This window comes from Dendrobium catenatum, unplaced genomic scaffold (genome assembly GCF_001605985.2).
Source record: "Dendrobium catenatum unplaced genomic scaffold, ASM160598v2 original_scaffold_120942, whole genome shotgun sequence".
Taxonomy (NCBI): Eukaryota; Viridiplantae; Streptophyta; class Magnoliopsida; order Asparagales; family Orchidaceae; genus Dendrobium; species Dendrobium catenatum.
In genome coordinates, this window is record NW_021439377.1 from 25,497 (window position 1) to 97,585 (window position 72,089).

The 72,089-nt window shown below is 33.7% G+C and overlaps 1 protein-coding gene and 1 non-coding gene across 8 annotated transcripts; both read right to left on the reverse strand.

Annotated features, from left to right (window-relative positions):
* Positions 1–7,500: 7,500 nt before the first annotated feature.
* LOC110098097 (mannosylglycoprotein endo-beta-mannosidase) lies at positions 7,501–33,229 on the reverse strand. Of its 7 annotated transcripts, XR_003699669.1 has the most exons (13): positions 32,558–32,778; positions 31,119–31,257; positions 30,131–30,358; positions 26,504–26,562; positions 26,208–26,256; positions 25,776–26,006; positions 12,152–12,321; positions 11,842–12,046; positions 11,057–11,713; positions 10,633–10,860; positions 9,667–10,395; positions 8,006–9,209; positions 7,501–7,880 (listed from the first exon to the last, which is right to left on the reverse strand). XR_003699669.1 is itself a non-coding variant. In XM_028692116.1 (12 exons), the coding sequence occupies exons 1-11, from the start codon at positions 32,707–32,709 to the stop codon at positions 9,670–9,672; spliced, it is 2,844 nt and encodes a 947-aa protein (XP_028547949.1). In that variant the 5' UTR covers positions 32,710–32,778; the 3' UTR covers positions 7,501–9,209; positions 9,667–9,669. The 7 variants fall into 7 exon arrangements, 6 of the variants coding, with proteins under 6 accessions (XP_028547949.1, XP_020680469.2, XP_028547953.1 ...); XM_028692116.1 differs by having other exon boundaries at positions 7,501–9,209; XM_020824810.2 differs by lacking the exons at positions 7,501–7,880; positions 8,006–9,209 and adding an exon at positions 33,200–33,229 and having other exon boundaries at positions 9,550–10,395; positions 32,558–32,793.
* Positions 33,230–36,162: 2,933 nt separating this feature from the next.
* Positions 36,163–36,269, reverse strand: LOC114578696. Its single transcript, XR_003699670.1, has one exon. It is a non-coding gene; the product is annotated as a small nucleolar RNA R71 (small nucleolar RNA).
* Between the last annotated feature and the right edge of the window lie 35,820 nt (positions 36,270–72,089).

Consider the following 72,089-nt stretch of genomic DNA (forward strand, 5'->3'; position numbering starts at 1 on the left):
CTAGCATGGTGAAATGCCAAAATTTAGGATTGAATTCGCATATTCTCTCTTCCTTTCAAGGAAGAAATAAATTATAAATTTTGTATCGACTTATAATTCTTTGAATATTTCTGTACATTTTATATTCTTTAATTAAATTGAATCAGTTATACATTTTATTTTGTATTACTTGATTAATTCTTTAATTTTGTTGTATCTACTTGCAAATGCGGAATGAAAGTGCACAAAAAAGCATAACAAAAGTGCAGTGCATTACACTTTAGTTATATTAAGATTATATAAATTAGAGCGCTTTCATTGAGCTTTGGCTACGTTTTTAGTGCAAGTGCAGCAAAAGCATTGCGAAAACATAGCAAAATCACAACTAAATCACAACTAAAGCATAAATAAAAAGCATTTAAGTCATTTCCTATAAAATTTTCCTTAGTATTTTAAATAATTTTGAAAACACTTGTAATTCCAAAAAATGTTTATTAAAAATTAAATCAATTTGAAGACTTATAGCAAAAGCACAGTGAAAGCGTAGATAAAACACATCAAAAGCACAATGAAAGCGTAGTTAAAGCATAACAAAAGTACAGTTAAGTCATTTTCTATAAATTTTTTCTTAGTATTTAAATAATTTTAAAAATGCTTATCATTTCAAAAAAAATTTATATAAAATTAAATCATTTTGAACACTTACAATAGAAGAGCACATAAAGCAAAGTGAAAATACATTTAAAACGCAACAAATGCAGTTAAATGTCATTTTCTATAAAAAATTTCTTAATTTTTTAAATAATTTTGAAAACACTTGTAAAATAAAAAATTCTTTATATAAAATTAAATCATATTAACTCTTACAGATAAATCACAGTAAAAGCACAGAAAAAATGCAGTAAACACAGTTATGTCACTCTATATAATTTTCCTCAGTATTTTTAATAATTTTGAAAACACAGATAATTTAAAAAAAAATTCATATAAAATTAAATCATATTGAATACATACAGATAAAGCACAACAAAAGCGCAACTAAGGCATAGTGAAAGAATAATTAAAACGCAGCAAAAGCATAGTAAAAACACGATGAAAGAGCTTTTAAGGAAAATTTTCTAAAAAATGACAACTATGTTTCACTACACTTTTGTCTCGCTTTTCAAAATTAGAAGTGTTTTCAAAATTATTAAAAATAATAAGGAATTTTTCTAGAAACTTATATAATATATAAACTACACTTTAGCTGTGCTTTTATTGGTCTTTTACTGTGCTTTAACTACGATTTAGATTCACTTTTACTAGTGTAAGCATTGAAACTTTCTACCATGATATGAAGTAATAAATATTCCATGCATTTAAGAAATTAAATGGATTGGAGAGAAGACTAAAGAGATTGATAATTTAGAATTTAAATTATGATATTATGGTAGGAATCATACTGAAATGGTGTATGTGTGATTATAGATAAGAGTTTGAATGATAATGTAGTAAAAATTAATAGAATTGAAAATAGAATTATAGCTTTAAAGAATATTGTTGATGCTAAGATTATTAATATTACAAGGAGATTTGGATATATGTTCAAAATTAAAATTTTAAAATGACTTAGAAGAATTAAAAAAAAAGATACCCCTTGAAGAAAGAGTTTTTATTGAAGGAGATTTAAATTGACATGTTGATAGAAAGGTAGATGATTTTAAAAACAGTCATGGTGGCTATGAGTTTCGAGGGACTAATGAAGGTGGTAAGACTATGTTAGATTTTTCTTTAGCTTGTGATTTTATAATTGTTAATACATTATTTAAGAAAAAAGATGTGAGCATCTCATCACTTTTAAGAATGGATATAGTAAAACTCAGATTGATTATTTTTTTATAAAAAAATAGATTATTTATATTGCAAAGATTATAAAATTATTTTGAGTGAAAGTTTATGTACCCAACATCACTTATTAGTTTGGAACTTTAAGATGAAGAGGCAGAAAAGAAAAAATAAAGCGAAATGTCATATTAGGATTAGATGGGGGGCATTTAAAAAATATTAAAAATAATTTTAAGAGTAAGATTCTAGATCTTTTGATTTTATCTATGCATGAGGAAGTTAACGTTATGTGAGAAAAAGTAGCTAGTAATATTAAAAATATTATAAAAGATGTGATTAAAGTATCAAAGAGAAAAGCTCCTAATAGTAAAAATAGTTTGTGGTTAAATCAAAAAGCGCAAAAAAAAAAAAAAAAGATAAAAAAAAAGATTTGTTATAAAAATTGGTTTAGATGTAAAAATTCTGATAATTAGGAAAAATATAAAGAAGCTCGTAAGGAGTTTAAGAAAGAAATATGCAATGCAAAGATTTTAGCTTTTAATGATTTATATAATAGAGTAAATACTAAGGAGGGCAAAAGATATATGCATAGGTTAGCCAAACAAAGAGATATGAGTAGTAAGGATTTAGTTTAAGTAAAGTGTACTACGAATGAAGATCAAAAAGTACATTTATTAAAAGAGAATATTCAACAAAGGTGAATGAGATAGTTTACTAAACTTTTCAATGGAGATTATGAGAATGTGATTGATTTTAGTGACCTTAACACCTTAAATATCAATAAAGATTTTTTTTATCGTCATATTAGTAAAATCGAATTTAAAGAGCTTTAAAGAAAATGAAGTGTGAAAAAGTTGTTGGACTTGGTGATATTCCAATAGACGTGTGGAAATGCTTAGGAGATGAAGGAATTTTTTGGGTTACTAAACTTTTTAATATTATTTTGAAGCATAGAAAGATGACAGATGAGTGTAGAATGAGTGTGTTGATTCTCATTTTTAAGAATAAAGGTAATACACAAGATTGTGTGAATTATAGAGGAATTAGGTTAATGTGCCATACTTTAAAACTATGGGAGAGAGTTATGGAGCATAAGTTACGGTGTGATTCAAATGTTTCTCACAATAAATTTGGATTCACGTCGGGAAGGTCAACAATGGAAGCTATACATTTATTAAGAGGTTTGATGGAGAAGTATAGAGACAATAAGGAGGATCTCCATTTGATATTTATTGACTTAGAAAAATCATATGATAAAGTTCCATGAGAAGTGTTGTGGAAAGTTCTAGAAAAGAAAGGGATTAATAATGCTTATATTCAAGTCATTAAAGATATGTATGCATGAGTCGTTACTTATGTTTAAACACAAGGTGGTTTGACCAACTATTTTCCTATTTAAGTTGGATTACTTCAAGGATCAGCCTTAAGCCCATATCATTTTTCTTAGTCATGGATGTTCTCACTAGACATATGCAAGAGGTTGTACTTGGTGTATATTTTTTGCTGATGATATTCTTCTTGTCGATAAGAGTAGAGAGGGTATTGAAGGTAAACTTGAATTATGGAGGTCAACCTTAGAGTCTCAAGACTTTCATTTGAGTATATCTAAAACTAAATATATGGAGTGTAATTTTAGTAATAATATATCTAGTTGGGGGATTGTGTTTTTGGGCAATCAAGTTATTAATGAGAGTACATATTTTAGATTTCTTGGGTCTATTGTTCAGAGTGATGGTGAAATAGATTGGGTTATTATTAGTAGAATTCAAGTTGAATGATCAAAGTGAAGAAATTCATTGGGCTTGTTGTGTGATATAAAAGTCCCCCTCAAATTTAAGATAAAATTCTATAAGATGGTGATGAGACTTGCAATGCTTTATAGTGCAGAATGTTTGCCATTAAAAGAGAATCATAATATTAAGTTAAGTGTTGCAACTATGATGAGGATACTCAAGTGGATGAGTGGGTTTACTCCTAAAGACAAGATATAACATGAGCATATACATACATAAGAATGTTGGAGTAGCCCTAGTGGAAGATAAGATTATAGAGAGTCACCTTAGATGATTTGGTCACATATAAAATGAGAATTTAACACAACACAATGAAAAAAAAGAAATATTCATGTAACCGACCCCACATAATGGGATAAAAGCTTAATCTTGTTGTTGTTGTTGACATTAAGACCAAAGTCTGGGTTGGTCAATTAACAACGCTATTATATTATATGGTGCCTCAAATATTAAGTATACATTTGAGACATGAAAAGATATGTAGAATTGATGAAAGAAATTTTTTTTTGAAAGTTTTTATGATTATTATCAATTTTTTCATTTTTGAATGGCAGAACACCAACATTTTTACAGCTATCATAATCTGATAATAGGTTGCTTGTCCTCAAATATTTTTTAGAAAAATAAAAATAAAAATGTACTAAAACAAAAACAAATTATCTAAAAAGCATGATTGTGACAAAACTTTCCCAAACATACATAGTCTTTATTTTAGACAACTTTCTTACTACTTTTTAAAGCAACTTTTTAGTATAGATATTTTTTGAACTTGAAATCTTTGTGCTAAAAAGTTGTTTTAAAAACAGTAAAAAAATTGTCCCAAACAAAGCCATAAAATCATTAGGTGTAGACTACATACAAAGCTCTACCTGCAAAATATTGAAGTACATTGAGCCAAAAAAAAAAAATCCACATACTCCGACTTTAACCACTTAAATAGTTGTGAAATTTACATACATACCACTTTATACTATTCTATTTATATATCTAACACCTAAAACTTTAATATTACATACATTCAACCTATATTATTTTAATATCAAATATGAGTTAATATCAAATATATTACTCATATTTCCTTCCTACCACTCTTACATTTTCTTTCTACCACTCATATTTAAAATGAAAATGAACTATGAGTGGTATGTATGTAATATTAAAGTTTTAGATGTTAAATATGTTGAAGCTGAAAACTTCCTCCTTCGGTACCTGCATACAAAGGAAATGCAAAAAGCAGAGAGAAGAGGAATAGTGAGTCAAGCGTACCTCCTCTGGATACCGAGATATATTATATAAAAAGATCAAGTAATACAATCTACGGTTGTGATGTCATAGCAGGTAATGAACGGCTTATAGTTGTGCCGTACAGTTCGTTGGTAAAGTGCAGGAGGAGTGGAGCCAATACAAGTGCAGGAGGAGTGGAGCCAATACTTTTGCAATAGCTAATACCCCCCTTCAAGCTGATGAGGGTGAGTGAATGGTCAGCTTGGAACGAAGAAATTGAAACCTCGTATATGACAGACGTTTTGTAAAAATATCAGCTGGCTGATCGGTTGTAGCAATATGATGGACGGTGGCATGTTGAGTCTGAATACAGTCTTGGATGAAGTGATAATCAACTTCAATATGCTTCGTACGAGCATGAAATACAGGGTTATTTGCCAATGCTAAGGCTGAGACATTGTCACAATGTATAGGAGTTGGAGACGACAAGGGAATATTGAAATCAGTAAGCAATCGGCGGAGCCAGAGGACATCTGCTGCCGCAGTCGCTAGTGAGCGGTATTCCGCTTCGGTGGAAGAACGAGCAACAATAGGTTGCTTTTTAACACACCATGAAAGTAAATTAGAGCCAAGAAAAATGCAGAAACCAGATATTGACCTTCGGTCAGAGGGATTGGCTGCCCAATCTGAGTCGGCAAAGGCATGAAGAAGAGGCTCAGAAGCTATAAGAGGAAGTACATAATTGATAGTACTACTGAGATATCTCAAAACCCGTTTAAGGTATTGGAAGTGTACTTCGAACGGCTTGTGCATGTGCTGACAAAGATAATTTACTGCAAAGGCTACGTCGGGACGAGTAATGGTAATGTACTAAAGGGAGCCCATCAGTTGCTTATACACATCAGGATGAGGACATGGAACAGAAGCATCAGTAGTTGTTTGCAGCTTGGTTGGTAAGGGGCTAAGAGCGGGCTTACAGTGAAGCATACCAGCTTTGTTAAGGACGTCAGCTATATACCGAGATTGGCTCAGATGTAAAGCTTGGTCATGCTGGGATATCTGTATACCAAGGAACTGCTGGACAGGCCCAAGATTGCGTAGCCGAAAACTAGTCTGTAGTTGTTCCGACAGGTTGGTAATAGTTTCTGAGCTGTTTCCCGTGATGAGCACATCATCAACATAAACTAGAAGATAAATATAAGTAGCATTTTGATGAAATAGCAATAAGGAAGGATCATTTTTGCTCGGGGTGAAGCCAAGTTTGAGCAGCTGAGCTGAAAAAGTAGCAAACCAGCGCCTCGGAGATTGTTTGAGTCCATATATTGCCTTTCGTAGTTGACAAACATGATTAGGATGTTGAGGGTCCTGAAAACCTTGACGCTGTTTCATGAAAACCTGCTCATCTAAGGTTTCATGAAGGAAAGCATTGGAAACATCGATGTTAAACATAGGCCAACCGCGGTTGGTGGCAGTGATAAGCAGGAGTCTGATTGTAGGAAATTTCGTCATTGGGCTAAAGGTATCTGTGTAGTCAATCCCAAACTGTTGTTTGAAACCTTGTGCCACCAACCGAGCCTTGTATCTAGAGATGGAGCCATCGGCATTTAGTTTGGTTTTAAACAGCCATTTGCATCCGAGAACATTGTGTTTAGGTGATGGTTCAACTAGAACCCCGGTTCCCTGTTGCAGTAGAGCCTGAAACTCCGTGGACATAGCTTGCCGCCAGTGAAAATGCTTACTGGCTTCAGTGAAAGAGGTAGGGGTAACAGGAAGAGGATTAGTATGTAAATTTAAGACCTGCTTCGGTTTCAAATGTCCTGTTTGTTGGCGGGTTACCATATGGTGTTTGGTTGGAGCCGGAGCAGTAGCTGGAAGAACGGGTGGAGGAGAATCTGTTGTGGTTGGAACAGTAGAGGTATCTTGGGTATAGGAGTCCTCTGAAGTGGAAGTAGGCATGAGAGGTTGGAATGCAGTAGAGCTGGGATTAGATAGAGCAGGGGCAAGGGTAAGAGGATAAAGTGTTGAAGATGAATGAGTAGAAGCCGTGGCAGAGTAAGTTGAACGATTTTCTAGGAATGGGAAGTGCTGCTCATAGAAGGTGACATGCCGGGATAGAAGAATTTTACCTGTAGGGATGTGAAGACAGCGATAGCCTTTGGAACGAAGATCGTAACCAAAGAAAACACATGGAAGTGAACGTAGTTGTAATTTATGACGTTGAATAGTTGGAAGCCAATGATAGCAGAGGCAACCAAAAATGCGTAAATGATGATATGTAGGAGGTGAATTATAAAGCATCTGATATGGAGAAGTGTTATGAAGTAAGGGAGAAGGTATCCTATTGATTAGATAGGTTGCCGTGAGAAGAAGATCAACCCAGTATTTAGCCGGGATATTGGCTTGAAACATGAGCGCACGGGTAGTTTCCAAAAGATGACGGTGTTTGCGCTCAACTACGCCGTTTTGTTGTGGTGTATACGGGCAGGTAAGACGATGAAAAATTCCAACGGAGCGCAAGTATTGTTGAAATTTTAAGCTTAAGAACTCACCACCACGATCAGAATGCAGCATTTTAATAGGTAATTGAAATTGTCGTTCAATAAGACATTTAAACTGAAGAAATGTAGGAAAAGCATCAGATTTGCATTTAAGAGGATAGACCCAAGTATATCGAGTAAAATCATCAACAAAAACTATATAGTATTTAAAGTGTTGCATGGACAAAACAGGGGATGGCCCCCATACATCAATATGTATGATTTCTAGACATTGCTTAGATCTAGTTACAGATAAAGAAAAAGACAGTCTATGACTCTTGGCTCGAGCACAGGCATCACATAGAGTGGTACAGGAGTTGGAGGAGAGGTCCTTGGCGAGGAGTTTGTGCGTGGAGAAGGAAGGATGCCCAAGTCGTTGATGCCAGGCGAGAGAACTATTGGTAGTTGATGCTAAGGCTGCAGAGGAACCAGTCGTTCCTGGAGAAGAAGTTGATTTGAGTTTAATTGGGTAGAGACCTTGTTGAGATGATCCCTAAAGCAGCGTCCGGTGAGTCGTGGAATCCTTAATAAGAAAGCCATTAGAATGAAAGATAATGTAACAAGGATTATCATGAGTTAGACGATTTACGGATAGAAGATTGTGGGTAATGTGAGGAACATGCAAGATGAGAGGGAGTGCAAGCTTACTGGACGGCGTGGGTAAGATACCATGTCCAGAATGTGCAATAGGCAGTTGATGGCCACTGCCAACTTGCACTTGAGAGAGTCCAGTATATGGTTGAGGAGTCTGCAATTGCGTCATATCGGAAGTAAGATGATTAGAGGCTCCAGTGTCTAAAAACCAGTCCGAAGTGTACTGTTCGTCCTGAGCCACAAGAGCTTGAGGCTGCTGTGGTTGGTAAGAGAAATTCCCTCGATGCCAACAATTTGACGCGGAATGGCCTGGTTTAAGACAGATTTGGCATTCGATATGTGGGAGAGATCATCGTCCTCCACCACGAAGTCCGTCCTCGGCCGCGACCTCGGACACGACCACGGACCGCAGTTAAGGCAAATGACGAATCCACTGTTGCAGTTGAACTTGTAATATCAGTTAATTGTTCAGCAAGAACATTAACTTCTTCAGTGCATAGTAAGGAATAGAGTTCATCTAGATCAACAGGTTCAACCCTGGTACGAATCGCCGTTTTAAATGCATTGTAGGCGGATGGTAAACCATTAAGCGTATAGAGGATTATATCCTCTGGATCGATAGAGCATCCTGCTGCTCGAATGGTGTCAATCTTCTGTTTGAGCTCGGTCAAGTACTGTTGCATATTATGATCCTTCATCTTAATCTGATGTAGTTCATTTTTAATTTGTAGAATGCGAGACCTGTTTGTGGACTGAAAGCGCTTGTCTAGGGTAGACCAGATGTCTTTGCAGGTGTCGAGTTCAAGAACATATGGTAAAACAGAAGCTGAAATTGTAGAGAAAAGGGCTGACGATAAGTTCTGATCAACCATCATCCAGGTAATGTACGCCGGATTTGAAATTAGAGTATTATTTGGCCCTGAGATTTGTCTTGATGGTTTCGGTGTGGAACCATCGAAGTATCCGCTAAATCCATTTGCAGCAAAAAGCTTGTAAATCTGCCGACGCCAGATGGGGTAATTATCGGCTACCAATTGAGTGTTGAGTACAGTTTTAACATTCGACATTAAGAACTTGAGCTCTGTCAGAATAGACACATTCGTCGCTGCCATTTGCGGCAGGGTTGAAGAAGTGGAAGAAGATTCATTTTCCGCCATTGGAAGAAGAAGCAGAGTAGCAGTTCTTACACTGTTTATGGCCAGATTGAAGAACCTTGCTCTGATACCATGTTGAAGCCGAGAACTTCCTCCTTCGGTACCTGCATACAAAGGAAATGCAGAAAGCAGAGAGAAGAGGAATAGTGAGGCAAGCGTACCTCCTCCGGATACCGAGATATATTATATAAAGAGATCAAGTAATACAATCTACGGTTGTGATGTCATAGCAGGTAATGAACGGCTTATAGTTGTACCGTACAGTTCGTTGGTAAAGTGCAGGAGGAGTGGAGCCAATACAAGTGCAGGAGTGGAGCCAATACTTTTGCAATAGCTAATAAAATATATAAATAGAATATTATAGAGTGGTATGTATGTAAATCTCCCTAAATAGTTTCTACAAATGAAGCTTACGCAGAAAAGAATACAGGTTATAGGTAAAGATGATAGACAAACAAATTCTCTTCATCATAGTTTTATTTAAAATAAATAGTTTCTGGAACAAAATACAGTGTACTATTCGCACCTCATAGTAATGGGAAATTACAAAAATTCACTCACATATTAATAGACCTGTATCTCTTCATGGTAGTTCCAACCCGCAAGCAAAACCTTCGGTGTTATACCTTCAGAAACCTCAAATGAGATGTTAATACTCAGTTCTTCACCTGGCACAAGTGAGAAGTAGTTGTCAGAATAATGAACAGGAAGAATGCGACTGTCAACCGCTGCTTCTTCCACATTTGCAGAATGAACAGAGAAATGGAGGAAGAAAGCTACTCCAGGATCAGTTTCTTCAATTTCAATGATTCTTGAGATCTCTGGCCTTGAACACTGGAGACCACCATCATACTTTTCACCAGCATTCTTGTGATTATTGAGCAAGCTGCCCAAAATAGCTGAGTTTGAGTTCTTAGACGCGTTATGAACTTCGACCTGGATGTTGTAGGTCGATTCGGTGGTCGATACATGAGAAGTAATCTTAAGAGGAACTTTCTTTCCATGATGAAGTTCCAAAGCATTGTAATCAGAATCTGGCAAATGCAACCAGTAGAAATTCCTTGATATAATAATGTTTGAATCAGAGACTCTAAAAAGTTTGAGCAGAAGAAAATAAACAGGTTTTGCGTTTGTTGATTTTGGATAATTCATTTCGACAATTGGCGATACTTTCTTAGCTGCTACTGAGAATTTCTCAGTTACTTTGTAATATGGGCATGCACCGTCAAGATCCCATACTGAAATTTCTATAGCTACATCTGAGAGTTCATTTGATGTAGTGTTTACTACCTGATAAGATGTATAATCATTATATGTTCACTTTTACTAAAGAAAAAAGTAAAAATTAAAATGAAATTTAGAAAGTTGAAGAGAATGCAAACCGTCGAATTTTGCTTTGAGATACGCACAATACATAAATAATTAATTTAAATTTCTATTGCGCTTATGTCCAAGCAAATCCATCATAACCAATAACTTGATCAAGGTATCTAAACCCAATAATTTTCCTCACAAAAACTTTCTAACCTCGATATAGTATGTAGAAAGATTGAGTTGGACATGAATAGGTTCAGCAGCACTGCGGCAACCATAGAAACCTGCTGTTTGATCATGAAGATGATCATAAAACTGACCTCTTAGACCTGTCCATGGATTCTGTGTCTTCCAAATAAGAACACCAGTGTATTTTGTCCACATTCTAGAAGTCCAGCCCTCTAAGAGGGCTCTATATTGAACATAATTAACAAGTTGTGCCTGAAACAGGGTAGTAATCAGAAGAAAAGAATGCAAATAGATACCTTACCGTTGAATCGAAATTTGCTAAAGTATGAAAAGCAGAGAGAAAGATGGGGAGGGGGGAAGCTTTGTGATTTCTTCATGTTAAATAAATAGAAAGGTTGATTACCAGACAACATATTTACGATAAGAACAGATAGATATTTCAGCTCACCTTTTCACAGAAATCATCAAGGTCCTTTGGATGACCATATGCTTCGATCTGGTCATGCACCTTCTCTGGATTTGAATATGGAATGTATTTATGATAGTCCCATATTGGATTTGGAATTTCTTCTATGTACCCAGTTGAAAGTTTTTGAAAAGATGGGATCTGCCATCCTTCTGGTGGCATTGTGGCTCTGATTGTAGTAGCAACTGGTATCCCCACTGAGCCAACCTCAGGATTGAAACCATATTGATAGAAATCATCCTTGAAGAAATCTTCTGGATATTGAATTTCATAGGGACCATCAGTAAAATCACCTTTACCATTTGCAAAACCATCCCACATAGATCCCTGAACATAAGCTCGAGTTCCATCAAGATATTGACTAGGATCATCCGATTCTTCTGCTAAATTATAAGTTTCATCACTGCACTTGAATAGAGGATGGAGCATCAAGTCATTAATGAGAGCAGTATTGATGTCTTTTGGTGGAGTTTGCTCATTGCCACCAACCCAGAGAGCAAGACTTGCATGATTCCTAAGAAGCTTGACAGTGTCCCGCGCACAAAGCAGGAAAAGGTCATGGTCTAATGGCCCATTGGGGTTTGAGATAGGCATGCCTCTTCCATCACAGTCACCTGTTATCCAAAACTCTTGCCAGACCTGTAAATGTTGATTTCTCATCTATAATTTTAGCACTTCATGCATACTACAGCATGTGTAAAAGAAAATAGTGCCAGTATAGAATTTCACAGGAAAGATAACCTCATTTACCAAATATACAATCTTACCAAAATGCCATACACATCACAATAGTGATAGAACTCTGGTCTCTCAGCTAATCCACCTCCCCAACAACGGATCATGTTGAAATTCATATCTGCATGGAATTTTATGTCTGTCATGTAACGTTTAGCTGAAAGCCGCAACAGCCCATCTGATAAGATCCAATTGCCACCACGAATGAAAATTTGTTGGCCATTTACCTTGAATAATCTGCGAAGCTAAATATATGAAGCTTAGAAATTGAAACAATTAGTAAATTTTACACTAAGCAATGGATACATATTAGTATAAAGAAAATGACATGTAATTACATACCGTCCACCAGTTGCTTCATCAATTATACTCTCAATCTTTCGAAAGCCAAACTGATGAGACCATGAATCAGATTCCCCAAATCCTTTCACATCAACACTTAATTCCACATTATATAGGTACTGCTTGCCCATACCATTGGGCCACCACAAATTTGGCTTGTCAAAGAGGAGCTGGCAAGTAGTTATTAAGAACACCTATTAGTTTGGTATAAATATGAGTCTCAAAGACTATATTATCATCATCCAAAGCTGAAAACTCAGCCATGCATAAGTTATTAATCAATAGCCATGACAATTTTAGGGTTTTCATTCTGCTTTTTATGAAAGTACTTCAACACAACAACAACAACAACATCAAGCCTTTGTCCCACTACGTGGGGTCAGCTACAGCCTACATGAATTCTTTTTCGCCAGTGTGCCATGTTAAAGGTCAAATCCTCATTTAAATCTAATAAAGAAAGATTATTTTTAATATTTTCTAACCAAGTCTTTTTAGGTCTACCTCTACCTTCTTAACATAAGTCAAATCTAATATCTCAACTTTCCTAACCGGGTCATCAGAAGGCCTCCGTTTATTGTGACCAAACCATCTAAGGCGACTCTCTCTAATCTTATCTTGCACTGGAGCTACTCCAACCTTTCACGTATATGCTCATTTCATATCCTATCTCTAAGGGTAAATCCACTCATCCACCTAAGCATCCTCATCTCTGCAACAATTAACTTAGTATTATGCTAAAAGCAAGAATAAAAAATACAAGGCAGGAATCAGAAAATTCTCAAGCCATTTATTCAACTTCCAAATTATTCCCCACATTAAAATGTCCTTTAGGAGGTTCTTAAATGATAGAAAACATTGATCAAGGAATTTGGGAATGATATGAGGAAAGGATATATGGTACAAATGAAGGAGAAGTTGAACAATGAAAATAGCAGTTAGCATTTTTCAACATGAATTTGATGTGCTAAGTTTTCCTTGAGGAAAATCCTTTCTTAATGAAATTGTATGTTTGTGCCAATTATTTAAGGCATTTGGCTACTAATTGGCAGTCCATACGTTCTTATTCCACCCCTTCACCCCTCTCTTTAAAATTGTCGAAATAAGGCAACTGAATTCCATTCTTAAAATTTTTTCCTAAAATAAGAATTTGAACAATTCAGGAGCCAACTTGAATTTCAGTCTCTTCAAAAAATGCACCAACATTCTCAAGCATGTGAATCTCGTGCACAATAGCCATCTGCTTAGGAGAATTATTATATAACAAGGGACTGCTTAGGAAAATTACATTATGGTTTCAACTGAAGATCGTAAAGCATAGCCAAAAGCATCTCAAAATGAATTATATTTTCTGTGTAACTGTCAGCTATACTAATTCAAAATAATAGCAGATGAACTGCAATCCGATAAGTCTCCAAAATCCTCAAAATAATATTCTAATTTAACCAATAGGGTAATTTTTTTTTCTTTTTTTTTTTAATTCTTTTTTTTCATTTATCTCCTTCAAAAGTTTGAAGAACTTCATATTAAAGGATAGAAGAAAAGGAGAGAGTATCAGCATAGGAGAAACCATTTCACAACATCCTGGGAGAAACTATAGAATTCACAACTTCCAGACTATGAATGTTTTGAAAGAACACGCTAACATCATTATAGATTCTAGCACAGGTCAAATACTGGATTATTTGAACATTAAGTTAGAGCAGCCATTTCGAATATCAAAGTTAAAGTTTAAGGATAACATCTATCTTATCTCTCAACTAACCAATAAAAATTGCACCAGTCAAGAATGAAGAAAAGAAAACAATACTTTATAGAACAGGGTATTTTAGAAAATGGGTAAATGATCATGTGGGCTCTGAAAATTTCCATTTTGGGATGTGATCCTCAGGGAATTTTCAGAAGGCAGATTGGGTTTTAGATAAGACACTACCCAGAGATTTCGCCCTCATTTGGTGAGGACTTTTTGATCTGAGTTCTGGTTTCTTATAGGCGCAAGCCCCTATAGTTAATTACCCCTCCCGATAACGAGAGAGAACTTTCGATTAAGACTAGTCGTTAAGGATGTCACATAGGTTATGAACCTATTGTATAATAGCAATAATTTTAGGGTTTAAGTTTTAGATTTGAATTTTAAAGTTTGGAATTTAGAGTTTATCACCATAAACTTAAAACTGATGGTGGGGGGAATGAAGACGAGCCCGATCAAGATCCCATGGTTCCGTCGTCCCGGGCTGTCATGATCCCTGGTCTACTTAGTCAGAGGAGGTAGTCGACCCAACCTGACATAAGGCACCTTATCGGCAGCCATGGGTTGCTTCGTCCAAGAATACCTTGTAGACCTGGGTTGATGTTTGTCTAAGGGGATATATATGAATCCACCTTAGCTGACAGAGGGCTTTATGCCTATTGAATATACCCTATGATCCATCGCTCAAGTGTTTGACGCCTTTAGGGAACATACGGGCTTTGGCCGTGATCGTAATATAATGGTGCCATTTTGCGGCAAAACCACCCGATCAGAGGGCGCGTGCCACGTCCCTGTTGGCAAGAGACTGTTTGAGGATGAATCGTAGTGATACTCCCGACAGCATTCACTCTTTGTGAGCTGAGGTTAATTTCAAATTTATTACCCCCGACAAATGGTTGCGGAAGGTGGATGATTTTTAGTTTTGAGTTTTTAGATGATATATTTTATATCAAAATTTTGAGCTTTTGTTTGATTTGAGATTTGACCCCTCCGGTTGAGATTTTCAGTCAACACGGCCATCATCGGGGTGACATTGAGGTCACTTTTATTTTTGCAAGAATTTGGTAGGCATTTTATACTTCAAGTCATGTCGACTCTAGTCCTTTTAAGGAGGAGGATGAAACTTGAATATTTAACCCGCGTAGCATTCTCAGATCGTTGGATTTGAGATTTGAGATTTGAGATTTGAGATTTAAAATTTGACATTTGAGATTTAAAATTTGACATTTGAGATTTGAGATTTAAAATTTGACCCCTCCGGTTAAGATTTCATTTCAACACGGCCATCATCGGGGTGACTTCAAAGTCACTTGTGATTTCGTAGGATTTTGGGAGATATTTTATAATTCAAGTCGTGTCAACTCCAGTCCTTTCAAGGAGGAGGATGAAACTTGAATATTTAACCCGCGCAACATTCTCGGATCGTTGGATTTGGGACTTAGATATTACGATCGGAGCACATGCGGGTAATATCATTTGACCCTGCGCAACATTCTCAGACATTGGCATTTAGAAATTTATTGCATTTGTCGGAGCACATGCAAGGTTGTAGTATTTGACCCTGCGCAGCATTCTCGTTCATTAGTATTTATATATACTTTTAACATGTTAACCGGAGCACATGCATGGATGTATATTTAGTTTAGGGGATCATATAAGTGGCATTTTAAAATATTTAAATATGATCCATTATGTGAGAGTGATTTTATTTAGGAAATGTCTGAAATTTCATTTAAGGGGCTACGAACGCCTTCTGTCCGCTTATACACACGTTGCGGATCCGGTGGCGTTAAGACTTTCTAGATTTCAGTTATTGCATTTAGTTTGTTTTGACTCCTATAACTGTCTTAGCACAGCTCGTAGAGGGTATTTGCTCCATCGCCACTACTAGATCGTGCTCGTGTATATAGGAGAATTATCTTGCTTGTTATGAATTCCCATATTCTTTCTTGTAGGAGATCATGTCTTTGCTTGTAGACTAGTTGTTGTGGGCACTACGAATTTTCTATTCCTACTCATAGGTAAATTGTAGTATTCATTAGAGACTGAAACGCTCTTCTTGATGGCCATTGTTGTATCAACATGATTACTAATAGTTTAATCACTTTCGACATCTTCGCTTATTTCATTCTTTTTAAAATGCTCATTTTTATCCAGGATGCAACCATCATCATCAATATGATTTAGAAGTCCTCTCCCTATTAATTTGACAAGTGCAAGATTTCATGATAATCATCATGTTCTTCAAATTATTAAATTGTAATTTATTTCCTTTATTGTTAAACACAATTATGCATTGCTCATAACATATCTCTCTTAAGAGACTCATAGGAGCACTCAATTGTATGGATATTAGAAGTCCTAACACAATCAACAATGAATAGCCCTCTTAAACTTAACTTCTCCTTCAAAGTCATATCTCATTAATAATATCATTAATTTGCAATTCTTCCAAAATTTATTTAAACATTTTCGTGGCCAGACATACTACCCCTTGTATACAATAATCCTTTAAATGTTTAAGGTCTATTGCAATAAATTTTTGGAGCATTTTGTGTCACATGCATGAGGCGTATTTAATCACATATTAAAAGGGTAATTATTAACAATCACGATCCTCCAATTTTATTCAAATTTTGATGTTATTATTTTGATTGAATAATTTGAGTCATTTTGACTTATCATTCATCGCTGCATGCCATTTGAAGGTTTGTTCTCCATTGATCACATCAACTTTAAGTAGAGTCAGATTTGAGTTCATTGATTTATAAGTCAATATTATTTGTTCAGATTTAATTTAAAATTGATTTTATAAGTGTTTGAATTTCGTTTAAATTAATTTCCAATTTTCTGTCCAAGTGTCATTTATTGTTTCACTGAAAATTTTCGGCAGCCTCCCGGGTCTCCTCCCCACCGAGGGAGAATCGGGACGCATCTGCCAAAATCTTCACCCGGACCTAAGGTCGACGGCGTAGGGGCTTCGGAGATTTAACCATCCCACCAGTGATCTAAATCGATCTGCGGTGAGGTCTTCAATTTGAACATCTCCGCCGATCTAAGATCGACGGCCGGGTCTTCAAATTTTAAAATCCATCCCGGTCGCCTAAGTTACGACAGCCGGGTCTTCGATACCTGTTAAAAATCATTTCATATTCTCCACATCTCATTTCCTCTTATTTATTATATATGATAATATGATTACAGATATATAATAATATATATATAATTAATATAATATATTATATTAGATATAATATATTAATAGAGAGGGAAGAGGAATAGGATCGGAAAAGAAGCAAAAATCGGAAGAAGGCCCATTCGGCCGTAGGCACGCACGTTTTCGGCTATTGGCGTGCGGTTATTGACGTCGGACGCTGGTGGCGGTGGCGGCAGTGTCGCCGGTGTTGGTCGGCTAGAGAGGTCGAACGCTGATGTTGGGTCGCTGGAGCTTTGAAGCGAGAATGGAGTTCGGTCGGAGGCGGGGCTTGTCTGGCCGAGGTGGAGGGTCCGGCGTGTGCGGCGGGAAGTGGCAAGTTCAGCAGCGCGGCAAGTTCGGAAGGAAGACAGGAGTCGGCTAGGGCAGAGAGCTCGCGGGATCGACGTCGGTACAAGAGGTCAGTCGCGAATCCTTTCTCTTCCTTGCGATTTTTGTGCGTGAGTATGTCGGTGGGTGAAGCATCGTGTCCGATCGTAGGTAAGTCGGTGATTTTGGTCGGGAGTGATTTCGTCCGATGTGGAGCCAGTCGTGTGTGATAGTTACAGTCAACAGATCAAAGAAATCCTAATATTTTTTAGGGGTGTCCAATTTATTCCCATATATTTTTAGGTGTTCAATTTAATCCCTCAACTCACTAAGGGGCTGTTTGGTTGCCTGCATTAGGAGTGTAAAGTAAAACAAATACTTTTATTTATTAAATTTAGTTGTTTGGATAATTTTAAGAGGAACAAAAGGATATCATCTGATGCATTAGTCGTGTATTATGAGGATTATTTTGCGTGAATTAGAAACCTGCTCGTATTGAGCCGGTTATAAATTCATCGGAAGAAAAGCTTCGATCTCGTCGTGCTGTTCGGCTTCATTGCACGATAGTCTTCTTCGACTCCTTCGTTCTTGTTCGACTTCGCTCCGACAAGCAGCTCCGGAGAGAGTTCGCTCGGGCGAGCAGCTCCACTCCGTCGCCCTCAAGTCCGGCCTTCTCCGCTCCAACCTCTTTGTCAGCAACGCCCTCATCCCTCCAACTTCTTCTTCGGCTCCGCTCCAACGTCTTCTCCAGAATGCCACATCATCGTCGATCACCCGAGCATTAGCCGAATCCATCTCGAGGTTCGACCAAATTCTTCATCGCAGAAACTTTTCGTAACAGATCACTCTTCAGGTTTGTTTCTTCGCAAGATGACCTCTTCTTATTCGATCTTTTTCCGCAAAGAACGAGCATCATTTATTCTGTACCTGATGCTTGCTTTTTATGCTGCAGTTCACGGGACTTGGGTTTCAGGTAAGAAGATCCAACCTAACATGCCTGTTGAATTGATCGAAGGAGATAGTAGTAGACTTGGGGCTTCGACGAGGATTTACTGCCTCCATTGGATGCCATTGAGCCATGCCTTTGAGATGGAGAAGCCGATGTCACCATTGATGGAAGAGGCTTCAGATTTCATAAATAATGATTAAGCTCTTCTGGTTAGTTTTTTTTTTTTTTTGAAAAATTTGTTGGAATCTTGACTTATTGGTTGTGTAGCCAGCAGGATTTTTAAATCAATTTTATTTATTTATTTATTTACTTTTTTGGCATTAGGATGAGAGTTTCAATGAAGACTGGGTTAGCAATATAATACCTTCTGCACCTCCTTTGAGGATTTCATCTCCTGGGAAGCTCTTTTCTCAGGATTTGGAAAAAGAAGGCGAGATCTCGATAGGAAAAGAGACGCTAGGATAGAGCTCATGCTTTTCTTCTATTGTTCTCTTAGCTGAAGGTAATGTAAAAGAAGAGGAAGAAGAGTTCTCTGTTTCAGACATAGAGAATATTCCTCCTATTTTATTCTCGATGGATGTAATCATTGGATTATAAAACTAATCTTTTATCTAATTTGGTTCAGGACATTCTAATATAATTTTAATCCTGTAATTAATATGTAATCATCAATTTGTGGGGTGTTGACCTGCATCGTATATCCAAAAGAACAAAAGAAAGAGGAAGCCAAAATTCAACGTGCATACCTCGTAACCATTGGATCCTTGATTTCTGCCGAAATCTTGCCAGAATCCCGTTGATTTACAGTACATCCGGCACCGTTACGAGATTTCTGCAAAAATCGCGCGACGAGTCCTCGATCCCACTCCCATTCGCGTCGTTAAATACCCAACCGAGCGAAGCTTTCGATTGCTCCCGATACCTCTCGCTGCTCTTTCACACACCGAATCCCTGCCTCGCTCTACTCCCTCACTCCCGATCCCGTTTCCACTCATCCCGTCGCCACCTCCTCTGCCGACCCTAAGCCGAGAGAAAGAGAGAGAGAGAAAGAGAGAGAGAGAGAAAGAGAGAGAGAGAGAGCACTTAACCTACCTCCAAGCTCCGGCCGAACCTTCCTGTGCCGACGCCTTCACCACCTTCCCCGATCCATTCGATCCCCATATAGCCGCGACCACCTCCTCCTCTCCAACCGAAATCCCTCTTCCTCTCTTGTCAATCTCCCGCGGACTCCTCCTTCGACGACTTTCCCTTTTGGTCGGACTGGAAGTTACGACATTTTGAATCGGAAGCAACAACAGGAGCGGCTGGCTGTGAAGGTTAACTTTCTCCCTTATGCGTGCTTCTTCGACCAAATTCCTAAAACAGAGCTCTCTGTTAATCCTACTCAAATCATACATGATTCTTATCTAATTAATTATGAGTATTTATAATTAATTATTATTAATTATAAATAATTAAAATTGATTATTAATTGAGACTAATTTCAATTAATTATATTTAATTATCCTTTAATCTTAATTGAAAAGAAAATTATTTATAATTATTTATAATTAATGATTATTAATTATAAATAATTATTATAAATATTCATCAATTATGATTAATTTAAATTAATTATAAGTAATTATTTATTTATATCTTAATTAATAATAACTCATTATTATATTCGGTTATAATTAATATTATTAATAAAAATAACCCATAATTAAATACAAAGTTATGATTATTTCAGTTTAAATTATATTTGAAATATATTTCATTAATACTTAATTGGTTGTTAGATTAATTATAATTAACTAGTTTTAATTTATAATAATTATTTTTTTTAATTACACGCCTATTATTAATTACTGATGATTATAATTATTAATGAATTAATTGTTATTAATATATAAAAGAATAATAATTCCCCGCGCCAATTGGAGCGCAGGCTCTCCCCGTTCCTCGAGTGGTCCCGTGTTACTGGGCGAGACCGGCAAACCTATCTAAGCAAGCCTTTAGTGGCGTGGTGAAGGCGGGAACCACGGTGCGCTTGCCTACGACTTAGTAGGCCTGAGGTGACCCCCGATCTCACGTTCTGACACGAACACGCCCGGCGCGAGGTATGAACTTTTCGCTAGAACCTCAAAACAGTTGCTGTCAATGTTCCGTAGGCAGATACTGGAGAACAGGTCCTTACGGACACAGCATCCTTCTTATATCGGGCCGGTGGGTAGGATGGAATCCCGATGCGCGCACGTACGACGAAGCATGGCTCACTTATAAGTACCCGGGCGGGGGGAAGAATCAAAAGACTGGCTTTTATGTATGCAAACACGTTTTATAAAACCCCAATGTACGGCCCTGTTCATGTTTGCGCGTGGTGGGAGAAAACAATAAATACAACCCGCCGCGGTGTCCCTCACGAAATCACCAACGGCGTGCACGTGCTTATTGAGGCGTGGCGGTGGTAGAGCGGGTGGCGGACCTCTTGATTTTTTCCCCTACGGGGGGAAGACACCAGGACCGGGAGGAGGCTGCCTGAAATGTTTTGTTTCTGAAATACACAGACATTACCAGGATTGGACACCATTTTGGGGACTTGTGGACTTGTTTCAATACTATCTATATTGAACTTGAACCCATAATTCAATTCTATGAATGAACAAGAAACTTGATTGTACTCATTTTGGACATCGGACTTGAACTCATGCGAAGGACTTTGAACTTGCGACACATTTGGAGCAAGAAAACATAGAGCCTTGGTATCAAAGCAAGGCAGAGGACTTATGAACATGGATATAAACTCTACTGAACTCAAGAGAAGCTGCCACTTGAATTTGAACGGTTATCCTGATTCACAAAGATAAGCAGGGGACTTAAACTGAAATATCAATGAACTATTATAAAATTTGACAGCAAACTGAACAAAGAAACTGCCCTCTCAGACCCTAATCAAATTGACATTAGACAATGAATTTTATTGAATCTTTTTTTAACTTCAAACTTGAACTTGTATCTTTGTAGTACTCTCAATTTGATTAAAATCAAAGTAGGACTCTGTTTTTGAATGATGGCATCAAAAATCTGCCAATGAAATGGTAAGGAGTTGGCATATTAATTAAGGTAAATGTAGCTTTCATTCAAAATAGCACATGCAATCAAGTGCAAGTTAGTGATCAAGTGGAATGTCGCAAACTTCAACATGACATGTTTAAATCAATGGGCAAATGGGACAGGAAGTATCATCTCAATTTGCAACTGAGACACTAAATAAAATAGGCACAATGGGGAGGTTTGATTTGCTAACAAAAATAGTGCTGGAGGAGTTGTAATGGGTATAACTTAATTACAACGATCAATTCCAAAGGAATACAAAAAAAAGAACATAGAATTCTTATGAATTTTTTCATAATCCATCCAAATTGCAAGTGATACTAAGTCTCTCATGTTATAATAGACAGGCAGTTCTCTACGAACACATTTGACGATGTTATAGAAGATGTGTGACAAATGTAAGTAGCAATTCCAAATCAAGGTGCTAATAAAAAAAATAGGAGTTCCCAAATACTTGTTGAAAAGCTTTTTGTACCAGATCAAGATGCAAGCTTAATATTAACTCTGTTTCAAGGGCAATCGAGAACTTATGATATTTCACATATTCTCCAAACACAAGAGCCGAATGACGTCTAATATAGGAGTGAGATACTATAGTGGGCTAGGACGACCAAAATGCTGATCCTAGACTTTCTGTAGCAAAGCAAGGTACTTCCTAAGTCCTTCATCGTAGTACACATCAAGATAACGAAAAGATATACACTAATCCGTGAAGCAAGGGAGGAAAATCGCTGTTGAAGGGAGATCTGATTTCTGTCAGTAGCAATCGATGAGTGGAACCAACACATCACGAATCGTACTCAATTTTCTTACAAATAATCTACAATGCTTTCTCTTAAAGTGAGATGTATGTGTCTAAAAAAGAAACTAGTGCATTATGTAGGTATCATCGAATAATACGTCACGCTACAAGCAAATACCTTAATTGAACTAACGACAAGTATATAACCAGTACGTTACCTACGAGGGCAGGAGATTTAGTTCCAGGGCGTAAGGATGCACTATAGGCGTGAGGCAGCTCACTGTGTTGGACCCGCCGCTACAGAAAATCAACAAAATAGTGCACCAGTCGTACGCTGTAAGCGAAGCAGCGAACAACTCCATTCAGAAGGCTGCTACAGTCCCGCGCCACCGCGCGGAAGTCTTGCGAACACGCTTCGTACAAGCAAGACGAGAAGGCGTATACAATTGATTTTCGTCAAATACCGCTGCATTACATGACTGTAATTTTGTTATACCATAGTGCACGGTACGCGGTGATCGGCACGCGCGTTAGGACTGGAGCCCTAGCACTAAAAGGTAAAATACAACCCTGCACCCGTTGGGGCCCCGGGCGAGGGCGTGTTATTTGGTCGACCATTCACGCTTGTCCGTCTAGGATGCTGCGAGCGGAGTTTGAGCAATGAATGGATTCTAGTTCGAACGCCCGATCCTCCTATACTGGTCAATGGAGAGTCGACAAGGTTGAACTCTTCAACAATAATACGATTGCTACACTCGATATATTTCGTCTTGAATACTCTATGCATATTCCAAAGGCTTTCCAAGGCCTAATATAAATGAGAATTCACGATATCAAATGGCATAAAGCCTACGAAACACTCCGATCCTACTGTCCGACAGCCCGATAGAGTTGACGGAAGGTTCAATTCCATAAAGAGAATGACCCCAGAATATCGCGGTTATGTGATCGTTGTGATTGAGATATCACTGATAGAGGTATCCATACCGATGCAGATGGGGGTTCTCAAAAGTATGATGGCTAATCAGCAATATGGTCCAAAATTCCAACTCCACAAACCAAAAACCCACAAACTCCACAAACTCCAAAACCACAAAAAATCCCAAATCTCAATATTTTAAAATTGAAATAAATCCATCAAACGTGTAAGCAAATGCCATCCCCCTACTCGCACAAGTTTCTGCGGGGCGGACAAATTAAAGTATTCTTCAGCTCACAAAGAAGCCAATGCCTAGTCCGGTAATATCACTATGAATCCTTCATCAAACAATCTCTTAGCTGTAGGACGTTGGTAGTGTTCTCTAACCGGCAGTCGTTCGCGCACCAAAATGGCACTGCAGGTAATCGGTTAATGACCCGGGGCCCTCCTGAACGATGGTTATTGCCAGCCAAAGTGCACCGACAGATAGCGGTTATGGGCCAGAGCCAATACGCTCCTTAATGGGTAATCCTTGAGATATGTCAATAGGAATGTCGATAGGAGACGAAAGCCCACCTGTTACGTAGATACTTCAATTTGTACCCTTAAGACAACACATTCAACCCACCGGTCTACAAGTCCGCTTGGACGAAGCAATCCCATGGCTGCAGACAAGGATCCTTCTGTCAGGTTGGGTCGACAACCTCCTCTGACTAAGTAGACCAGGGACCAGATGGCACCGGAACGACGGAACCATGGGATCTTGATCGGGCTCACTCCTTCCCCACCATCCGCTTTAAGTGCTAGATGGTGCAATTTCTATTTTAAATATCAACTTTTCCCCAAAATTTCCCTGAATCGCATACCCAATTTCCACAATCCAATTTCTACCAATATCCATACATATTGCCGCTACTATGATGCCTAGATCACGTATCTTCTACTACGTATCTGATTTACGACTAGCCTTAATCGAAAGTTCTCTCTCGTGATCGGGAGGGGTAATTAACTATAGGGGCTTGCGCCTATAGGAAACCAGAACTCAGATCATAAAGTCCTCACAAAATGAGGGCGAAATCTCTGGGTAGTGTCTTATCTACAAACCCATCTGCCTTCCAAAATTTACCTCGGAACTTAGTCAGTTAAAACTCCCTCGCCGAATAAGAAAAGCGAGTGGAGGCCGAGGCCAAATTTTCGGAGCCCACATGGGGTTTATAATATTCTGCATTATTAGATATAAGCAGAACATCAGTATTTCAAAAAATGTGGTATTCTCCAACCTGCGGGGTTTATGCTTGGAGTAGCAGTTATAACACCTTAAGTTTTGTATTTTCTGCTGTTTTCTCTGATACATTTATATAAAACAAGAGCTAGCTCCAATGTTGAAAGGAAGTATTACTTCAATTATTCATCAAGATCCAATGTTTAAAGAAATTAGAGTATGGTTAGCTCATTTTGCATTACTGAACCAAAATCACATGTATTTATGGAATTTATGTTGCATCCATAAGATCAACTATTTTAGTTATCAAAACTGTAATTGTTCTTCTGCGGAACAGATATAAATATATTAAGGTATTTATTTTCCTCAATCCATGCCAAGAAATATACACAAAGGTTGAACTCATCATAAAAACTGATGTGCTGCTAACTTACCTTGAACTAAGAGAAAATGAAAAGAAAAACTTAGAACAACTCAACATATAGGAGAACAAACACTAGAAAAAATATTTATCTGCCAAATGCTTTCATCCAAGCCATGAAGGAAAATTTATCGTATTTGTCATCTGCCTCTCTTGTTGTAGCAAAAGTGGAACATTGTTGAATAATGATTGGAAAGATCAAGCCTTTACTGTTGACATTCACTTGTTTCTAGACTGCAAAATCTATGTTCTTCATGCTTGAGTACTTAATTGCATGGTGTTTGGTCATTTTTTTGAGTTTCTGCTTAATTTTAGAGCCAGTTGTATCCACATGCAGGAGGGCTTCCATGAAAACTTGAAGGAATACTAGAATCTCCACTTGTTAACTGTATTTATCGTATTTGTCACATTTATAACTGTTTTTATAAATACACTAATTATAATGACAAAAAAAATATTACAAATGCATTGCTTTTACTTTACTCTGGATATACCTAACCAAACAAGGGAAACAGTTCTCCTGCGTTTACTTTGCAGACAACCAAACAACCTCAAAGTATTTGGAATGCACTACATTTACTTTACACTGCATTTACTTTACACTGCGTTTACTTTGCAGGCAACCAAACAGCCCCTAAATATAAACAAATTGTAGGCCTAATCTCAATTTTGACATTACTTTGGATGGAAATTAGTGGTATGAAGTTTTTTATAAGTGCATTTTTTATTTTGTATGGTCAGTCTTATTAGTTTGAGCAGGTGTCAAGTAGAAGATAGACCTTAAAAGTTCAAAATGGACTCCTAAAAAGTTTCCCTTTGCTAATTTCCATCCAAAGAAAAGGTGAAATTGACAGAAGAATCAAATTGGTTCAGATTTGATGAGTTGAGAAACTAAATTGAATATATAGAAAAGTCCAACTAGAATGAATGCACTTAAAAAGGTTAGGGATTATTTTGGTAATTTACTCTCAAGAAAACAGCTGCTTTCAGTTGTAAGATGCTCACCGGAGGAATTGTGTACGTTATAAGCGTTCCAGGAGGGATTAACAACTCATATGACTGGACATGCTCTAGCAGACGCATTTCTTCATCTAGTTCTGCTGTCACTTGAATAGTTAATGAACACTCTGCCGGCAATGAACTTTTGTTTTCCAAGTCAACCGTGGTATGTAGATATGATCTCTCATAGTCATCAAAAAATGATGATACCAGGTGCGGATCATCTAACTTGACAGGCTACACTCCATATGAAGAAGCATGATATAAGAATCTCCAATCAACATCGCACGTATGTAATAGGAAAGACTTTAAAGTAGTGATCAGAATAATTAGTAAAACAATTATGGTGCTTAAAATGCACAGTAGCCGTGGAAATGGAAGCTTAAAATCCATTTATGATATCAAGTTATGATAAAACTTAAAATCAAATTAACTAACCCCAGTAACTGAAATTGACACTTCATCCCAGATCCCAGTATTCCTATCCCTGCAGTATGGTGAGAAAGTAAATCAATTTAAGAAGATATTTTTCGAGAAAAAGAACGGTTGAGGTGGCCTCAGTCAAAGAGGAAAGAACAAAGAAAAATCCTGATGCAAGAAAGCAAGACAATATGTAATTGAAAGAAGTGTTAAAGCATTTCTCTCAGAGGCACGGTTTAACAAAATGAATTGCAGATTACTAGTAACTGTATAGCTTTAGTGGTTGGAAGATAGTGCAGATTTCTAAATAAAACCTTATCGGGGTCATCCAGTCCCAACCTTCGACATATTGAGCAGCAACATCTTTGCCAATCTGATACAATTAACACATAAGATTATCAACATATAAGGTTTCACTTCACAAATTAAAGCTATAGAACTTCTTTTAAGCAACGAATAGCATTGCAAAAATAGGAAAACTATAATAAACAAAGAAAAAGGAAAGGAACATCGATTTGTATATGGAATTTCAACCTGTCACCAATGTCCAAAATCTGGACATTCGAATGATATTTTCCACTGATCACCAAAGAGAATTTCACAAATTCTGTCTCACGAGGCACAGCCAGCTAAATTAGCAATTTTTAACCCATGAATTGAGTTCCGAGAAGATGTTCACATTGACCATGCTTTACGGCCGTGTGGTAGTGGCTATGATGTCTAGAGGTGTAATTGACATGAGCTTGACCAAACTACGACCTTGTCCTACTCAATTCATGTATCACATAGAGCTGGATAAAAAAAGAGCTGAAACTCAATATGGTACAAGAAAACTTGTTCAAGTTTGTTGCAAATCGAAATACAAGCTGAGTATGAACCATTGACTGAAACCAAGCTTAATCCTGGGGCAATCGGATGCATCAAAAGTTTACATATATGGTTTGATTGCTATTTTCATAGAAAGAAATATTTCAAAAGACAACCTAAAAGACGCATCTTCAATGATATTTAGAGCATGAAACAGTAAAATTAAACTTTCTCACGTGTTACTCTACAGTCATCCGACCTTTTCTTTTTTTGATAGCCGCTAAAAATGAATGGTCATTTGTGTTTGAACATTGTAGAAACAGCAAAATTATAACACAAAGGATTGTTTTACTTTGATATATATATATATATATATATATATATCAAGGTTTTAAAAGGCGAAATCGGGAATCGAGGCGTTTTCTCTAAGCGAGGCGAGGCGTAAGCCTCGAGGCGAATCGAGGTGTAAGCCTCAAAATGATTAAAATAAATTAAATTAAAATTATAAGTAATGACAAAAATAACAAAATATTATGTCAACTATGAATTTGAAGATTTGTTTCAAGATAAGATACTGGAATACAAGATTTAAAATAAACTCACTTAAAAATAAAACATCCCCTTAGGATCAAGACCCAAAGCAAGCTCATCATCACTTTGATTGTCTTCAGAAGAATCTTCATAATTAATATCAAAGTCATCCTCAAACTCTTCTTCATCTATAATATATACATGAATACAACAATATACCAATCTGCTGGGCTCCAAGGGGGTTGCTGCCCCTGGCGGGGTTTGACCTGCCCGGTCAGGTCGAGGGTCAAGTGGCAGCGCTCCTGCAGGGTTTCTGGGGCAGCGCCGAGCAATATCGAGCATGTACCTAGTGGTACCGAGCATGTACCGGTCAGTACCGAGCGATACTGGCTCGGTACCGAGGCATGTACCTAGTGGTACCAAGCATGTACGCTCATTACCGAGCATATACTTGCTCGGTACCGAGCGATACGGGCTCAGTAATGAGGATGTACCTACTGGTACCGAGCATGTACCGCTCGGTACCAAGCATGTACCTACTGGTACATGTACCGCTCGGTACCGAGCATGTACGGTACGGTACCGAGCATGTACCGCTCGGTACCGAGCATCTACGGCTCAGTATCGACATATATTTGCTCGGTACCGAGGGGTACCTAGCGAGTAGCGATACCTATCAATACCGAGCCTGTACTGAGCGGACGAATGAAAGATAGCCGAATCAAGAGTTATTCAAGCTTTCGTTACTGCATGCCAAAGTCTCACCTGCTCTTCCGACCTAACCAAGGCCTGAACGTTACCTGCACTCACAACTTCGGCTTCGTTTCCTGCTTTCGAAACCGTTATTGCTTTCGGCTTCGTTTCCTGCGTCGTCTCCTTCCGACTTGGTCTCCTGCACTCACGCTTCATCTCCTTCTCTCACGGCTTCGTCTCTTTCCCTCACAGCTTCGCCTCCAGTTCGCTTTTCAATTCTCACAGGAAAGCCCTAATCTATACGCGAACATGAATCGACTGCGTGTATTTACATATATACCGAATAAAAAATTTCGAGGCGGTGCATCGTATTGCCTCGAGGTGTTACGCTCTGATGCGTACGCCTCCTGCGAAAAAATCGTAGCTTCGCTGGATGGTTCGAGGCCTAAGCACCGATACACATGACTTCCGCCTCAAGTTAAGGCGGCGACTCAATGCGGACGCCTCGTCCGTTCTTTTAATGGTTGATATATATATATATATATATATATAATATATATATTATATATATTAGAGAGAGAGAGAGAGAGAGAGAGAGAGAATGATCAAAATGATCCATTAGCTCCTTTATGAAAAATTATATATATATAATATATATATATATTATTATATATAGAGAGGAGGAGAGAGAGAGAGAGAGGGAGAGAGGAGAGAGAGAGAATGATCAAAATGATCCAGTAGCTCCTTATGAAAAATCAAAATAATCTCAACAATATTAAATATCACTGATCCTCAACTACTTAAAGAGGAACCAAAATAGTACTTTAATATAGTTGGAGACCATTTTGATCCTTTTTTCTATATAATATATATATATATATATATATATATAATATATATATATATATTATATATTTAATATATATAGAGAGAGAGAGAGAGAGAGAGAGAGAGAGAGAGAGAGAGAGAGAAAGAGAATGATCAAAATGATCCATTGGCTCCTTATGAAAAATCAAAATAATTCTCAACAATATTAAATGATCATTGATCCCTCAACTCCTTAAAGAGGAACCAAAATAGTACTTTAATATAGTTGGAGACCATTTTGATCTTTCATAAAGAGTTAAGGATCCATTTTGATCCTTTTTCCTATATATATATATCCCACCCCAAAGTCTGTAGAGTGGTAGCCATTATGTCATAAGTGAGAATCAAACTCGAGACCTTGGCAACAACTCACAAGGTGCTTACCAATTGGATATTTGAATAAGGATAGACTATTTTTCTTTTAAAAGCATAAGAGTTTTTGTTCTTACACATCTTCCTCCTTTCATCCAATTTTTTAAATGGTTGAAATGTAAAATAGCTAAAAGTCATTGGTATTATAAAAATAATGTATGTATGTATATAGTGTTATGAAATGTGTTGGCCTCAGTCAAAACGACATGGCTTCCTAATATCCGAGGTAGTTAGGCACTTGCCTAAGCAAAGTGAGGCAGTAATTTTTTTTACCTATTCTAATTATAAGGAATACTTTTTGGAATATATATTATAATAACTACAATATAATATAGTAGAAAAAAATATTTTCAACTTTCACGTCACTCAAAATACCAAAACAACAAAACTTTGTTAAATAAATTGTCCAAAACAAAGTGCTAAAAGGTGTAAAACAACTATGTTCCAAATTTAAACAAGAAAAAAAAAAATCAATGCATCAAGATACAAAATTAAGCATAAAAATGAAGCAAAAATATGAATTCGAGCAAAAGCATGATCATGATGAATAATATAACATAGAGGTGAAAAAACATACAATGTGGTTATGTTTTGAACCTGAAAATTTAAAGCATCATGAATTTTATGGAAGTTCAACAGAAGCAAGAAACATTCTAATAAAGATGGCATACCTCATGATCACCACCTTGACCTCCTTCTGGAGGAATTGTTCCAGGATGATCAGGAGGATGGATAAGTACAGCAAGCAAATTTTTCCCTTCACGGTTAATAATATCAGTAATATCAAGTGAATGTCTTCGAAACATCCCCTTGGGAAGGATCTTTTGGTGCCCATTCAGATATACCTCCCCCGAGTAATTGATCGCACGAAAGTTGAGATCTATATACTGACTTCCTTTCTAAATCATGAATAAATAGATGGGTGAATTCATGTATTTAGAGAAAAAATATTTTTTATATTGCTACAAAGCACAACCTCATATTTATTGATATTAGTGAATGCAATCAGTTGTATAATGATTAACCACTTGCACACTCTTAGTATTAGCTCATTCACATTGTACAGACCTTTTATTCAATAATTTCTTTCGTTAGAGTATTTAGTTACGCGGATTTGAATTAGTAGAGCAGTAAAAAGCAACGAAGCAATGAAAACATGAAAAAAAAAAGAAGATTTTTGGTATGTTCAGAATTCCATTAATGGTAATTAACTGATCAAAGCATTAGCATGTAATTTCTTAAATCCCACATTGGATGACAATAAGAATAGTGCATAAGTAACAAAATCGTAGTCCCAATAATCGCCAGATTATCTGTAAAGGTAATGTGTTTCTATCAAAGTACTAAATATTTTGACTCCCCAAGCATACAAATTTTAAGTTCACCTAGGCACTTCATCTTGTAATGAATATTTGGGCTCATAATTTTTGAGCAATTACAACAAAAACCCAAAAGAAGTCGAAGGATCGAAATGTGAAATATCTAGTTATTCTCTAGCCATGAGAGTATGAAGAAATTGGGTATTGCCAAAACCATTTTCAACGATATCCATCATTTCATTAGGATAACAAAATGTATGCATGCCAAATATGAGAGATTTCACATAATAAAATGAATCACTTGGAGCACAACCTATACTATGGAGGTAGTGATGCATACCAGTTTTGACTCGAAAGTTGTAAAAAACCAAAATGTATAGTACTCCCTTCCAGAATCAGCAATATCAACTATTGATTCATTGTTCAAACCGTAAAAAGGATCTGGAACCAATTTATTCTTCAGCAAGGTTCCTAAAACCCTAGAACATAACAGGTCAGGGTTAAATAGGAATATAGTTTTCCATGTCATTTGGTGCAGATAATATCTTAATGACACTTGGTGTGCATGATCATCCATCGAAAAGGAAATATATAGGCAATGGAAGAGTGAAAAAAGAATTGACGCAAGAACGAGAAAGTAAATAATGTTAGGAAATAGATGAAATTCAATTCAATCAACAAGAGTAAATAATAACAGAAAACATGAAAAAAATCCAACACAAAAAAAACTCAAAATTTTATACAAATTAATTCAATTGATGGCTAGTCATATTATTGTAGCTACATAATTCATTATGATATGATTGTGAAAATTTACAGCTCTAAGTACTCTGCTACAAACATAAGATGGTTGCCCCATCTTTATAAAGAAAAAATTATAACAATAAAAAATTATAATAAATTTATTGTATACTGATAAAGAGTGTTTTTCATTGAAAATATGCAATGAATTTATGATTAATAATCCACATATTGGATTTACTTCTTCAACATAATATAGTGATTAGAGTATCAATTTTCCTAGAAAAAAGTAGCGTACCTTCGTTAGAAAAAAATACAAAAAAATTACAGAATCCTAGTTTAGGCTGATTCTAGGCAGGATTTATAAATGATTTAGCTTAAATTCTGGCAAACAAAAATTTTTGGACATTAAATCTTACTATTTTGATAAATTTCATTTCAGAATATTATTAGTAAAATAAAAATTTTGTCCAATCACATTAACAATATAATTTAATGCATTTAAGGATTTCTCTAAAACATCAACAACATCAATCCATTATCTCTCTACATGGGGTCGGCTACATGAATTCTTTTTCTTTATTGTGTCATGTTAAAGGTCAAATTTTCATTTAAATATAATAAAGAAAGGTCATTTCTAATATTTTCTAGCCAAGTCTTTTTAAGCCTACCTCAACCTTTCTTAATATAAGTCAAATATAATACATCTACTCTTCTAACCGGGTCATCGGAAGGCCTCCATTTTATATGACCAAAACATCTAAGACGACTCTTGCCTAGCAAAAGCTCCAATCAATAGATGAGGAGAGCTGCACAACGTATTGAAATTCATTTTGCAATTCTTATCCAAATTCAATGTCCACCTCAAGATTTTCTGAATTCACAAACATTCCACAGCAGCTATGCGACTCTTGCCTAGCAAAACATATCTATCTTATTACTAGGGAAATCCATCCGAATCAAAAAGGAAACACGAGAATCAAAAACGAAACACGAGAATAAAAAAGGAAACACGAGAAATAGAAGAAAAGACCATACGTGCCGGGGATGGCGGCCTCCACCCACGGAGGGGAAGGACCGGAAGGTTGCATGGTGGTTGTGAGCAGGACACCGGTGGCCTCCACTTCCGTCGATCTCGCTGCCAGCCATGCTGAGTCCAGCAACGTTTTCCCTACCATCGCCGCAGCCATATACGCTCTAGTTCCCTCTTGATCTAACTCTAGTCCTTGGCTACTATTAATAAAGCCTTCGCATACCTTCGGCGCCGATGGTAACTGTAAAAGCGACAATATACTCAGTAGAGAGCGACAGGCGACGTAGCTCTACAGCCATCTTGGTCAAAAAAAAAAAAAAAAAAAAAAAAAAATGAAAAAAAAAAAAAAAAAAAAAACATGAAAGAACTTGAGCATCCAAGAATTAGAAAAACGCCCGCAAATGAGGTCCTTATCAGTTTTAGATTTTTTTTTTAGGGTGGGGGTACATATATCAAAATATTTCTTTAAAGCATAAAATAAAGATCTAATGAGCTTCTTTTTTTAATAATTCAAATAAAATACATGATCCAAAAAATCATTCTAGAATTCAAATAAAGTCCCAGACTTAACCTCGAGAAATTTATCATAAGCTCTAATATAAACTCTAAAAGTCATATCACCAGCATGCATTATTCAGCAAGCTTACCAAAGTAGAAAGCATATAATATAACAAAAGACATGCTAAACTTCTCTCAAATCAAAGAAGACAATTCAAACAAAGTCATTCAGTAAAGGAAGAATTTGAACCTCTATATATGAAGAAAGGAAGAGAAGGGAGAGAAGAATACGAGAAAGAAAGGAGGGGAGAGATTTTAGTAGCCAAAACTCGGGAATCATCCGTCGGGCCTATATAGGATATTATAGAGCATAAGGCAAACTTCTACATCTCCATCTCTGATTTAAATTCTAGTGTTTTAAAAAAAATTATGAATAAAAATACATTTTTCCTATGTCTTATAATATATTCACTATAACTTTTGATATATTATCCTGTGATTTATCCAAAACATTTTTTACTATAATAATTAGATTTTTCATTGGTTAATTTTTTCGAGTATAAATTGATTTACACTTTTTTAGCGATTGTAGTAGTTATATAGACGTCTTAAAATGTTTATATGAATACCTCGTTGATATTGGAATGTGAATAGAAAAGTTCAGTGAGTATGTTATATTAGCAATGTGGCTTTTCTTAGGAACCTTCATGCATTATTATGTATTGCATTGAATTTATAATTTAGTTTCAATTGCATATGCATTTAAGTTGTATCTAATACGTTATAAGGGCACACCATATGGTATGTTTTGGCCCCATTGTTAAGTTAAAATTATGTGTGTTTTATTATCTTAAAATTTAGTGAAAATGTTATTTTAAGTTGATGTTGTGTAGGAAAATCTTTAAAAAGTAGAAAAATTCACAAGTATTGAACCAGCAGTGTAACGCTCCAACTATTAGTGCCATATCATTTAGAACACCCTGATGCTAGATCATGACATTACATCATTGGAGCCTCGAGAAAAAAATCATTTAATTAAATGCCCTAACTTAGCCAAGGTCAGTGTGCAGCGCCAAAAATCAACATCGCAAAGTTGGGCTGAATCAACCAAATGTTGTGTTAATTCAGCCAATTGTCATGCCATATAAGTTTAACGACATAGCAGAGCCTACTTAGCACCACTAGTTTATATTGTGATGCCACGACGCCACCATATCGAGCAATGCAGTGCTTGAGTCCTTTTATGCAGTTAATATAGATAAATTTTCATTTATTTTTGTTAAAGGAGATTCTATCATTTTCAGAAGAGTTCTAAGATTTTAAGTGAGTTTAATCACTCTAATGAGTCCTGAGTGCTTAATTGTAGTGCCACGAGAGTTAAGTCTAAGGAGGATTAGAGGATGTATATATATATATATATATGGACTGGTTGGTGATAAGTGTAAATAATGTTATGATTTATGTATTAAATTTTTAGTGAAAAATGTTGTTTTAGTTGTGTTTATGCAGAATAATATAGGAAATGGTAAAATTTTTAAGTATGATATAGTGTTGTGGTGTTGAACACTATATCGTCATGGTGCCATCATTTACACTGCCAGAGCACCCAAATATGGACATGGCGCTGCCCAATCTTTGTTTAACTGCGCCGCAAAGCCCAGTATATGTCTGCAATGTGCCACGGCGCCAAATTTAAGTACCGCCAAGTCAAGGGAGTTCCTTGGGACGCCGTAGTGCTTAACCATTAGTAGCGTCACGACACTATAGTTATAACCGTTCAAGTTATGATCTACCAACAAAGCAACATGTCGAATAATTAAACTGCAGCTCCATGTCAACATACACCACAACAGAGGAAACCCTTTAGTATTGTGGCATTAATTCATTTTATGGGCACTGCAGCAAAAGTGTCTCGAGCACCGTGGCGCTAAAATTTATTTATTTTTTATATTTCTCTATAAATAGTCCATTTGTAATGTTAGTAAGAGAGTTCAGTTACTTATTTAATTTTAGTTTTTATAGTGTTTTTCTAATTTTTTTCTTATGAGTGACAACTAAAGGAATTTAGAGAAGTACTAAATACATTCCATTAGAGTATTTGACTTGTGTTTATGGAATATCATCAATATAAAAGAGAATCATTACGAAATATATTATATTAATATTTCATCAATAAAAAATAATTTATTTAAATAGTATTTTATTTAATTATTTTTTATTTTAAATTAAATGACTAAATTTTCATCAAAACTTATTTTTATTAAGTAAGATAATTATCATAGTTGAAGTAGACAGTACTAGTATTTGCAAGTAAATATTCTTTCTTGTGGAATAGATACTATACTCTGCCACTATATTACTTGATTCTGTATGTTTACTTGCATATATTAAGTGAGATTTTTATAATTTTTATATCAAAGAAAACCTAAGTATTGTTTAGAGATTGATAGAGCCCTAAATTATTTTCATAATTCTTTATATTACTTCACAGCTCCCATCAAGTGTTTGGTATCATTATCAGAGAAGAATTTGTTTTATTTGTAAATTTTCTATATTATTAATTCAATTGCATTATTAGTCATATTATATTATTTTGTTCTTTTATTTTAGTTTACTAATTGCATATCTTTGGTTACATGCTTACAAGACATAGAACTAAGTCACATTTAAATTTTAATTCTAAAATTGAGAGAACCCTTTCTAAAATTAGAATAACTAAAAATATTTTTAAAATGGTCGACCCCGTTCAAAACTTAGATCACTCAAGACCTCTTAAGGATTTTGCAAACCCTTTAATAGACGGAATTCACCAAAGCATAAATAGACCCTCCATCCAAGAAAATAATTTTGAATTAAAACCTAAAATCATTCAGTTGGTATAGAATTCTCTGTTGAAGAGCCTAACCTACATTTAGCAAGTTTCTAAGAAATTTGTGCAATATTTAAGTACAATGGTGTAAGTGATGGTGCCATTAGACTTACATTGTTCCCATTTTCTCTAAGAGATAATGCAAAATTGTGGTTAAATTATTTACCCCCATGCTCTATTACCACATGGAATGAGTTAGCCCATAATTTTTTAGGAAAGTATTTCCCACCTTCTAAAACTGCCAAACTTAGAAATGGTATTACTTCTTTTACTCAATTAGAAGAAGAATCTATTTATGGGAGTTGGAAGAGATTCAAGGAGATGCTTAGAAAGTGCCCTCACCATACCTTACATGATTGGTTGATAATTTAAACTTTTTATAATGGATTGGTAGGATCATTTAGAGTCATAATTGATGCTGCAACCAGATATTCTTTGACGTTAAAACCTTTTGAAGATGCTTATAAATTAATTGAAGAAATGACAACACCTAATTTCAGTTGCTTATTGATAGGGTGAATTCTAAGAGAGTGATAGGAGCTTATGAAAATGATTATTTATCTATTTTGATTGTACAAGTTGCATCAATGTAAAAGAAGTTGAACACCTTAGGCTTAAATTTTGATTCATCTTTAGATTTAGAAGATAAAAGCTCAATGGAATAAAATGATATCTAAAGGATTGAAAATATAAATTTGATTGAAAGACAAAACAATCCCTATTCAATACATATAATCCATGTTAGAGGAATCACCCAAATTTAGTTGGCCAAATAATAATGATGAAAATCAATGAAATTCTGATTAAAATAACGAAGGCACAAATTGGAATAGTCAAAATCAAGCTAATAACAATCTAAGACCAACTTATCCTCTTGGATTTAATCAAAGAAATTAGTATGGAACTAGAAAAACACCACTAAAAGATGTGGACATACAATTGGGAACTCAATTACCAAACTAAGCTGCTTCAATTAAAAATTTGAAAAATCAACTAAGTTAGCTTATAATTTTTATGAGTAGTAGACCCATTGGCTCTCTTCCTAATAACACTGAAGAAAATCCTAAAGAAAAGAAAGAGGTACCAATGGGACTCCATTGAAGAGCAACAACCATCTACCTTAGCTAAATGGAAAATCCAAACATGTCTTCCTGAAGAATATAAACTTAGCGCTAATTGGGAGGTGACCTAATCCTAGGTCTAGTTAGTTATCCAATATAGCTGAAGACTATAAATTTAGCTCCTTTAAGGAGGCAACCTTATCTTTAAAGTTAATTTTTTCTTAATTCGCTTTAAAAAAAAAATCTTTGAGAAAGATGAAGGGAGTGCAGCGACACCATGCCTTTAAACACTGCAACTCCCCAACGGGCTATAATGATTAAAATTTTAAAATTTTCAAACTTTCCACCTGCTAAAATCTATAAAAATAATTAGGAGGAATTTCACTTCTCAATTCTTACATACTCTTAAGTGAGTATCATACTTTCTTCTCTTAAAAATCAAAAGTCTAAGTGATGAGTAGAATCAAGCATACATCATCTTCTTCAAAGAACCAAAATAAAAATCATACTAAGTATGAGAATTCTTCACTTGTCCACATGCAAAGTTCTGTCATTATTACTAAGTTGAATGAATTCAAAGAGGGCTTGCATGAAGATAAGAAGTATATGGTGAAAATAAAGAAGATGCATGCTAGTAGAGTTTTCTTGTATGATTTCTATCCTAGGCAAGATGTGTTGCTATTTGATTATAAGGAAAAGTATCGCCATAAATAAATCAAATCTGGATGGATTGGCCCTTTCACTATCATTAGAATTTTTTTGCTGCCATGAGGGTGCGTAATAAGAAAACTTTGCAAACCATCAAAGTCCATGGGTATAGATTAAAACCATGTCATTAGAGGAGTGAAGAATTCTTAAGGATGTGTATGTGTTTTTGTTGTTCTACTTTATTGTTTTGTAGAAGAGAATAAAGTGATAGGAGATATTGACTTGTGTAATTGTACTTAAAAAATTTAGCTTTGAGAGTCATTGTGGAAAGTTGGGTGTCTTGTGCACTGTGTATCATGTAATTATGGTATATTATAAGTATTATGTTATATTTGTGTTCAACATATATTTTAAGCAATTTTTATCACTCATATGAAAGCATGTGTTTGTAGTGTTTGTTTATGTGTTTATTTATATATTAACAAATTTTCTTCATGCTTAAATTATTATTATCCTCAAATTATTTTTATATTATGATGATTTAATTAACCCTTATAAAAATGATAATTAAAGATTATAAAAAGTTAAGATAAAAATAAAACCCTACTTCCTAGTTTGAATGAACTCTATTTATACTTCATAAGTTGAAAAACTAATATATAACTCATTCAAGCATTTGAGCTATTACTCTAATTTGAATTTAATAGCTATACTTTTATGAATTTAACTTTTAAAACTTAAAAAGGAATAATTAGTATTAAAAATGGATATGATTTGTTTAAAAATTTGAAATCATAGCTAACCTGAAGATGGAATTAATAATCTCATCAAGTCCGTACATTAAAAATATTAAGTTTTTATGAGAATCATAAAGCAGAAGCTAATATTCAAAATCAATAATTATGTACTCTATATAAAAATAAAAATAATTGCATATAGTTCTTAAAAAGGAAAAAAAGTGAAAATTATCAAAAGAAAAATATGAGTACATTGAAAAATTGGTATTAATAAAAGCTTGAGATTTCAAATATAATATCTTACAAAAACTATAAAGGATAATATGAGAGAGCTAATACAAGGGTTGATGAACTAATAAAAGTATAGTTTTAACTAAAAAAACATCCAATTATTAAAATTGCATTATTTACTTCAACATTCAAAAGTTAATGATTAAATCTATAACTTATAATTTTAAATTAGGTAAAAATAAGAATGATTGATTAAGTTTAACTATTGATATTTTTTCAAATTAGAAGTATATATTTGATACTTTTTTACTAAATCTAGATAGTGATGTATTATCCTATATTTTAATAATTTTAAATTATTACTTTTTATTTTGAGTAATCACTTAATCATAATTAAAACTTTTATTTGCTTGAGGACAAGCTAGAGTTTAAGCTAGCGAGGATTTGAAAAATGTAAAAAATATTATATTTTATTTATTAATTTATGAGTTAAGCATATTATTTTAGTTGTGTTTGTGCATGAAAGTATAGGAAATGAGCAAAATTTTTAACTATGGTACAGAGCTGCGGTGTCAAATACTATATAGCGATGGTTCCATCATTGACATCACCAGAGCACCCAAATATGGATATGGCAGTGGTCAGTCTCTGTTTGATAACGCCGTAGTGTTAAAGAGTTAGTGCCACAAAGCCCAATTTCTATCTAGATTTCCTTAAGAGTGGAAACTAAGAGAATTCATATAAGTACTAGATATATTCCATTAAAATGTTTAGCTTGTATTTGTGGAAGCAATTTTGTAAGTTAAAGAAGGATTTTAGAGAAGATCATTGAACCCATTCAGTGATATCCTTTATTTTATACTTTCTTAATTTTTGTGTAATTTATTAAAATAAAATAGATTTACTTATTCTTCATGCTAGGTTAAATTCTCTAGTTTTAGATTGATGGTGTAAATAAAATGTGGAGTGCTAATGAATTATTTTCATTAATAATTTCATGATATTTTTAATATATCATGTCTTCATTTAATGCACATAGTGGCCATATGTGTAGTTAATATTATGTGCAATATAGAGTTTAGGAATAGAAAAGCATGAACAACTAGGTATGTTGGATTGGTATGATACAAGAAAAAAAATAATGCTTATTATGGACCTCCGAAAGGACACCTCTATGCATGGGATAGAGTGCAGAGGGGTATATGATCGCACTATCCTGAAGGATGAGATGATCACAGGCCTCCGCACTCTTTGCAAGCGGGAAAATGGAAGGGCAGATTAGATCACATATATGATTAACCAATGAGAATAGTGACTCTCGCCAACGCACCCTGATGGATAATAATATGCATAACCTGATCAAAATAATAGGTTTCCCCCACCCAATACATCAACTCAAGTGAGATTTATTTGATGGTAGAGTTTCATTTCCCATGGGTGCAGCCTCCCATGATTAATTACATCTCAAGTTGGAGCCTGAGAATACTCTTGATTATGGATCCGACATTATTCTTTTCAGAATGGGATTGGAACAAAAGGCGAAGACTAGAAAGTTCCTACTCAAATAGAAGAAAAGTTCAAGTGGCTTAGTCAATATGAACAGCTCAGATCAATACCCGGAGAGACCAAGACACTGAGAATAAAGCTAGAGAGAAAAGGAAACAACACACTCAAAGCAAACAAAGGGGAAAGATGGAGGTGACGTCATCCATGTGATGCAGATAGGTATGATTTATAGTCTTTGAAAAGAATGAGACTTACCATCGATGAGGCGTACTATGAGACATCAAATATAGTATCCTTAAACCCTAAATCTAGGGTGGGTTTAGTATTCTACACCTAACACTAACACCCGTGTCCTAACTAATACATCTAGCTTATATCTTGCCTGAAAAGGAAAGCCAGCTAACCACCTAGGCGTATAAAATATATGATATCCAATATTTATGAAAGATGGGTAGGTTGTTCTATTATTAGAAGCAAGGTCGACATCTAGAGAATCTTCTAATTGGCCTTGGACTTATGTATGGTGAATGGTCTTAGAGCTAATACAATTAAAGTTTCATTTAGTTAATTTTTAATGTAATGCTTTCTGGTTAAAGGCTTCAAATCAAGTATGCATGAGATTTTAAAAAGGCTTATAAAAATATTTTTTTAAAAAAGACTAGGCTTCCCTAAGTCCAACACCTCATTCTCATAGATCAGATTATTCAAACTCTACCCGTAGGCGGGAAAGTGTCTTATAGCAAGGGAGAAGAGAATGTATCAATATGCATGTGATCCCGAATGATTTTGGATATTTCCTAAGTTGTTAAATTTCTATATTATTTAATCCTTAAAATATTATAATTTAATTTTGAGTAGAAAAAAAATTTATTCCTAAAAAGCCTAGTAATATCAAGCTAAGCACACGCAAGAAAGAAAGATAGAAAAAGCATGCAATTTCTACTATACACACACAGTAAACACATCAATATAAATCAAATCAGAGTAAAAAAGAAAGTTAATGATAAGAGCAATATAAGTACAACCCATAATCTATAGAAAAGTAATGGTGGTCAGGCTCCACCAACAATAACTTGAATTCTAATCCTAATAAATGACACAAGTCTTAAAAGCAAGGAATTTCATATTCAAGTATTCTTATCCAGATGGATCATCTTCTTCTAGATTTTCTTCCTTCAGATCATCTTCCTTTGGATCATCTCCTTTGGATCGTCCTTATATAGTTCGTCCTTTGGAAGGATACCCAAATGAATAAGAAATTTTCTATAAATGACCTTTATTTTTTTCTTTGGGTACCGAGTGTTTGAAATGCCTCACTTTTATAAGACTTTCACAACTCGATATGAATTACAAATTATATTACATCATTAGAAAAGGAAAATTCTAGACTCTCCTACATGGTTATCCTAATAAAAATATATCAAGCAGTTAATATGCCACATTCCAAACAGTTATATAGGAAAATTAAAATGCTCATTGCCAATCATACTTGGCCATGCTCTTTTAATTTAAGGAGAGGGCTTAGAAATTTCTGGACCATTTGTAGAAAATAATGTTAGTTTTAAAGCTTAATGATTTTTGCCCCATCTGTTAGCGCTGCATAAGCATGGTCATCTGTAGAAGATGACATTAGTATGAAAGGTAACCCTAACCCATGAATGATCTATCTTACAAATCACACCATAAGAAAAATATATAAATTATAATAATGAAATAAAGATCACACTAATCACAACAAATCAAACTAAAGCAAGCCAATCAACATATGTGTCACACATAGAGTATAACAACATAGAAAATAAGAAAAGGAAAATCACCAGCCCTAATCCTGGAGCTAGAAGTGGTTCCCTAGCAAATCTATGTGTGTGTAGTAGGCTTGTGTGGCTTTGGATAGTTTCTATGTCAGGTAGTTAGTTCAAGTTAGTTTTTGTTGAGGTTTATTGAAGGCTAATAAAGAAAACTTTTGTTTAAAGTTTAAATATTAATGGATTGGGGTCCATTTTAATTAATTATAGTTTTTGAATCAGTTTTAACACTTAGGGTAGTGATCTTTGAAGTTTAAATTCCATTAATGGGTTTTAGAAGGTTTGGGGCCAACCTACCCGCTAAGTAAAGGGGGTCCAAAATGTCACTATTAGAAATAGGCTAAGTTTAGGAGTTCTAGTATTTTATTTATGTATTAGTCCTTATAAGAAATAGTTAGACTATGAGTTCGCTAGATTTAGAGTTTTTTAGATAAAGTTATGAATTTTAGAAGTTTCAGACCCTAGTTAATGAACTAGGTTAACCATAGAGTTGAATTTTTTATTTAAGTTAGTTTCTGGAAACCTAATATTTTAATTAAATTTAAATGCCTTTTAGTTTTCCAACTTTGAATTTTTTCGGGATTAGTTATAAATTTTTAAAGTTGGGGTAATTAATGAATTATCGAAATTATTTAATAAAGTGTATCTTAGGGTTTTGATTCAAATCAGCTCCAAAATACTTGGAATCATCCCCAGAGGTCCGAAATGACCTAAAAAGATATTCCCAAGTATTTGGGGAAAGTTTAAAGTTTTTTAATAATTTTTAATTTTTAATTTAATCAAAATGGTGAATTTTAATAAGGGTTAAATTAAGGTTCATATTGAAGTCTAATTAAGGGGATTTTAATTATCTGAGATTAAGGTTAAATTATGAAGAGTTTAGTATATTACGTATAATTTTATAATTTAAAATGAATTTATTAAAACTTTTTGAAGTTATCGATGCTTAATTAAGGGTTAAATTAGGGTTTGTTAATTAAGGGGTTTAAAGGCTTCTAAAAATTCCTAGAAAATTCTTGGGGTACCATGAAGGGAGATGCATACAAATACAAATATGCAATGTCCTTAGATCTATGAGGGTCTAAGCTAAGTGCTCGTGCATTCTACACATGTAAAAGATGACAAAAATAAGATCTAAGCGCTTATCGATGCGATTAGTGAATGATTAGAGTTTAATCATCCACTAATCTTCCCCCATGAATTTTATGCATGAGTTATGTTTCAAATTCTATAGAGTGGGTCTCCCAAAATTAGGGTAATTTAATACATATATAATTTTAATATATATATATATATATATATATATATAATATATATATATATTATATATATATATATATAATATATATATATATATGTTTTATTAAAAAAATTTCATGATCAATTATGGGAGATCCACTGGTCACCCGAGCAAGGAATCAAAATAATTTAAATAAAAAAAAATTAATTTTAAAAAACTTAACATAATTATTATTAAAATAACGCTAATAGTATAATAAACAAATAATCTGAAAAATAGATATTTAAAATAAATTTTAGATTTGAAAATAGTTTCAAATAAAATACTTATTTTTCTAAAAATAATGAGGTATTATACGAAATATCTGATTTAAATGAATTAAATATTGAATTTTTTAAAGTTTATACATTAAAAGGTATTTTAAACAATTTTGAAACAGTAAATACTTGAAAATATTTTATTAAATTAAATTAAATTAATGTTAAAAGTTCTAAAATTTAATGAAGTTTAATAAACAATATTATAAATTTAGGAAAATAACTTTAATTTTTTTAATTAAATTAATCATTAGTCTTTAAGTAATTAAATAATTAAAAATTATTAAAAATATAAAATATTTATTATTTAAAAATAATTTACAAAAATATTTTTTATAAATTTTAAAGAAAATCATTGATTTTAATTAATAGTCCAATAATTGATAGTTTAAATACTTAAAATATTTAAAAATAGAAAGTTATTATTATATAATATTTAATTTCAAATTAAACAATTATAAATAGGCTTCTAATTTTTTGAAAATAAAATACTAGATATTATATGTTTTAAATGTAATTAACAATTTATAATAATATTAACTAAATATTTAAAAGTTAAGTTATTAAAATTTTTTAAATATTACTAAATATGTCATAAATAGACCTAATTTTAAATTAAGATATTTAAAAATAATTGTTTAATTATTTAGGATAGATTTATGTAAAATATTTAATATTTATAAAAAAATTTAATATTATAGTAATTTAAATGATTATTAAAGACTTAAAATAAAGTTATTTAAATAATTTAAAATATGCAATACATTTAAAATAATTTTAATTTTAAATTAAAGAAAATACAAAACTAAAAATTTTGATATATTATGGTTAATTTTTAAATTTTTTAATTTTAAAATAGGTTTTAAAATAATTATAACATTTATTTTAATTAAAATAAATGGCGAGGCCACGCATCACAGTGGGATTAGCTCCCGTAACCGCAAAGCAGTCATTACCAATGAGTGCGCCATTGTGCAATCATTGATAATGATTGTCGCGGCGCCGTATTCTGTCCCCGTGATTTAAACATGTAAGCACGGGTGCGGGGCCGTCAGATCGTCTGCGGTATATAATGGATGGTCCTGATCTCATCGAACAGCAAATGTAACCATGAGATCAAATTTTGTGGTCGATTCAAACCACATAATGATGGGATTATGACCATTGATTGCGGGATCAACGGTCCTGATCTCCCCCATTGAATGGAGCACATAACCTGAGCCCTAGCAGCATTTTTTAACTCATTCATGTGATCGGGTTAACCAAATCATACGAATCTTTAAACATACATTAAATACTTGAATGGAAATCATTGGGTACTGATTTCTCAGCTTAATAATTACATTTTGAAACACTAATTTCTCCTAAGTGTCATAGGCTAGGGTTAGCGTGTCACCTTGATTTAGTGGATGAATTAAACCATTTAAGGAGTCTCTGAGCATGTAGACTGTCCACGAATATTTCTCCGGTTGAACTCAAGCCTTAAAATGCTTTGGATTGGTGGGAAATTTCCTTAGAACGCTTCAAGACTCAGGTCACCAGAAACTTGCCGCTGATGGGTGATTGACGGTGGAGTTTTGACTTGGTAGTAGTTGAGGAGAATTGTGGGAGCTCAAGCATAAAAGAAATCAGCTTGAGAGGGCTTGGAGAAAGAGAGATTACAAGAGAGCTCTCTAAGTTTCCCTAAGCCTCCTATTTATAGCCCTAGACCTATCATGGATAGTCTAGATCAAATCTAGGGCTAAATATAAAGGGGAGTGAGTGATTTGGATGGGATTTGGCTTAAGAAAGGAGTAAATACATGGCATAGGTGAAATTTGACCAAAATAAGTTAAGTTTAACCTTGCAAGGCTAGGTTTGACCAAGGCATGAGTTGACCTACTCAACATGGTCAATTTGATCCAAGCACGTGATGCGTTGAGTCAAAAAGGGTTTCAATTTGATTAGGATTAAATTTAGGCTCAATTAGGTTAAATGGGTCAACCTAAGTTAACCTGGTCAACCAGGTTGACACAAGGGCATGGGTCTGGGCCTAATGGGTTGGGTCTGACCCACTAAGTCCAAAGGAGGTTAGAATTGAGCCCAAGAAGTAATGGATATGATTTGAAATTGAAAGGGAGAGGGTATGGGTCAATTGGGTCAACCTAGGTTGACCTTATCAACTAGGATGACATAGAGCCTGGGTCTAGGCTTAGTAAATTTGGTTTGACCCACTGAGTATGAGGGAGGTGGGCTTGGGGCCTAGCTTGGTCAATTGGACCAAGTAAACCCCTTGACCTAAGGGGTTTAAGTGAAAAACAAGGTCAATACTTATCTTGTATCAAATTTATAGAGATGAATTGTTATGAGGGGGTTTGAACAATACATGCTTTACTTACTCTTATAAGATTCTCATAGGGTGATAGGCTATAAGAGTTTATAGTATTATTGAGGTTGGAAGGTTTAATATATCCTTTGTCTCTTCACACTTAATTGAGTGGTCAGTGATGCATAAACTCTGAATATCATTAAAATAAAAGAGAATCATTAAGAAATATATTGTATTTATATTTCATCATTCCAAAATAATTTATTCAAATAGTATTTATTTAATTATTTTTTATTATAAATTAGGTGATGTAATCTCCATTAAAACTTATTTTTATTGAGTATGATAATTATTGTAGTCGAAGTAGACAATATTAGTATTTAAAGTAAATATTTTTCTTCCTGAGATAGATATTCTATTCTATCACTATTTTACTTGATTCGACTTGTATGCTTGTGTATGTTAAGTAGGATTTTTATAAATTTTATATCAAAGAAAACCAAATCATTATTTAGGGATTGATAGAGCCCTAAATCATTTTTATAATTCTTTAAGTTAATCCACTACCCCCATCAGTTGGCCTAACTTGTTGTGAGAAAGCAAGGCATTAAAGAAGAAAGGAGCGTGCATAGTGAAGTTATACTATCCGGATGATATTTATTTTCACATTTCTCTTTGTACTTTTTTTGAAGTAATTAATAAAATCTATTTTATTTTATTTTTAATTCCATGGCTAGTTAAACTCATAATTTTGGGTTAATGATGTGAAGCCTTAGTGATTACTAATATAGACTCTTGTGCTTTAATAAATTAATAAATATTTTCAATATCTACCATTCTTAATGTATTCTATGTAATGACCATGTATATAGTTAAAACATAGTGTGATATATTACCTTGATGGAAGAATATTAGAACAATTAGGAGTATTGAAATAGAACTCTTATATACCTAGATATAAGATATTTAGTACTCTAAAGTCCATGGAGAATTAACAACTGTTACAGGGCCATAAACCTTCGTCACTTCCTTACAAGCTTGATGGAGATGTAAGGATGCATATACATAGATTCACACCCAACATACGAGAGCATACTTAGGAAAGCCTTAGAAATTCACTATCATTAGTTTGAAATAATTTAGCTACTAATATCTTATCTTTCTTCAATATTTGTTGGTCATGACAAAATCTAAACTTATTTGTTATCATATAGGATAAACATTGTAAATTAATTAGATAATGTAATACATTTGCATTATAGTAGAACACTTCCACATGGGATCGACACTTTCTCATATCACTTTTATTACTTGATTTACATGTACACTTGCATTATTTTATGGGCATTTATATTAAAGAAAAACTATGCATATTTCATGCACATCTAACTTTTTTGTGCACCATCAATGCTACCTAGTACCCATAATCTAGTTTTTGGCACCATTGTTAGGGAAGTAACATGTTATCATGCAATTTCGTTCTATATTATTGAAAGATCTACATATTTTATCCTACTTGTATAATGTATCTTGTATCTTATTTGTGTGTTTTGTATTTCAATTTTATAAAAAAGATTTTTTTTTGTAATTTTTATTTAATTTTTTTTTTTCATTCTTGTGTGATTGGTGTATGCGTAGTGGATCTAGTAAGGAGCCCTTGTTGTTCGATTTAGAGATCAAGAGGACCATTACAAAAATAAAAAAAATCCAAAAAATTATAACATCAGGAATGACTAAACCAAATTTAGATCAAGACAATCTTAGACCTCTTAGGGAGTATGCCAATCCTGTAGTAGATGAAATTCATAAGAGTATCAATCAACATAATATCCATGCTAATAACTTTGAGCTGAAACCTGCCATTATTCAGATGGTTCAAAATTTCTAGCTTGGGGGAAGTACTGTTGAGGATCCCAACCTACTTTTAACTAACTTCTTAAAATATATGTAACATTCAAGTATAATGGTGTAAGTAATGATGCTAAGACTTCATTTATTTTAATTTTTGATAAGAGATAAATCTAAGATGTAGTTGAATTCCTTGCCCCCAAACACTTTAACAATTTGGAATGTTTTTTTATATAAATTCTTACCTATGTTTTTCTTTATCTTCTAAAATTACTAAGCTTAAGAATGATATAAAATACTTTTCTTAGTTTGAAGGAGAGTCAATTTATAAGAGTAGAGAAAAATTTAAGGAGATGCTTAGAAAGTTCCATCATCATGGTTTTTCTGATTGGTTGATGATTCAGATCTTTAATAATGGGCTTGTAGGATCCCTTAAGTCAGTTAATAATGCTATAGTTGAAGGTTCTTTGATGCCAAAGTATTTTGACGAGGCTTATGCCTTGATAAAAGAGATGACAATAAATAATTTTTAGTGGCCTTTTGATATGGAGAATCCTAAGAGAGTAGCTAATGCCTATGAATCAGATGCTTTATCAATTTTGATAGCTCAGGTAGTAACTTTGTCAAGAAGTTGGATAATCTTAGAGTTTATTTAGGATCTGAATAAGCTATGTATTTGGATGAGCATGATTTGAATACTATTGGTGAGAATAGTGGTCAATGGATTAAAAATATGAATTTGATTGGAAGACAAAATGATCTCTGTTCTAACACATATAATCCAGGTGGTGGAACCATCCTAATTTTAGTTGAAATAAAAATACTGTAGAAATAATTAATGGAATGTATATCAATGAAATCTTGAAGGAAATTGGAATAATCCTCACCAACTTTTAACAAATCCTAAACTTTTTATCCCTTATAATTTAATCAGAATAATAAGTTTAGAGATAGGAAGACACATTTGGAGGAGTTAGTGATTTAAATGGGAAGCCAATTACAAAGCCAAGCTACTTTAATTACGAACTTGGAAAATAAATTAAGATAGTTTGCAATTTCTTTTAGTAGTAAATCCCATGGCACCTTGCCTAGTAACACTAAAGTTAATCCAAAAGAGAAATGAAAATGTCATAGTTTAGAAAATTTGAGGAGTAGTAGTGGCACTACTTAGCCAAAATGATATATCTAAGTCTGGCTGAAGATTATGAACTTAACACTGCTTGGGAGAAAATCCAATTATGTTATGTAGTGTATATGTTTAGTTTCTTTGCAAAATTTAGTTATATCCATTTTTTGTTAATTATGAATGCTATTGTCATTATTCTTATTTTTTTGTTGTTAAATTTTTATTTAAGTAAAATTTTCTACATTGCTTAATTGTTGATATTATCCTCCATAATGCTTGCACTTTGATAGCTAAATTAGCCAAATTAAAATTTATAATTAAAAATTATTTAAAATTAAGAATAATACAAATCCTAGGTGTTAAATTAAATCAATAAAGGATAACATTTTTTAGTATGAAAATTATAATAATCAACTAAACAAACTATCTAAGTAAGTATCTCATCTTGAACTTCAAATACTAAGTACTCAAGCACTGACTAATGGTTTCAAGATTAAATAATTAAGTTTAAAAAAAGGAACTGTGTATATTAAATTATGAAAATCATTATAAACTCCACTATAAAATTAGTAAGGATATAACAATCCTTATATTAATTCAATTTAGGGTTTCTTGAAAGAAAAATGCAATCAAATATTTAAAATCATTAATATGGTACTTAAATATGTTTGAAAAATAGTCTCATTAAAAATAAGTAAATCAATGAAAGAGAAAGAAAAGAAAAATGAGTACTTTACAAAAAATTGGCATATGATGTAATCACATTCCTAAAAGAACTCTAATACTTAAATCAAATAGGGGAGTGTAAGTACACTAATACATATGAAGGGTTTCAAATGAATTTCTAATTTAATTATAGGAACAAATAGTTTCTAGATAAAATATTATTCAACTCTAAAATTAGTAGTCAATAATACACATACACTTATAGTATATGAGTTTAATTTGAATTTTAATAAAGATGGTTTATTAGAATGATTACTTATGATTTTCCAAATTAGAATTGTAACACTTTGATCATTCCAATTTACATCTAAATGATAGCTTATTATCTTATATTTTATTTAATTTTAAATTGCCAAACTTTTACGAAGGCTAATATAATTAGTCAATAGGTGATTACACCATCGCTTGAGGACAAGCAAGAGCTTAACTTGGAAAAATAATATTAAGTAAAGATTATGTAGTGTTTAATTATCTTAAATTTCAGTGAAAGTATTATTTTTAGTTGATGTTGTACATGAATATCTCAAGAAAAGGAGAAAACTTAAAAATTATTGAACTAGTGCCTCAACGCTCTAACTAATAGCATCACAGGATCAAGAACACCTTGGCACCAAATCAGGACATTATAGCATAGGAGCCTCAAGGAAAATATCATTTAATTCAGTGTCCAAGTGGAGCCAAGGTCAGCACCATAATTCTTCACAAAATCGTAGCATCAGAAATCAGCATCAAATGCCGGAGTTTTAGGAATTTAAGCAACGAAGCGCCAATCTTCATAACACTACAACACTAAATTACATATTTAAGCACTGCAATGCTCAACTTTTGCTGCACCACAACATAGAAATTGGTGAAAAGTAGAGTAATATTGAATCAGCCAAATATGACACTAATTTATCCAATAGCCAAGTCAGATCAGTCCAACAACACAGCAAAGCCTACTTAGCAGCACCGAGCTTCTAGTTCATATTATAAAGCCACAATGCCACCATGTCGAGTGTCATGGTGCATGAGTCCTTTATATAATTAATATAAATAAATTTTTAATCTTTTTGTTAAAGGGGTTTCTATTATTTTTAGGAGCGTTATATTATTTTGAGCGAGTTTAGTTACACCAATGTGTCTTAAGTGCTTAACTATAGTGCCACCTTAGAGTAAAGTTTAAGAGGGATAAAAGGAGAAAAAGATATATAAATTTGAGTGGTTTGCCTTCCTTGTTGTGAGAAAGCAAGAAATCAAAGATGAAAGACGTGTGGAGAGTGAAGTTGTCTAATCTGGGTGATATTTATTTACACTTTTCTCTTTGTATTTAATTTTGGAGTAATCAATAAAATCTATTTTATTTTATTTTAATTCCATGGCTAGCTTAACTCGTAGTTTTGGGCTAATATTGTGAAGCCTTAGTGATTACTAATGTATACTCTTATACTTTAATGAATTAATGGATGTTTTCAATATCTCTCATTTTTAATTTGATATATAAATTGGCCATGTGCAGAGTTAAAATATAGTGTTATATTACCGTGATGGAGGAATATTAGAAAAATTAGGAGTATTTAAATAGATCTCTTTTCATACCTAGATATAGGATGTTTAGTGCTCTAGAGTCTATAGAGAAATGATAATTATAGGAACACTATAAACCTTCCTTCTTTTCTTTAACAAGCTCTATGGAGATTTTAGGGTGCATATGCTCTGATTCACACCCAACATAGGAGAGTCTAATGGAGAAAGCTTTAGAAATTCACTATCATTAGTCCAAAACACTTTACCTACTAATATCTTATCTTTCTTCTGCATTTGCTAGATAGGACAAAATCCAAACCTACTTTTCATTGAATAGAATAAACATTGTAGCTCAATTAGATAGTACTATCACATAAGCATTATTACAAAATAATTTTTAGTGGGATATATATTCTCTCATATTAGATTTATTACTTGATCAACACATGCACTTGAGTTATTTTATGATCATTTATATCAAATAAAATCTAAGTGTATTTCATGCACATCTTACTATTCTTTGCACCATCAATGCTGCCCAGCACCCAAGATCTCCCATTTACTTATTATGGATGTGGGAAGAATTTTGTACCCATTTGCTGGAAGTAGGTGCGGTAGGTTATGTGGCATTATTCTATTCATATTCTAGCCCCACTTGCTAGTGGCAAGTGTGGATGTTAAATGAAGGCATAAGCAGAAGTGAAGTTATAAGCAAGCATTGAGACATGCACAATTTAATCATTTCCTTACATATGTTAATATTTTTAAAAGGGGGATATATATATATATACCACTTTATTTAATGGCATTTACATATCTAGCACTTAAAACTTTAATATTACATGTCTACCAGCCATAAAATAAATATGGGTGCATGGAATGAAATATTAAAGTTTATAGGTTGGTATGGGTGGTAAGAATAAAATATAGGAGTGATATATTTGATATTAAAATTTTATATGAGTGAGAGATAATTTTGAAAGATTCACCGATATAGTTCTCTATTTTGTAAACTTTAATTGATGTGTATTGTATAAAATGTTACATGATTAATTGACTTGCATACATGTGCGAGTGAATGAATACATGATTTGATAGATTGATTGATGTGGCTAGTGATCATTAATCTTGTTTCATAGGTTAGTGATCAATATGTTAGTGATCAATAGAGAGAAATGTTAAGTATGGTACTTTTAAAAGTGGGTAAAATGTAATAACCTTAATTTTCATGTCATTAAAAACCTATTAATGACTTGTTAATGATTCATATAAAATGTTTACATGCATGAAATTTCTATTGTGAGTGCTACGACCCAAGGGTTGGGCACTAGTGCGCCAACCTCTCATGTTTAAAGTAATTTGAGGGAGCATTGAGCACTAATGTCTTGAAGGTAAAAAATCTAAGTTGAATTTTATTCTATGGGCACAGTAGTGCAGGGGGATGCGGTATTTGTCACCAAGCACTCTGGAAAAATGGAAAGTATATAGGTTTGGGAGAACATCACGGAGTTGTGAAGCACCACCTTGGTGCTTGGTCTCATGTGAACATATTATGGGGGCATCTAGAAGATTCTACGAAGAGTTGCAATACTAAGGAAATTGGGTTCCACAACACTAGTTCAAAATGGTGAAAAAATAATATTAAAGTATTTAGAACCATATACTAAACTAGCCCACCACTAGGCTTGACAGATAAGGGAGGAGGAGGAGGAAAGTAAAGAAAAAAGAGGAAGAGGGAAGAAATTTGGAGGCTAAGGTTTTGGATTCATTTTTCATGCTAGTTTAAAAAAATTATAAAACTATGGGTAGACACCTAAATAGCAATTAGTAATTTTAATTCTATAAAATTTATTAAAAGTTATGTACAAAAATGCATTTTCATGGGTTTTATAAAGTTTTGTCCGCATGATTTCTTCTATGTTTTTGTACTCTTTATTATGGACATTTTGGCAATATGCAATTAAGTTTTCAACAATTGATTTTTCACATACAAATTTTTAGCAAATTATAGAATTCAAGTTTTTCTAACAATAGTAATAGCTATATAAAATTCTTGAAATGTTTGTGTGAAGGTTCCTCTGGAAATAGAAATTGGAAAACAAAAAGTCCAGTGAGCATTTTGTTCTACAAGAAAAGTGGATTTTTACTGGTAATTTATATACTTTTTGCATAATGCATTGAACACTTAAATTACTCATAATTACAATGTATTTGCATTATGTAGTCATAACACTTGAGGAGTTCTATTCATATGTATGATAAATTACACTATTTATTATGTTACAAAAAGCCCTATATGTATTATTGTTGCCCCATCTACCTAATGCAAATGTGGGAGGGATTATTGCCCCACTTGTTGAATGTAGGTGTGGGAGGTTAAGTAATACTATAAGTATTTATATGCTCTCATCTACTTAATTTAGATGTGGGAGGAATTTTGGCCCCACTTATTTTGGGTAGGTGTGGGCGGTAAAAGGGAAGGGAAAGTGGAGATATAAGCAGGCATAAAGATATGTGCATTCTAGTAATAGTATTTTATATGTTAATGTTTATGTAGTAAGGTTAAGAAATATTCTAAGTTAAGTTTTAGAAAACTCTGAACTCAAGTATGAATTCTGATAGGAAATAAAAGTGAATATCTAAAAACAAGTATTCTGCATGACATCTAAAAACTTATGTTAAAGTGATTAGGTAATTATTAAAATTAGTGTTAGCCCGAGATCACGTATACCTACTGGAATTTGGCAAATTTATTTTTTTCTTATAATTTATGTATTCTGAAAGATTTTATATTTTCTTTGATTAATTATTTTTAATATATTAATATAAATTGAATTTTGATATCATAGAGGGGTGAAGGGGGAGTCTACTAAGCTAGTTATGAATCTTAAGATTACTTTATTATTTTAACATTTTAGGAAGAGGTAAAGTTCTTATCAAGTAGATCAAGTGTAGGCACCACTAACTTACGGTCATGGTCAGAGCTCGTAAGCTCCCCAATGGCATTAAATTCTTGAGATATGAATCAATTGGATATAATTGATATGGTACAAAACCCTCTGTTAAAACTTGCCAAAAGTAGGGGAGGTCAGGGTACGAATTTTTGGATCCCACAGAAAGGGAAAAATAGGTGAGGAATTTGGAGGCCAAGGTCAAGAATTCATCCATCAAGGTAATTCAAGAAATTATAGAGCTTCAAGTAAACTCCTAAACCCTAGTCTATGATTTCAATTCTAGTAAATTTATTAGAAGTTATGAACAAAAATGTATTTTCTGTAGATTTTATGAAGTTTTCACCGTGTGATTTCTGATATGTTATTGTACTCTTTATTACATACAATTTTAGTTTTCAACAATTAATTTTTTTCGTATGAATTTTTGAGCATATTATTTAGTTGAGACTTTTCTATCAATAGTAGTAGCTACAAAAAAGTCTTAAAATGTTTGTCTGAAGATTCCTCTCAAAATAAAAATTGAAAAAGCAAAATTCTAGTGAGCATTTTGTTCTATAAGAAAAGTGGCATTTATTGGTGATTTATACCCTTTTGAATATTGCATTGAACACTTAAATAAAGTATAGCTACATTGAATTTACATTTAGTACTCATAGCATTGGAGGAGTTTTATTCTGTTGTATGAGAAAGTGCTCTCTTTGTTATGTTATAAAGGGCCTTAGATGTACTCTTTTGGCCCCATCTGATTGATACATATGTGGGAGGGATTCTGACCTCACTTGCTGAAAGTAGGTGTGTGAGGTTAAGTAATACTATAAGTATTCATCTAGCCCTATTTGCATGATGTAGATGTGAGAGGGATTCTGGCACCACTTGTTGTGTGCAAGTGTGGGAGGTAAAGAGAGCTATAAGGGAAATTGGATATATAAGAAGGCATTGAGATATGTGCAACCTAGTCATGTCATTTTATATGTTAATGTTTTTGCATTAAGGTTAAGAAATATTCCAAGTCATATTTTAATGAACTTTGAACTACTGTTGAATTCTAACGTAAATGAAAGTGAAAGTGAAATTTATGTGACTATATGAAACGAGTATTCTTTGAGGTATTTGGAAACTTCTGTCAAAGGTATTAGATGATTATTAAAGTAAGTGTTAGCCCCGAGATCAAGTATACCTACTGGAATCTACTAAATTCATGCTTTTCTTATGCTTTATGTATGTTAAAGCCTTTGTATCTTCTTTGATTAGTTTCTTTTAACATATATACATAAACTATGTTTTGATGTCTAAGAGGTTGAAGGAAGAGTTTGTTGAGCTAATTAAGCTTACTTTGTTCTTTTAATGTTTCAAGAAAAGATAAAGGTCATGTCGAGTAGATCAAGTGTAGAGGCATGATTTAGGGATTTGAATTACTAAGATATGATTTTGTAAACCAACATTTAATTATTTGATGTATAGACTTTTATGATTTAGATTATGATAATTATATTTGATGAAATAAAAGTTGATTACAATTTTTTTTACATTTGAAAGATTTAGTAGCTCTGGTTGTTATTATTAATGAGATAACTAGTTATAGGTTTAAGTAAATCCAATGCTTCAATTAGCTCTTAGGGCATTATAGTAGGTAGGGTGCTGTTGTTTAAACTATGGTAATTGAATGATGATAACCAAATGATGGTGTTTGGGTGAAAATAATTAAAAGACAATAGATAAACAATGGAGAATACATGATGTTGAATGAACTATGATTTCCAAAGTAGTGATGGTCAAACAATTATGGTCAAATGACTACTAATGATTAATATCATTTAGGCTGCGGTGATGGTTGGTGTGATCGTCGGTAAAGCTTTAGACTTCTTTAGATATCTAAACTATCTCCAATCTCAAGGCATTGTTCCCTTTATATAAAGAATCTATTTATAAAATTTTAGAGTGACATTTGATAAATTTTTTTTAAAAAATCTCAAAGTAGTTCATCATTCGGGCCATGTTGATTCCCTTAATTATAGATCATTTTTACAACATGTAAATGCCTCAATCAAACCAAAATTTAGTGATATTTGGCTCTTTGGATTTCTCTCATTGAGTGGCTCATATTGAATGTAAGCATGCAAAAATTAGATATAAATTAGTCATTAGCTTATGTCCTAAAGTTTCCAACCAAACTTCTAATACTTGATTTGGGCATAATTTGACATGCAATAAAATACTTTTAGTGTCAATGATTTTGTCTTGTCGAGACATTCATTTCGAGTATAAATATGATAAAGTCATAATTCATACGGTTAAAATTTCAAAACAAAATTTTAATTCAAATACATGCATAAAGATCGTATTTGATCAAGATTTTTTTTTAATGATATATCAATTATGAAAGAAAACTACATATTGAATAGCAAGAAAAAATTCAGCCATATTTTAAATTATGAGTGCAAAACTAATGCATACATTGTAAGACAACTCAAACGAGTAAAAAATCAGTAAATTTAAACTTTGTTTGAAGTTTCATTGAATCATGATTGATTATCTAATGTTGGTTTCCAAATACATACTTCGAATAAACAAATAATATAAATTTACAATAAATAATATAATGAATTTATCCTTTTTTTGTTTCTCTCTCTCTCTCTCTCGATAAATAGCAGATGCCACAATACCCCCCATCGGATGACAAAAACTAATCAATCATAATTTAATCATACGGTTCGTCACATCTGTCACGTAGTACAGCTCATAGAGCTTCCAATGTTTGATACAGTGCATTTTGTAAGGCTCACTTTGTCACTTGCTATGTAGAAAGAGAAAATAAATTTAATTTTAAGATTTATTTAGAAAATATTTAATAATATAACTCATATTGGTCGGTTGATTGAGGGCTTTAGCTACTAAGATTTTTAAATTTGAAATTTATAAATGTGATGTATGTATGAATTTGAATTTAATTTGCTAAAAAATCCTAAATAATGTGCCAATGCTTGCTATAGGAAGGAGAGAATCACTGCTGGCGCTCATTCTATCGATATGGTATCTTTCAATCCCTCACACTCATTCTACGTAGCCATCCACAATGTCACACCATACGTACTGTTCAGATGGGCCTTTCTTGACCTTGGCATAGCTTGTTTCTATTCAATCAAAGCAGCTTCTTATCCGCAACTGCGCATGGACCATTAGATTGTCCCTTACACGCCATCCCAACCATCTATCTTCTCTTACTTCTGCGAAATTATTATGTGTGGTTATCGGATGTCATTTAAAGATTAATCATGATGCATTAAGTCACTAATATATTGTGTACTATTAGTCTATTACTGTATTTCACTATGTGTGGAACAACATGACACGTCCTGATTGACCTCCAAACGATTCGGAATATAATAATCTCCTTGCTTCTTGGCTTTGATCACCCATCAGTTGGGGTGTCAATTTCGGGTCATGGATTGGGTTCGAGTCGAACCCGAAACTATTTGTGCCAACCCGAACCAGACCTGCTTTTGCAAACTGGTCAATTTTTTGGACCCGAACCTGACCCGACCACTTTGGGTTAGGCAGCAGCATAAATCGCGTAACTCTATCTGCTGGTGGTTGCAGGCAATGCAACGCGGCATCGAAGGCAACGACGACATGCGGCGACACCTAGGGGTGTCAATTTTTGACACGACACGAAACACGACCCGAACCCGACCCGGAAAAATCCGGGTTCGGGTCAACCCAAACCCGAAACGGGTCGGGTTCGGGTTCATGAAATCAACCCGTTTTAAAAATCGGGTTGGGTTCGGGTTGACCCGCCAACCTGAAAGTGACCTGAAAGTGACACGAAAACTCATTTTTGACCCGAAAACCCGAGATTGACCCGTTTTTGACCCGAAAACCCGAGATTGACCCGATTTTGACCCGAAAATTAGCAATTTTGGGTCAATTCCGGGTCATTCGTGTCGGGTCGTTTTGACCCGGACCCGAATCGGGTCGGGTTCGGGTTGACCCGAACAGTGCCGGGTCAGTTTCGGGTTCGACCCGAACCCGACCCGTTGACCCGAATTGACACCCCTAGCGACACCCCTAAGCATTAGAGTGTACCGATCCTTGTCTACAAGTTACCATTAAAACCAGCTTAAGATATCGTTAGCCAAGGAATTTTTCTCACAGTCAAATGTTAATTGACTCTTAAAATTTTTCTAGCCATCATCGCATTAGCCAGTTTTTTCAATGATTCTAATATTTTTTTTAATAAAATTTAATTTTGATATTTTTTATTTATTGTTAATGATTTTAAATTTGGTATTAAATTTTTTATGAACAGTATTAAAATAATTAAACATTTTCAAAAACTATATGTTTTTTAATGCATAAAATTTCATTAATTTTTTTTTTCGAAATTTTTATGGACGTCTTTCTGTTAGCGTAAAAGAAATTATTTGCTAATTTCTAATATAGATTTTGTTTTAAGATTATTAAAAAAAGGTCACTAAAACTAAAAAAAATATAAGTCAGACACTAATTTAAGAAGAGGCTATCATAATTAACTTTAAAAAATTTTTATATATTTATTTATTGAAAATATTTAATTAAATGTTCTTTAAATTTGAAATAATTAACATTAAATAATAAATATTAAAATTAAACATTGTTAACTTTTTAAGAATTATTTTAAAAAATAGACAGTATGGCTAAAATTGTTTTTTCAAAAGCTATTTGTCATTTAAGAGGCTACTTACATTTGATTTTGATAAAATTATCATGTTAGTATAAGTTACCTGTTTTTTTTTTTTTTTAGAAAATTCCATAAGAACCTTAAAGATTTTAATAATATTGAAATTGACTCCTTCAATAATTAAACATTTTGCTTCGAGTATCCAATCTTGAATAACCTTTTCCAACTAATGAATAGCCATCAGTTCCAACTTAGCTACATCCCAATGTAAACCTATAAAACCAAAGCAAGCAAAAACCTCCCTTCATGATCTCTCTAAATGCACCACCAATATCAGCTCCATTAGACTTTAAAAGAGAAGCACCTATATTCACCTTTAACCATTCAGGTGGAGGAGGATGCTAAGAAGAAGGCAGCTTAGACATTTGATTAACATCCCAGATTGTTGAATGAATATAAGGAAGTGACGAAGCTGAAGCAAAAGATAAAGCATTTGTCGCAATAGAATCTAGACCATCCTCTTTCTCACCATGTACAAATTTATTCCTGCTTTTCCAATAAAAAAAATTAATGTATATTATATATTCCCTATAAACAGATTTTTTTTAATCAAAATGCAAATTGCATTAAAAAGGAAGGAAATTATTACATACTACTATGTGATAAAAACCTATCACAATCCTCCTTTAACAACTTGAGAAACAAAGGAGGAAACTTATTACAATCCAAATCTCCCCAACAAAAATCACTTTCTAAAGCATTGTTAGCACAAAAATTAGCTAACTTATTACAATTTCTATTTGCAAAATGAAAAAGAAACTTACCAAATCCATCCAAGAACGAAAGATCTTTCGTACCTTCATTTGGACCATTCCAATTCTTTTCTTCCACCGCCTTTAGCAAGTAATTGATAATATTGAGGTTGTCACTTTCTATTATGATTCCTTTTGCATCCAACATTCATTCAATGATGATCATCTTCAAAGAACAAAATTCCATTAACTCCAATAGGTCACTATCCCAATGAATGCAAGAGACTCCAAATGCAAACAAAAACCTTCCTTTTGAATCTCTAAAAGCTCCACTGACTCCGCCGTTGTTAGACCTTGTTAAAGAAGCATCAATATTTACCTTAATCCATCCTGGGGGAGGAGGGTGCCAATAAGAAAACAGCTGATCCAGCTGGTTAGCACCCCAGTGATCCACGAACAGATTAGTGTTGGTATTTGATGCAAAACTAATATCATTAGAAGCTATAAGATTTAAACTCAATTCACGGTCACCATGCTTTACCATGTTTCTACTTTTCCAAGATCAATAAATCATAGAGCAATATATCTTTGCAATGAACTGGTTTTCCACTACTAGCCATTCCAAATTGAGTTTACAATCTCTGTTTGAGGTAAAAGTTGGAACCAGAAATCCCCAGCTCCTTAATAATGCTGTAGCTGCTGAATCTTCAAACATTACAGCATTATATGTTCAGAATTTTCCTCTCCATTCATGTCCCAACAACCTCCGGTATGTCAAAAAGGCATTAGTAGGTAAAGCATTGTTAAAAAGCCTCCACCAAAAGCATTTCACTCTAGAGTTCAATTTTAGCTTTTTTAACCAGCTTCCATAATCAACTTCCAAAAACTCTTTATCATAAGAAGATGAAGCAAAACCTGTGACACTTTTACTAGAAAAATTGAACCTCAATTCTAAAGCATATTCACCTATATCAGGATGAATTTGAATTTTGAGAATAACTTCAACCAGAGACTTTCCAAAGAAATCATGAAGAAGTACTTTGTTCCACACCCCATCATTTATAAAGGATTCAAGTGGAGGGAATTCAAAATTTCCCACTGCTATAAAGGTTGGCCATTTATCTATACTTTTATCAAGAATCTATACATCATTCAAGATGTTAATAGATTTACCTGATGAAATCTTCCACCTTGTAATTTGGTGCATAAATTGAGCTTCACTGTATAAGATTTTCCAAGTGGTAGATCTACTGCTCATACTGGAATTTTCCCAGAACTTCAATCCATATTTTGCCAATAAAAAACTTGTTCAATAATGAGTCTTCTTTTTTCATGAAGCTCCATGCAAATTTAGTCGTTAGAGGACCGGTTATATTGACCATCGAATGTACACCTTGGCCCCCTTCCTTCCAACTCTTGTATAAGTTATCCCAAGCCACATAATGTAAACCGTGCCTTCCTCCTTGCTTCTCCCAAATAAAACTTATAAAAGCCTTGTCTAACTCTTTTAATATACTCATTGGAATCAATGAGTGAGCAGCCACAAAAACTAGTAATGAAACCATTACTGATTTAACCAAAACAAGTCTTCCAGCTAGAGAAATAGATTGCTTACCCCAAATATTGAGTTTGTTAGCAGCTTTCTCTAAGATGAAGTTAAAATCTGAAGCCACCAACTTTCTAAGGGTCATCTTGATCCCAAGATAGTTGAACTCATTAACAGTTTTATATCCCCAAAGCTTGGAAATTGCCTTCCTCCTTTTTCCTTTTTACTGATTTCCCAAACAGGATCACAGATTTCTGCTTATTCACTTTTTGTCCAGTTCGGTTGCTAAAATCTTCTATAATCCTCTTGAATTTCTTCATACATTTAAGAATTTCTTCTGAGAATAAAAGTATGTCATATGCATACAATAAATGTCAGATTCTCGGAGCATTTGAAGAGACTTTTATACCAAATTTGCTTCCTCTATGACTCAAGTCATTTGTCAAAATCTGAGAGCAAAGAATGAATAAATAAGGAGAGAGCAGACAACCCTATCTAAATTCGCTGTTGGCTTTGATTCCATAAAATTTTTTGCCATTTATCATGATGAAAAACTCTGGATTCTGCACACATTCCATGAGTAGATTAGTAAAATTATTTGGAAATCCATAACAGTTGAAAACCTGTCTAAATGTTTCCCAAGCCATACTATCATAGGCTTGTTCCATATCTAACTTGATTGCCACCAAAACATTTTTAGATTTCAAAAATATGAGTTTGTTGAAAAGTTCATGGCCTAACAAAATATGAGTAGATAGAGATCTACCTTTGATAAAAGAAGTTTGCACTTCTGAGATAAGTCCATTAATTACCTTTGAAATCCGGTTTAGCAACTTTTTTGCAATGATTTTATATAATGTACAACAAATACTGATTGGATGGAAGTTACCAGGAATTACTGGGTTGAGCACTTTAGGAATAAGAGCCACTAAAGATTCTTTCCATTCAGAAGAAAGTTTCTTTGTTTGAAAGAACTGCTTCACTGCAAGCCACACCTCCTTACCTATAATGCTCAATTAATTTTAAAAAAATGAATAGGTAATACCATCTAATCTAGAAGTAACATTAGAACTGCAATTTTGGATTACCAATTCTAGTTTTGATAAAGAGAATTCCGCCTGTAGCAGCTTATAATCAGATTCAGTTAAATAATTCAACCCTGGCGGCCACCCCTCCAAACAACTGGTACATTTTTTCTATTTTTTCTTAAAGAAATTCAACATGATCTCTTCATTTTCTGATTACTCTTCTACCAAGATCCCATCTTCATTCTTCAGTTGTCAAATTACATTCCCAAATCTTCTTCCATTAGCAAAGGAATGAAAAAAGTTGGGGTTCATGTCATTTTCCTGAATCCACCTCACCTTAGCTCTTTGTCTCCACCATGTGTTAATCCTTGCCATCGTCACATTAAATTCATGAGTTTTGGCTCTTAACATCATAAGATTAACACTGGAAAGCCCATGGCCATTAGACTCTTCAAGCTGTAAGATGTAGATCTCCTTTGTTAGTGAATCTTTAAGCTCCATGAAATTTTTCAGCTTTGATTTACTTCAGTAATGAAGGGCTCTCAACACCCTTTTACACTTCACATTAATAACATTCATTTCATCACCTTTAACCTATTTGCTCCATGTCTTTAGAACAATAGCTTTAGACGCTGGATATGAGGCCCAAACCTCCTCATATCTAAGAATTCTATTATGTTATAATTTTTCATTACAAATCCTGAGAACCAACGGGCAATGATCAGACCCAATTCTCTCCAAATGTCTAACTGCTGCATTTTGGATCTCATACAAGGCTTTAATGTTCACAAGACACCTATCAAGCCTTTCATGGATATGAGCATTTCCATTTTTATTATTGCACCAAGTAAACTTTGGCCCTATGAATCCAACATCATGAAGATCCATCTTTGACATGAAAGCTCTAATTTCTTGAGGCCCTTGTGAAAATGAGAACTTTTTCCCACCCCTTATGCAATTGAAATCCCCTCCTATAACCATATGGATTTCAATCTCACAATAGCCTTCTAATTGATCCCACAGCCTCCTTCTCAAGTAATAGTTCTTGTTGCCATACACCGTTGCGATCATCCAAGTGCCTTTGTTGAAGATGTTAAGTTTCCCAATAACACATTGGGGAGAAGCTTCTACTAGGGAAAAACTTGCCAAATTTGTTTCCACAAAACAATAATTCCTCCAGAAGCACCATTAGAGGAATACATAAAAAATCCCATTCATCACCCAACAATTTGTTAATCTCAATTTTTTTCAAAAGAAGAGATTTTTGTTTCTACCACACCGGCAAAAAAAAACATCCCAGGTTTTCACAAAATCTTTCAAATATAGAGAAGCCTCTCTCTTATTGGCCCCTCTACTATTCCAAAATGCTAATGAAATCATTTGGGATAAGAGGTGGGAGAAACCCCACTCCTTCCTTTAGTTAATACCTCAAATTTTTTCCTGGATGAATTGTTTGAAGGCCCAAGGTGTTTGAGTTTCTTTAATAGCTTCGATTTTTGAGTTCCAGAACAATTTTTCTCCATGCATAAAAACCCTAAATCCTGAGGAACCTCTTTAGTCTTGTTGTCAGAGTTTGTAGGATCCACAACCCCTTCAATACCTGCACCATCTTCTTTAAAAATTTCTCCTTCTTCTAATCTCGGTTCAACTAGTATAGACATCACTGAGTCCTCATTTGCACTGCTATTCTCCAGCAATTTGAACCTACTTTGCAGTACTGGTAACACCTAAGTGTTATAGAAGCTTTTTTCATAGTTCCAGCAACCTTTGCAACTTCTGTAGATACCTCCACATTATTCTCTTTATTCTGAAAATTCTCAATACCTAGAATAGCATTTGCTACAGAACCAGCAACTTCTTCTATCGATGGTAAATCCGAATTTGAATCAACCTTCTTTTTGCTATCCATCCTTCCTTCAGACCTTTATTCTCCTCAACCTTCTTTTTTTGAAATGGTAAATTCACCCTCTTACCTCTTTTGTGATTCACATGAATCCATGGCCCATATTTAGAATCTTCATTAGGATCATTCATCCTTGGTACCTCATAACTCCCTCCCTTAGAAACTGAATTAGCATAGTTATTAATAGATATCTCCTTATCCTTACAAACATTGCTAAGATGACCAATTATTCCACAATTAAAACAAAAGGTTGAGATTTTTTCATACTCAACTTTTTGGAAAAACCTCTCATCAAGCCCGTCCACCCAAACACCCATAGGCAGTTGTTTATCTAGTTCCAACCGAACACAAACTCTAGCAAACTCTCTCCTTCCCCATTGGAACATATCACCATCAATAAGCATAGGGTAACCAATCAATGATGCAATCCTAGCAACATTAATCTCATCCCAATAATAGAGTGGTAGGTTCCACAATCTCACCCAAACCAGTGAAGTTAGACCCTTCAAGGAAGTAGTGGAAAATTTAGTACTCCATTTATCTACCCTAATGATGTGTCTATTTACAAACCATGGACCTCCTGAAATAACCTTTTTCACATCCTCTTGTGAGAAGAAAGAACACAGCATCCACCCTGAGCCAAGGATTGTCAAATGGAACTTTCGGAATTGAGACCATTGGCGTCTCAATTCTACAGCTATTGCTTGTATCAGAATTGCCATACCAAAAACTTTTACCACTACTGAATTATGGAGCTTCTCAGAGTTTTCAATAATCTTTGGTTCAAATAATTTAATTGCCTTTCCATCTTCAGATAGGATTGATTCTCCTTTTGGTAAATCCACCCTGATGTATTTACATTTAGTCCATGGATTACGCACAGTCTCTCCCGGTTGAGGATTCAAAATTTTAAAAGTCTTTTGGACATTCCCACGAACATCCAATGTGCTTGTCTCTCCATCTTGGACTGAAAGGCCTTCCTTAGAACCATTAGCATTATTCCCAAATATGTTGACGAAAATCTTCATTCCAGATGATGAAGATTCAACTTCATTTCCTTTAAACTTGAGAATGGACGAAGTTGTTTCTACATTTATATCTGCTACCACTTGTTTCCCTTTACCAATGACTGGAGAAGAAGTTTTGATCTGATCTGCACAAGGTTCTCTGATAATCAATGTGCCATTGCCACAGTTTTTTTTATTAATGCCAAAATTCTCATTAACAGATCCTTGTTGTGGAGAAAAATGACGATCATTAGGATCGAACATATTCCAACCACCAGAGGAGGTCGATTGGCCAATCATCAACTCCGACGTTATCGCCAATCCAATGGAAATTCAAAAATTGAAACTCTCTCTCTCTCTAGAAAATAGGTCTCTCTCAATATAAACAGATTATTATTTGAGAGATTTTTCAACTTATTAATGCAATTCACAAAAGAAGAGACAATCGAAACTTCGAAACCCCATTTATTCAGAAGTTTTATAACAAGAATAAGTAATGAACATCCAAGCACTATAAGTTATTTGTTTAACATGTAACTTGTGTGCCTCAAATCATCCACTAGCCGCCACACGTTTTAAATATTTTTTTAATCTTTTTTATAATTAATAATTATATATCTAATAATTTGTTTATATCTTTAACATATAATTATTGAAAAAAAATTTATTAAATATTTTTTAAATTTGAATTGAAATCATTAATAATAAATAACAAATATTAAAATTAAATGCTATTTATTTTTTAAAATTATTTTAAAAATAGGTGGACGTAATGAATAAATTTTTTTAAAGGATATTTATCATTTAAGAGGTAATTGACATTTGATTTTGAAAAAAAAATCGTGTCACTGCAAGTTTCCCATTTTACAAACAACTTGTATGCCACATCATACATCAGTCACACTTTAAGTCTATGACTAGATGTCCTTTTAATTTTTTTTATCAACCTTTTTTAATAATTAATTTACTTTTTAACCTTTTTTCATAATTAATTTGCTATACTTATAGGTGTTCGTTGTAATGGGAGAGGTCATGGTGGGGAGAAATTATTATGTGTGGAGTTCGAACATAGCTCTACATCTGGACTCTAATTAAATCATGACACGTAGATTGTATAAGTGGATATTTTCTCTTATTAGCCAGACCGACCCGCCCAGATGTTTCCTATTCACAGTTAGGGTTTAGGATTGGTACTCCTTTTTTAAATGAAAATGCTCGAGAAATCTCTTCAATATTTAGGATTTTAGTTCAATAAACTTTTGATACTTACTGAGAAAGAAAATTGTGGTGTAAACTATATGGCCCATTCCCATTCGGATGCGGAATAGAATAATTTCTCCAATACCACACAAGCCAATTATATGACTCATTTCAGCGTAGCAGATTATAATAAGAAGAAAATAACAAGGAATTCAAGAAATGATATAACCTTTTAATAATTAGTATTTCTATCCATCTACCTTCTCATCTCTTCTCCTTTATCATACGTATTTATGTTCAGTACTACAAAAGTCTGCTGTATTGCAAAAGTGCTAACAAAATGAAAATAATGAAAAAGGATAGAGCAGAAGCAAAGTAGTGGAGATAAAATAGACAATGATATTAGTGGAGATAAAATATTTCTAGAACCATGACAAATTTAAACTTGAAGGAACTCAATATAGAACAAGTCTTATGAGTGAAACACTCTTTGCACAATAGAACTATGACAAGTTCACCAATTTAAAATTTTTTTGACTGCAGTAATAGTCAGTAGTTGTTCTGTAATTGACATTTGAATACCTCAATTAGAGATCAATTCATTTCAACCATAGTGGTGGCATACTTATTTTTTCATTTAGGAAGGATGACAAGATAAACAAGATGATTCAACATATTAGTACAGACAATACTAAAAAGGCGCATGCCGGTGGAATGGTTGGTCATGGAATTGTATGAAAACCCCATCTCGTCAAGTATGTTGTCCCGTTGCTTTGTGTGATTTTGCACTAGACAACAAAGCATATTGCCAAGAGTGTAAAAACAAGAAGCAGCGAAAATCAACTAATTTTCAAACTCAAAATTTGAATTTTAAAATTTTACTTTTACTCAATTTTTTATAGTAATAAAAGTCTTAAAAACATATTTTAAGATAATAGTTTTTTTGTTAGTTTTGAAAAAAGAACACATGTAACCACAACTGACCAAAATAATAAATTAAAATTGCAATAAGTAAAAAGAAAAAGAAAAATAAACTAAGATTTTTATAATGGTTCGATCAATCTAACATACATTAACTCCCTGGTAATGTCACTAATCACTAATTCTCTCCTCCCAACAAGGTAGAGAAGCATTACTCTTTCACAAGGACTTGAGAACACCCTTACACCCTTCTCTTCTTGAGAAGACACCCGCCTTCTATACCCAGCACAACGAACATGCCTTACAACTAGCTTCCCAGGTAACACAGTAATCTTCTTCTAAGTCTCTTTTGAGGTATTACAATCAAGATCTCTTGCTCTATTATAATAAAGAAAATAAGGATATATAGTTGGAAGAACAACCTTTGTGGAACCTAATCTCTTGAACACCTTTTCAAGAGATCCATCTCAATCTCTCTTATATCTCTCTCTCACCTTCTCTCCCTCACACAATGGAGTAAGTCTCTCTAAAGGCTCTCTCTCAACTCTCATGATCACTCCCAAGAAAGCTTAAGACATTCTCCAAACTTGTGGCAAAAGAACATAGAAGGGTATTTATATTAATCTCTAAATCAAACCCTAAAAATCCTAATATGATTAATTTGATGAGCAGATCGTACAATACGATCTAAACAACCACGCCAACTTATAAAACCGAATTATCCTATCCAAATGAAGTTTGCTAGAATAAGCTCTCTGTTTGCTTGGACTATACAATGTGTATCATACATTATAATCTTTACAAAGATGGCAACTCAAAGCATTGGATTGGCTTGTCTAAACATATTTCGACTAGAAATACCCTTTTTTGTTTGGACTATACAATTCTGATCGTATAGTATGAAATTCAATATGATTTTTCCATTTGATTTTAAGTTCCAAAATAGATAATTCATAATACACGTCTTTTAGTTCTGTATTATACAAATCAGTCATTCAGTACAAACAATTCAAATTTTGAATTTACTTATTTTTTAAATTTAGGATTTCAATTACTTGAATTTGAATAGATGGTTGTCTAATTCAATATGCATAGTAATGTATGATTAGTTATACAAATTTATAATTCTAATTTTAAGTTACCTAATCCCACTTAATTATTAGAATTTATAAAATTGTCATTCAGATTATGTAGTACGAAATCAATCGTATTGCATGATCAAGTCAGAAAATCAAATGCTTTAATTTTTTATATATATAATATCCCTTGCGTGTCTGTTTGGTTGTTCAACCCACTTCATACCTAACATACAAAAGACAAAATAAAAATAAAAATACAACTACAAATTTACATACACTTTATGTCTTGATCTTCTAAGCGTTGACAAATTTTCTTTGCTTTTAACTCTTTTAGCTTCAACGATTCATTTATCATGAATTCATCACCTACGTAGTTCCTACAATCTTAGATTAAAAATAAGTTTCTGGAACAAATAGCTTGATTAGTAGTTAGTATAACCGATAATATTTGTATTCATCAAAATCATAGTATAAGCTAGGTTCATGGGGTTCAACAAAAAGTTTTTCAGCAAACCACAAAGTGAGCCATTTTGGAAAATCTATCCTCTACTTATAGAATCACCACCCACTTTGTTCTTGGTAAATCCATAAAAAAAAAAAAAACTTAAATCCTCTCAAATAGAATATGAATAGTTAAATGTGTAGAAAAATTTGTGTTTTAACTGGTTCCTATAAATTGTTGACATATAAAGCAATGTTCATTGAAATGTGAAATGTCTTGTTGTAAATGGGGCAAAAAAAAAAAAAAAACGTCATGGAGTTGTAATAGAGTTTTCTCCCTTCCTAAATGGGTAGTAAGATTGTCATGGTGTATTTCATTCAATAATTAATGATGCTGAGAGGTGTCTGGTATACAAACTGCATTACCTTTGAACAAAAAACCATGTCTGAGAGTGAAATTAGGACTTGACATGGCTGCCATGCAATTTTGCCAAATTTTTGTGAAGTCTTTGTCCAATGGGTACGTATCTTTTAAACATTCAAGACTTGTTAATTCAGTTTCAAGCTTTGTGAGCATAACATATTTTTGGGTAAGGGCATCGACAACTCAATTTTGAATACCAATTTTACGTTGAAGAATAAATGTGAACTTTAGTTGAAATAATAACCATCAGGCATGAATTTTATTGAGATAATTTTTTTCCATTTATAAACTAAAAAGCCTTTGTGATCACTATATATATATATATATATCTTAATAGAAAAAAAAATGTTTGTAATGTTTCAAGGCTCTTATGACAACGTATAATTCCTATTCATAAATAACCCTCCTTTGTCAAGTAATGCTTAATTTATTGTTGAACTATTCTACTAGATGATCTTGCTATAACAAATAGCACAAATGTGGACAAATTTTACTTAATCCATATGATTTGCTTTAAAAATATTTCTTCAGTCAAATCTGCATAGATTAGTATTTTACCATCCTGAGTGACAAACTAATGTTTCACTATTGATTTGAAAAGAGAAACTTTCAATTTATTTTTATGAAAAAATATAACATAATAAATATTCAATTCACCTTTAAAGATAAAAATAATATTCACTTATCATTCTAATCGTGAAACTAAATCAATGAATTTATTTTCATAATTAAATTGCATAAAATTTTAATCGCATTTTCTTAAGCATAATTACCCTACATAAGTCAAGGGGCCACTTAGGATCTATACTAGATGTTGGCCCAGATTCCTCAAACATAATTAATCAATGTCACTATCACTATTTCATTGAAGACTAGACACTTGGATTTTAAGCACCTAGGAGGTTAGCTGGCTCCCCAATTTAGGCTGGGGAAAGTCCAGATTTATACTGCATTAGCTATGTTCAAATTATTGTTATGCAGTGCCCAATTTAGACTTAGGATCGGGGCATACTCAAAATCATAAGATCCCAACTTTTGCGAATCTAATTCCAACTTTTAATAAATTATAAACCCAAATTAAATTCTCTTTGAATTAAAATTTAAATTCCAACACATAGGGTTGATTGGGGCATTTCTAAACTAGTTTAGAATCCCAAATGCCTCCTACTTCTCTTCCATTGACCTTTAGAAATAAGTGTTCAAAATTTGATCCAATCTCAATTGAAATTCTTTCCTTACTTCCTTTGATACATTCCTCGAGAATCTCAAAAATGAAATTTCTATCATTATTTTAATTGAGAGTTTTTGCAGGAAACTTAGATTCCTATAATGTAATTAACTACTAGGGCACGCTCGTAAGAAATTTAGAACCTAGATCTACCTTGATTTTCAAAAATTCAATTAGTCTTCTTTGGAAAAATCAAAATCAACGACGATCATCATCGTCATATTCAGACAATTGATAGTAAATGATATTTTGTTCCATTGTGAAGATATTTCCTTTGTTATCATGACTCTGAATAAGAAAAAATAACATTTCATTAAGACTATAATAGGTAAATACTTGATAGTATGTTATCTTAACCCTTCGAGGTCATTTATAGTTCTTCCTACAATTTGACGATTATAATTAGGATGAAGATTACAGTTCTGTTATCTAAACCCATTATGGACTGATATGTTTGCCTCTCGAGGTGACATATCATTCGTAATGGTAGGTTCGATTTCAAAACTTAAATTCAAAAAATTAAAAATTTCCAAAGAAAATTAACTTTTCAAAACCTCTTTTTCAAACTCTACTTTTCAACCAAATATTCATGTTGTTGTAACCACTATAATTTAAGTTAGTTTAATAACAATATTGGTAGAAACAATCAGTGGAATGTAGGTCATTCAAATCAAGGAGAAAATTGAAGTAATCATCAGTAACATGTAGTAAACCCCAAATTTTCTTATCCCCTAAGTTTTAATCAAAACAAAAAAAATCATAGATAGGAAAACACCTTTGGAATAGGTAAAGATTCAATTGGGAGCTCAATTGAAAATTAAAGCTATTTCAATTAAAAAGTTGAAAGATTTATTAAGGTAGCTTATAATATCTTTTAGTAATATACCTCATGGATCATTGCCAATTAATACTAAAATAAATCCTATGGAGAAAGGGAAGGATCTTAGTGAGGATCACTTATGGAGTAGTGATGGATCCCAGTCAAAATAAAAAATATAGGCAAGTATTACTGAATATATACATTTAGTGTTGCCTGGGAGGAAAACAAAATGTATTATGCGTTGTTGTGAGGATTTTTTAGTTCTTTTCAATATTTTATTTAGTTTATCAATAGTATTATTTTGGTTATTATGATTGTTTATGTTATTGTTGTGTTAATTCAATTTACATTTCATGAAATCCCATAATTTCTTAACTGTTGAAAATATCCTTTACATAGATTTTGCACTTTGATTGATTATTTAACTAAAATAAAATTTAAAAATTAAAAATTTTAAAATTAAGAATAATACTAAACTTTTAGTGATAATTTGGATGAATATAGAATCACAATTTTCAATTTGAAAATTATAAAAATTAACAAAAGAAAATAATCAAAATTATTATCTTACTTTGAACTTAAAAGCTATATACATAAGTACAAACTAATGATTTAAAGATTGAGTAATTGACTTCACAGAAAGGGAGTGCGTAGATTAAATTATGAAAATCATTATAGACTGAAAGATCGTTAGGGATGTTAGTCCCTCTTGAACTTAATCCCAAGCTAATTAAAGAGAGAGGTGAATTGGAAAACTTTAAAACCAAAACACAATCCAAATCACCACAATCAAAGTGCGGAAATTAAAACGCGGAAATAGTAAAAGGAAAGAATACACCGGATTTATAGTGGTTCGGTCAAACCTTGACCTACGTCCACTCCTTAGAGGCACGCCCCAAGTATTGCACTAAACTAGTGTCTCTCCTTTAGCCCCCACGGCTAGGCGGAGAAGCCCTTACAAAATCACTTCCACCTTCCCCGGTGCGGTGGAGTCGCCGGGTCCTTTGACACCAAAGAGACTTCTTCTTTGGTGAACTTACCTCGAGAAAAGCCTTGAATCCGATGGTACTAAGGTGCGAGTTCGCCGGAGCAACAGTGTGGAACCCCCTCCACACTCCCTTGAGTCCCCCCTCACAGGATCTTCTCCCTCT

Bases quoted from the DNA above. Each gene is read 5' to 3' on its own strand.
- LOC110098097 (XM_020824810.2), bottom strand. The intron at 12,322-25,775 runs GTGAGCATCTTA...ACTACTTGCCAG, and splicing joins TAACGTACACAATTCCTCCG to CTCCTCTTTGACAAGCCAAA. The intron at 12,047-12,151 runs GTATGTAATTAC...TTAGCTTCGCAG, and splicing joins GATGAAGCAACTGGTGGACG to ATTATTCAAGGTAAATGGCC.